At 39.4% G+C, this 54,953-nt stretch overlaps 2 protein-coding genes across 2 annotated transcripts; both read left to right on the top strand.

Annotated features, from left to right (window-relative positions):
* Positions 1 to 12,667: 12,667 nt before the first annotated feature.
* On the top strand, positions 12,668 to 20,689 carry LOC120424679 (disintegrin and metalloproteinase domain-containing protein 12-like). Its single transcript, XM_039588855.2, has 4 exons — positions 12,668 to 13,141; positions 17,971 to 18,343; positions 18,401 to 18,599; positions 18,660 to 20,689. The coding sequence occupies exons 1-4, from the start codon at positions 13,000 to 13,002 to the stop codon at positions 20,466 to 20,468; spliced, it is 2,523 nt and encodes an 840-aa protein (XP_039444789.1). The 5' UTR covers positions 12,668 to 12,999; the 3' UTR covers positions 20,469 to 20,689.
* A 1,014-nt stretch (positions 20,690 to 21,703) lies between these two features.
* Positions 21,704 to 46,607, top strand: LOC120424686 (uncharacterized). Its single transcript, XM_039588862.2, has 2 exons — positions 21,704 to 22,640; positions 46,227 to 46,607. The coding sequence occupies exons 1-2, from the start codon at positions 22,082 to 22,084 to the stop codon at positions 46,262 to 46,264; spliced, it is 597 nt and encodes a 198-aa protein (XP_039444796.1). The 5' UTR covers positions 21,704 to 22,081; the 3' UTR covers positions 46,265 to 46,607.
* The last annotated feature ends 8,346 nt before the right edge of the window (positions 46,608 to 54,953 follow it).

Below are 54,953 nucleotides of genomic sequence, written 5' to 3'. Positions count from 1 at the left end.
CTGAGAACGTGGCTCATCCTGAGGTATTTGAAGAGTTGAGTTCTGATCACTATCCGGTGGTTGTGGAGGTTGGAGCTTCCGTTACTCCGCAGCGGCAACCAACCCGGAAAGATTACCACAACGTTGACTGGCAGCAGTTTCAGCAAGTGGTAGACAGCAACATCGACTATGATCAACACCCGGAAACTTCTGCTGATATTGATCGTTCGCTGGAGGTGATCCAGCAGGCTATCAACCAAGCAGAGGCTGCCAACGTTCGGGAGGTTCCTGTTAATTTTAAGGTAACTGATATTGACGTAGATACTAAACACTTGATTAGACTTAGGAATGTTTATAGGAGACAATATCAACGGACTGGGGACTATGACAAAAAGATTTCAGTTAACAATTTGAACAAAATCATACAAGACCGACTTGACAATATTAGAAATCAAGAATTTTCAAAACATGTAAGCCAGCTTGGGAATTATTCAAAACCATTTTGGAAACTTTCAAAAGTTCTTAAAAACAAACCAAAGCCTATTCCTCCTCTTATTGTTGAGGATTCTCCTTTGATTACATCCGAGGAAAAGGCAAATGCACTTGGGCTTCATTTTGTTAGTTCACATAATCTTGGCGCTTCCATGACCAGCCGTAAAGAAACATCAGTTGCCAATAGTATTTCAACAATCAATGACTCTACCTTTGAATTTCCTGCAGATTCCCATGTTTCTGGTGAGGAAGTCAAAGTTGCAGTTAAACAAATGAAAAATATGAAAGCTCCTGGCTTTGATAACATTTTTAATCTAGTGTTGAAAAAACAGAGTGATCAGTTCTTTCAACATCTAGCCAATATTTTCAATAAATGTTTGCAACTTGCTTACTTCCCCACCAATTGGAAGCTGGGCAAAGTCATACCAATTTTGAAGCCTCAAAAAGATCCAACATCGCCAACAAGTTATCGTCCCATTAGTCTTTTGAGTAGTCTGTCCAAACTCTTTGAGAAGGTCATCTATTCAAGGCTTTTGGATTTTACCAACGATAATAATATAATTTTGAATGAGCAGTTTGGCTTCCGAAAGGGGCATAATACTGCTCATCAGCTTACGAGAGTAACTAAAATCATCAAGCAGAACAAGCTTGAGTCTAAATCAACTGCTATGGCTTTGTTGGATGTTGAGAAGGCTTTTGACAATGTTTGGCATGATGGTTTGATACATAAACTGTATTTATACGGTTTTCCAATGTATCTTATCAAAATTATCCAGCACTATCTTTCGGAGAGATCGTTCAGGGTATTTCTGAATGGGATTGCTTCTGGATTATTCAACATTGATGCTGGGGTTCCCCAAGGAAGTATTCTTGGCCCACTTCTGTACAATATTTTTACATCTGATTTGCCTACTCTTCCTGGTAATGGTGTGTTGTCACTTTTTGCTGATGACACTGCCGTTATTTATAAGGGTAAAATAACCAGATATTTAGTCGGCCGTCTTCAGAAGGGTCTTGACGTTCTTTCCGAATACTTTGGCGACTGGAAAATTCGCATAAATGCAGCCAAAACTCAAACCATCATTTTTCCACTTTCCAAATCGGCCCGATTTGTCCCAAAGGATGATGTTTTGATTAAAATGAATGATGTTTCAATACCCTGGTCAAAGGAAGTTGTATATTTAGGTCTCATACTTGACTCGAAACTATTGTTTCGACAGCATGTAGATAAAATATTGAACAAGTGCAGCATTCTCATCAGGTGTTTGTATCCTTTAATTAACAGAAAATCAAAGTTATCTTTGAAAAATAAGCTAGCAGTTTACAAACAAATAATTTACCCCGTTATTGAGTATGCAGTACCTGTTTGGGAGTGTTGCGCTAGAACTCATAAATTGAAGCTCCAGCGTGTCCAAAACAAGGTACTCAAAATGGTTTTGAATGTTCCTGGCAGGACTAGATCAAGTGAGGTTCATGAATTAGCAGAAGTAAAAATGTTGGATCAGAAGATTCAAGAAAAATGTTTGAAATTCAGGGAAAAATGTGCTATATCTGAATACCCCTTGATTCAAGGATTGGTTTAGTTTATGGTAAGATTAAGTTAGTTTTAGGTTAGGTTATGTTTTCTTAATTTTTTTTTCTTCATTGTACCTAGTGTTACAAAAATGATAAATCATATACTTTTAAAGTTATGAATATGAACAGTGTTTAAATCACGAAAAGCAAACTAAAGCTGAAGAGCCACAGCTGACCACTTATTATGTAAACCAAATGTAATTATTATAAGAAAGATTCAATAAAGTATATTTAATTCAAAAAAAAAAAAAAAAAAAAAAAAAAACACAGTCTTTTTTAAAATATAATGAAGGAACCAAATTCTTCACCGTTGTAACGTCGAGTTAGGCTGTTGCAAATATTTTTCAAAGTTTATGACGCCCCCCTTCAAAATTGGTCTGAAAAATCAGGGGGCAAAAATTTTTTTTTCCAAAAAACTTCAAAATTTCCACGAAAATAGAAATCTTATCAACTGAAAACAATCTAAAATGCATTTTTCTGCATTGATTATAATATTTAGCATGTTTGGGCTTGTTAAAAAATGTTTTGAATGTTTATGAAATTCCAATGCACAGTACAGCAAAAAAAATTTTTTTTTTCGCGAAAAATAAAATTTTCGTCAACATTTAGATATTTTGGAAACTAATGATGGCAAAACAACTGGACAGGTGTAAAATGCATTTTAAAACACTTTTTTCATTAAAATGTTGAAACCATGGCTCTTAATTTCAATTTTTATACATACGTTTGCTGTGAAAAGGTAAGACGTGTCACAAGATAGCACACCAGCGACGCCTTGTCAAAAATGACTGATGAATGAGACTTAATTTTTCTTCTAAATTATTGCTGATTTCAGAGATTTTGCAACAATTGTGAAAGTTGTAGAAAGCTCTCTAACAAAGTGTACACCTCAAACTAAAGCAGAAAAAAACTAGTTAAGCCACACTCCCTAGTTTGAAACTGATCTAAAGTGGTCGAAAGCATAAAAGCTCAGTCGAGACTCGCACCACTCTAGGCGAGCGGGGTGGAGAAGGAATTTGATTTTCAGTGTGCAAATATTTTGTGTGCAGTTATGATTTGCACAGGGGGAGAATTTGGTGCAAAGTGTGCAATAGTGATCAAAAACCAATCAAAAACTTCCCACATTGAATAATTTAAAAAAATGACGTTGACTTTTGGCAAGCAGAAATGTTTGACAAATGAATGGAAATGAAATTTGGATTTGTGTACTTCCTTCCCCTTCCCTGTTAACAAAATTTCCATACAAAATTTGTTTTTTTTTTAAGGTGCATAACACGGCCTTCGACCCCCTGTCCCCAAACTGCGTTACGTAATAAAAGAACACTCCCTATAAAGCATTTTTTCTATGCCGGTTTGTTGATGCTCTAAACACGTGTTGATACTCAGGTTGTTTGGTGAGAATATGAGAGAAAGTGAGGTGGAGAGGTATCTAATAAAATTATAAAAGGGTACATTTTTTAATGCAGCTATGTGTGATTTCATGGTTATTAATATAAATATATTGAGTGTTGTCTCATTTCCAATATAATACATTATGTTTAATTAATTTTCATAAAACATTTTCCAAAAAATGCATGCGCCTGAATAGATCGAGAGAGAAGCAGAGAGAAAAGTCATCAGTGGTCTTTGTGCACAACAAATGGAGCACCCGCAGTCGAGCAGTTTTTGACAGTTCGCTCCATAAGAAATACATTGTAGAAAAAAGCAAAAACTGCTCGAATGGAAATGCTCCATTGCTGAGTGGTAGTGGTATTTTCGGTATTCATGAATGAATGTTGAAAGCTGCTCGAATATTAGTCTCCACAATTCAGATCCAGATGGCAGTTTCTTGTTTTTTTGAGGATTTTTTTATCCTTTTTAATTTTTTAACCTTTTTAGGCTTGATGGGTCATATATGTATCAAAATTTTCCAAAGTAGCCTATAGTTTTTGTATGGATCATTTTCCCATCGTTAACTAAAAAAATATTGTTTTGAAAATTCAGGCCTGAACGGGTTGAACCACTCTGCCCAATCCTCAAAAAAAGTTCCAAATTTGTTTTCTTTTTAACAATTGGAAAACCTCCTTTAATTTTTTGATCAAATATTACCATTCAGAAAACAACGTGACTAAAGCTGACATTTTGTTTTTTTTAACTGCTTCAAAATCTTTGCTTAATAGCATTTACAAAAAAATACCAAATAGTAGTAGAGTACAGTGCTTCTCCTTTAACCTTTTCAGGATATAGGACCCAAAAATGAAAATTACCAAATCTAGCCTATAATTTTCGTATGATCTGAAGAATCATTTTTCCATAATTAAATAAAAAAATATTTTTTGAGTCAGGCTTCAAAGGGTTAAATGGAGACTCTTATTTTTTCATTGTTTAATTGGTTCCCACGGTGTTGCCAACAGGTGGAAACTTACAAAGCGCATAACCTCATTTGTCCTGTTTGAACATCTTCTTAATAAGGTCTTTTCAGCTCAGCGCTAATCGCAAAATCAGCACACGTGACACTTAGTTTGCCCGGGGCAAATATCTAATCACGCTGTAGTTGTTACTACTTTACGTTGCGCGGGCGCCCAGCTGGCTTCTAGTTCCAGAAGTTCAAGCAGACGTCGCGACGGCGGCCCTAAAGCGGAAAACATACACGAAACAAATAAGTAAATAAACAAACATGCCACAGTTGGTATTGCTGGCTATGGTAAGATTTAGCTGTTCGTTTATTAAATACCAAGTTAAGGATGTGTAAATAAGGAATGAACGAACTCGCAAAAAAGGAAATTCTAGCGGTGTCAGTTTTTGCACGACTTGAAAATGTAAGGACAAGGAGATAAGGCTACTTCTCAATGGTTGAAGGAATTTAATAGACGCTCCTGGCGAAGAAGTGTTGAACTCGAAATTGACCTGTTGGTTGAAAAAGCCAAATTGAACCTTTCGCTCAACAAAGAATGTTGAATGCTATAGAATGTACAGTATCGCGCCTCCATAAAAATATGTTCCAGGAAAAGAAAAGTTCCACCAAATCAAGAAGATAACTCTATTTTTACGAGCATACGACAGGTACTATACAGCATCTCCAGAGCGTTAACTTGACACCCGATACGTTTCCCAGCGTCGTGGGCAGCTCTCGACACCGTACCCGACCCCGACTTCCCATAGTAGCGAGTCAGTAAGGTAAATGCAAACAAAATGAAGATGAATTTCACCAGTGGCACATAGTACCACTTGCAAGCTGTTCAACGGTGTGGTAGGTCAAGAACGAAGATTGTGGCCAGATATGCAGGGATGCCAGATACACAGATTTGTCTGTGTTTCACAGACATTTGAGCTCGTGTCAGACATTTTTTGAGGTACACAGACTTTTTAAAAACTTCATTAAATTGTTATTTTGTTGAAATATCAATCGAAACTTATTTCGTTAGTCTTCAAATGCTTAAAAACACAATTTTTGATAGATTTCTATGACTGTAAATTGATTTATTTGAATTTTAGACAAAGACACAGACATACACAGACTTTTTCACAGACATTTTAAAAAATCTTCTGGCATCCCTGAGATATGGCAATGTTTAATGTTTGTCAAAAAAAATTATTAAAATTTCAAGCCGAACGTTCAAATTTACAGTGAAATGGTGGATTTACAAACATTTCTGCAAAAATATCTGCTTGTTGAAATTTCACAGCATTTAAATATTTTTTTTGCAATTCCGTCGTGAAACTATTAACTTTTCCTGTCATTCTTGAACGACGAAATAGCCTACTTTTCTGTACCAAAAATAACAGAATCGAATAGCAACACTTTTCAAAATAAATGCTGAAAAGTTCTACTTTTCAGCACTCAAATGGGTGCTGAAAACTTGAACTTTTCAGCACTTGTTTCGAAAAGTAACACTTTTCAACATCTTTTTTTTTTATTTAAACGATTTATTGACAAAATACATGAAAATTTGACATAAAATTTCACTCAGTGTGTGTTTTTTTGGAATTGCAAAAAATGTTGTATGGAACTCGTTGCAAAACTAGATTTTTTCAGCACTCTTTGTATTAATCCAACTCGGCGAACCTGGTTGGATAAATGTACGACTCGTGCTGAAGAAATCCTCTTTTTGCAACTTGTTGCATAAACTACTATTTTGCCTACTTTTCTCTACCAAAATAACAGTGCTGAAAAGTTCTACTTCCGCATAAGCACCTGGGTGCGGTATCAAATAGTAACATTTTTCAATATTTAAAAAACACATGGGTGTATGAAATAAAATTCCATTCAAAAGGCGTCCTTTGGAATTACAAAAAAATGTTGTAAGCAACTCGTTGCAAATCATGATTTTTTCAGCCCTCGTCGTATTTATCCAACTCTGTAAACCTCGTTGGATAAATGTACGACTCGTGTTGAAAAAATCTTCTTTTCGCAACTTGTTGCATATCAGCAACCATTTTAAGAGATGAAAATTTCAACGTTTCACTGAAAAAAATCCAATTCAAAAGGTGTTTTCTGAAGTTAAAATAAATATGATTGAATGCAACTCCAACAAAAAATTCGCCAATTTTTCGTTGGATAGTTATTTATGAGATAGGACATAAACAGCAAGGCAAAATCCTAGTTTGAAAAAGTGAGTACCTGATCAGGGGGAGATGAGTGGCTGATATTGGTAGCGTTGATAGTCTTAAAAGAAATTTTCAATCATAAGCTAGCAAAAAATGTAAGATTTGTCGAAATCAACAACGAATTTTCTTTTCATTACATTCATTTAATGAAACTGCAAATGATTTTTGGAACAGTGCTAAATAATGCTAAAAATGATTCTAAACGCAGAGAAATGATTGCTCTAAAATTTCAATTGATGCATTAATTTTTTTTTTAAAGTGGCGGTTTGAACTATTTGACCTAGGATGCAAATCACATTTTTATCATTAAATAGCTTTACCTCAGCATCCAGCAGTCCGATTTATTTATAGTTAAAAAAAATATATGAAATTTTCTCAGCTTTGTTTTTTTCTGTAGAGGTGATTTTTCTTTATGAAATATTCTTAAATCACAACAAAACTGAACATTTCTATAGAAAAATATAGCTATAGCAAAACATTGCAATAGGGCCGAACCTGAAGTGTAAACAAAGAGTCTATCCTGCTTGTTCCTAATGTAAACATCAACTGACGTGAGCAGGATAGACTCTTTGTTTACACTTCGACTTGGTCCTATTACAATGTTTTGCTTGATTTGTTGAATATTTTGACCTAGAATGCCTGTAACTTGGAAACGGCGCACTTTATTAAGAATTGTATTGTCAGTTTTGATCGCAAATCTGGTTTTATCCCAAAATAATTGGTAATATTTTATATGACTGTATGTTTGACATTTACGTAGCGAATTACTCACATCTTACTGGCATCCCTGCGCCACTGAAATCAGCTTCACCGTGAAACTTTTTCTTCTTCTAGGAAGTCTGGCACAACTTTTCGTCTCGGTCGAGAATTTTTCACCACCACCCTCTCCCGAGACAGGATTCCTCCTCATGTTCCCAGAACACATAAAGGATTATTGCCAGCGTTCCTCGCAGGTTGTTGGGCTGCTAACCTTGTCCGCTTTTCAGTGCTCTCACTCTCCCAAAAAAAAAGTAGCACCCTCTCTCACACTCTCGCTCTCTTGTGGAAATTTTTCCTTTGTCTAACGCCGGAAAATTTCTCTCATTTTGCCCCTTTTTCAAAATGTGGTAGGTCCTGGTCCCAAATTTCGGTGAGCTTTTCCTGGGAGTGGGATGGGTGAGGGTTCGTCGCCGGGGCCAAGTTCAGTGCTACTTCCTTGTTCTGTATGTGCTGTGGAAGGCACTGGAACGATGCCACTTTTATGACCGAGTGCAGGAGCCGCAGCAGCAGCGCCAGCAAAGGTCGTAAAGAGTTCTTTATTCTAATTTCAACTTTTTCGTGAATTGGGTGGGGGGACGGATGTCCTTTTTTTCGCGGGTAGGTTGTTGACCGGATGGAATGCAGCAGCAGAGCTACACACCTGGTTTAAGGATCATTTCGTGTCTTTGTTTGAATGTATAACCCTTTCACAAGCAGGAGAAAGCAGCGCAGTGTCACCGAACTCATTAAGGCATTTCGTCTCTATAAAGAGTGGTGGCTTTCATTTTGGAACAGGTGAAGTGAAATTTCGTAACGGTAACAGACCGTTGAATTGGATGGAATTTGCCGAATGAAATTTTATAGAACAAAGGGGATCTCTTGAGGTTGTGGGAAACTCTTCAACGAAAGAAAGGTTCGAAAGTAAATCTTTATCTTTAAAGGAACATGAATGTTGAAAGAGGAAGATATAGTTTTTTTTTATGTTTTTACTATTTATTTGGTTCAAACTTTGTAGGCAACTTCCCTATGACCGAAAAAGCCTTGGTTCACCTATACAAGTCTCCAAAATATTTTGACAGGTGTTCATACAAAAACTAACTTAATCCACATATGTGGTTGGTGCCTTCCTCACTTTTTTCCAACAATGGGTGATATGTGATATGATGGGTTTGGACACAAATTTCGTCTGATTTCGTTAAGTTCCGGAATACAAAAAACACACATATCACTGAAGGGCTTATAAGTGGCATCTTAAGTGGTCATAGCTTGAGACTGGGTTGCTAGGGGACCATCCATAAACCACGTGGACACTTTTTTTGGAAACCTCAACCCCCCCCCCCCCTTCGTGGACAATTGCCCATACAAAAAAAAATCTTTTTTGTATGGGCCGTGGACAATCGCCATATCCCCCCCCCCCTAAGGTGTCCACGTGGTTTATGGATGGTCCCTAGATCTTCAATGTTTTAGACACGTTTGAAAGGTCTTTTGATTACCTTACCAACGATGGGTCGGTTGATGGATCCGGACATTGTTTACATACATTTAAGTGAGATCCGGCTACAAAAAAAGTACATAAATATCACTTAAGTGGTCAGAACTCCAGACAGGGTTGCCAGATCATCCAAATTTTAGACTCTTTGGAAAAGACTTTGGATTACCTAACCAACGGTGGGTCGGATGATGGATCCGGACATTGTTTACATACATTTAAGTGAGATCCGGCTACAAAAAAGTACATAATTATCACTTAAGTGGTCAGAATTCCAGACAGGGTTGCCAGATCTTCAATTTTTTAGACTCATTGTAAAAGTCTTTCGATTACCTTACCAACGATGAGTCGGATAATGAATTCGGACATTGTTTACATGCATTTAAGTGAGATCCGACTACAAAAAAGTACATTAATGTCACTTAAGTGGTCATAGCTTAATACAGGGTTGCCAGAACTTCAATGTTTTAGACTCATTGGAAAGGTCTTTCGATTACCTTACCAACCATGGGTCGGATGATGGATGCGGACGTTGTTTACATGCATTTAAGTGAGATCCGGCTACAAAAAAAGTACATAAATATCACTTAAGTGGTCAGAACTCGAGACAGGGTTGCCAGATCTTCAATGTTTTAGACTCTTTGGAAAGGTATTTCGATTATCTTACTATTGATCGGACGGATGATGGATCCGGACGTTGTTTTCATACATTTAAGTGAGATCCGGCTTCAAAAAAGTACATAAATATCACTTAAGTGGTCAGAACTCAAGACAGGGTTGCCATCCCTTCAATGTTTTATACTTGTTGGAAAGGTCTTTTGAATACCTAACCAACGATGGGTCGGATGTTGGATCCGGACATTTTTTCCATACAGTATGTAAAAAAAGTATTTACACCCCTTGGGCACTATGCACATTTTGTGATGAAACATGTAAACAATTTAATGTTGACATAAACCTAGTACTACGTTTTGTTCAGAAACTCATGCCGAACATTTTGCTGCAAAAAGCTCATGAAAAGATGTTTTCTATAAAAAGTTATATAACAAATACTATTACAAAAATAAAAAAGGTGCAAAATAAGTTTGTACACCTTTCGAAAAATTAACATAAATAAAGTTATTTGTTGACAAATCACCATAAATCCAGTCTCCCAACTCCAAATAGGCATCCTTGACTGATTAAAAAAATAATTTGGATTGAATATAAAGTTTACTAATTACTTAGTATAAAAGTTTATATAACTCTGGAAATTCTAAATAAAACTTATCTAAACTTAATTTTGCAAACTTTCAATTTAACTAAATGTCAATATATTACCATAGAATTGCTAAATAAACATTTTGGAGTGGGTATAACACCGTTTTGGGGGTCTTTGTATCGCTAGAATAGATTTTTCGTTGGAATTTCGTACCAACCCGGAATTACGTCGTCGGAAAATCCGCCGGCATCCGAACCGGTCCACAATTCACAAGTCAACCTATGTGGCATCGGAAAGAGCATAAAATTTCCGATCTTTTGATACCCATACATCTAGGTTTTCTATAAAACCCACGTTTTTAAATACCTGGGCAAAAAGTAAGTTTGATCCACGAGAACAAAAATTACGAAATTCCATACATTTTTGGCAGATTGCTCAAACGAAACCATAACAACGTTTTTGCCTAGGTATTTAAAAGTAAACTTTATATTCAATCCAAATTATTTTTTTAATCAGTCAAGGATGCCTATTTGGAGTTGGGAGACTGGATTTATGGTGATTTGTCAACAAATAACTTTATTTATGTTAATTTTTCGAAAGGTGTACAAACTTTTTTTGCACCTTTTTTATTTTTGTAATAGTATTTGTTATATAACTTTTTATAGAAAACATCTTTTCATGAGCTTTTTGCAGCAAAATGTTCGGCATGAGTTTCTGAACAAAACGTAGTACTAGGTTTATGTCAACATTAAATTGTTTACATGTTTCATCACAAATTGTGCATAGTGCCCAAGGGGTGTAAATACTTTTTTTACATACTGTACATTTAAGTGTGATCCGGCTACAACAAAGTAAATAAATGTCACTTAAGTGGTCATAGCTTGAGACAGGGTTGCCAGATCGTCAATGTTTTAGACTCGTTGGAAAGGTCTTTTAATTACCTAACTAAAGATGTATAACATGATGATGTTTGGTTCAGTTTACTGCCATTTATTCAACTTCCGAAAATATGCGAAAACACATTATTATACATAACTTTTGAACTACTTATCAAAACTTCAAACAATTCAATAGCACTGTAAGGGACCCTAAACCAAGTCGAATGCGACTGGTTTGGTCAAAATCGGTTCAGCCAGTGCTGAGAAAACTGCGTGACATTATTGGTCACATACACACACACATACACACAGACATTTGTTCAGTTTTAGATTCTGAGTCGGTATGTATACATCAAGGTGGGTTTTCGAGCTTCAAATAAAAAGTTCAATTTTAGAGCAGGATTATAGCCTTACCTCAGTGAGGAAGGCAAAACGGTACGTAAATATTCGAATTTTCTGAAGGAATTTTGTGATCAATTTGGTCTCTCCGACAAAGTTGTAGGTTTTTTTTGCCGATTTTAAAACAAAAAAAAAGTCATTTTCTGATAGAATGCTCGTCTAGTTTGAGGTTTTGATTTTTTTCAAGTTCGATTCTGAGGTCTTTGCCTTAATTAGGAGTACATACGCAGTAAAAAGTAACACTCTTTAAGGTGAACCAGGAAGCCTTTAATTGACTTGCGTTTTTAGAAGTACCTTTAAGGAAATGCCGTAAATAACAAAAATTATGTGGCAGTCGAGTCCAGAAATTTATTTTAGTGGACAGGGAGTTTGGAGGAAAAGTTATACCTCAAAATGTTCTAATTTATCATCACCAATAATAACAATGCTAGAATGTTTATTATAGCACTTTTATACGGGCTTAAAGATTTAAAAGTGGACTTGTTTAGAAAAGCCAAGGGGTATTTCTCGAGATTTTCCAAAGTTTGAAATTTTTCTTGTCGCCCTAGTGGTGAATCAAGCTATGAAACTTGATATACTTAAATTCAACGGATTAAAAATTGGAAATCTTCATTATATTCCAATGTACTCTACTTTGGCACGTTTGACCTGAATTCGACACATCACGTTATCAATAACCCCCCAGGGCGCCAATTTTTCATAACCGATTGCCAATCTACAAGGTGTTAATTGCCGGACAATTACAACTCGATTAATCGTTTGTTAATCACAGCGAAGGGTCATTCGCAAAAACGTGCCTCCCCAAAAGCTAGAGGAATAATCAAAAGAGTATTGCAGTGTCCGACAATCAAGTGCCGACCAAGTGGAGGAAACATCTGCTGTGTGGGGACGCATGGTCGCACTACATGTGGGGAGACCCCCAAGTGGGCGAGCGTTACAGTCTAGCCAACAAGTTGACGACAGAAGACTCAGCGATGCCTTTAGGGTAAAGCCGGCAATAGGTGATTTTGAAAGGATGACAAAATAGAGTGAAACTGTCAAAGTACCATAATGGCGTCGAATTTGCTATAAAATCTTTAAAGGGTATCAACATTCGCTGTTTGACTTTACATGAGCTATGAAATGAGAGGGTCTTACGTCGACGTTGGGGAATTTTCTCTCATTTTCTCAGCTTGGGAGAGAGAACGGCTCGAACAATGTGCTCTTCTCGCGGTTAAGGATCCTGTCCTGTCGACGCCAATTCCATTCATCAGTTTCAGTTTGAACGTAGAGCAGAGCAGTCGCGGCTGTTCTGAACACTAACTACAAGCAAAGGGATTCGTCACGTCTAAGGCCAGCAAGTGTGTTTGTGGCCAAGATTTTCCGTTACAAATCTAGGTTAGGATTTGCGACAGGGGGGTGCGACAAGTGAAGTGAAGTAAATCATAATTTCGTCGTCGTCGTCGACTTGACCATCCAAGTGGGGGTGGTGATGACCGTGAGAGTGCTACCGACTGCTCGCTGTTGGATTTAATTAGAATTTCTGGTGTAATTGAGCCAAAACGGCGAAAGTGTCGCGAGAGCGTCGACCATGAACCGCAGGGTTGACAGCGTCTGACGAAATCGAACCCTCGCGATCCTTGGCAGTCTTTGTCCACCAGCGTGGAACACGCACAAAGAAGATGGGCAGGATGAAGACTACTCTACTCAGTGGCCTATCGCTACTGTTGCTGATAGGAGTAGCCCTTTGTACTCCCGGGATAACCGCGTCACCAGGAGCAGTAACTCATCGTGTAGACTTCGACGACCGAGCACCAGATGTTGGTAAGTTTTGCGGAGGAGGCTCGTCCCGGTGTCGCCAGCATGGCGAGTCACATCCTTTCTTTCCCCCCGTGCTGCTTTCTCGACACGTCTTGAAGTCAAAACAACGAAACGTGCTGCGTTGGATATCTTGTACGGGAGCAGGCGGAGCAGAGCAGTGGAGGCACGCTCTAATAAAAGAGTCCGATCGGCAGACTTGGCCGTTTCCTCGGTTTCCAGATAACGTGACGAAAAGGGAGAGTCAAATGAAGGAAAAAAAACTATGTCGTCTAGCCTTATGGTGTATAGTTTGTGCGAAACGCAGTTTGAAACTTTCCTTTGTAAGTTTTATCAGGAACATCAATCTTTCTTTTTATGAAAACACATTTTTGTTTGCAAAATGAATGCATCTTATTTTTGGATTGCTATCGAAATTGAGGATCGATTTAATTCGATTATGTTAAACTTTAGACTTGGGTTGGAAATGCCAAATTTTTCATGTGTGAGCCAGAATAAAGATTAATCATATTCTGCAAAATTCGTACATGTTTTTGATTGAAATTAACCAAAATTCGAAAATTTTAGTAAATATTTGATTTACATAAAATGAAAATTTTACCATTTTGATGTAACTTCGCTCGATTAAGTAATCTTGCAAACTAACGTGAAATTTCCCGATGATTCCAAATAGTACTTCAAAAGACCATAAATAAAGATTCATAAAGATTTGATTCTACAAGTCATGATTTGCGATGTGGCGCGCCGAAAATCCAACTTTTTATTTTCGAAAAATCATATCTCGGAATCCTGTTTTTGAGTCTAATCAAAAAATCAAATTATTCGCTCTACAGCATTGCCTTGGCGTTCTCGATTGCGAGATTCCTACTCGAAACTAAGTGTCCGAAGGCTTGATTGTTGATGCAATTGCAAACCTCTTTTTACACCTAAGCTTCCATCCACCCCGGGATTCGAACTGACGACCTTTGGATTGTTAGTCCAACTGCCTACCAGCGACTCCACCGAGCCAGGACTTAGGGAGACGACTCCTACACCTGGACAGAGCTAACGACCTTACCTCTAGGTTAGACCGGGGCTAACATTTACTTCCCCGTCCGACGGAAGACGTGATCAGACAAATCTCGTCTCGAAAAATGCCACCGAGACCTTCTGGGATCGAACCCAGGGTGAGAGGCAATCACGCTTACCCTTACACCATAAGTCCTGGCTCAGTTTTTAAGTATGTTACGTAAAATTTTCCGAGGAATCCGATAAAAATATTTTCAGACATAGGCTCTTTGGTCCCGACACGGTCAAAACGCCATTTTATGTTTTCATACGACTCTTTCAAATGTTTGGCTGGCTTTTTCACAAATTATTTTTCCTTGAAAGGCCAACTAACCACCTTTCATTTGCATTTTAGACAGCTAAAATCGGTTGAAATGGAGTGAAGTTATCATTTTTTGAAAAATGTGGTTTTAGCGAAAATTGTCACTTTTGTGACCACCCTAGCACGGTGTAGGTCACCCTAATAGCCAAACAAAAAAAATACGGGTCTAATTATTTTGGCCAAGGAACTACCACAAAAGTTTTGAGCCCGATCTGAGAACTTTTTTTCGGTCTGTGACCTTTTCAAATGGAATTGTTGTATATTTACTTTTTTAGCATATTGAATTTTATTAAATTTTTGAGATTGCTATTTTATGATTTGTGCAGATTGAATCAGATGAATGAGCTGCCAACCTGGGTTAATAAAAAAATGATTCCATCGGAAAAAAATGATTATGACAGGTTGCTTGAAAGAATTGCACTTAACAAGCATCGACTAACACATTGCGTATTTCAATTACGAAAATTGTAGCACCCAAACAAATATAGGTCATCGCTGAAATTTTTAAAAAGGTAGTTCTTCACGTTTTCGCCATTTTTCCGTTTAAACACCATTTTATTCACCATTTTGGGTATGTTATGTAAAACATGCAGAATAAAACCTGAGAATACCTGGTTCAGTGTGTTCCCAAGGTTTTTTTTTGAAAAATACTGAAATCGTTAAAAACACTCACATTTTAGGACCAACCATTGCGGGTAGGATCACCCTAATCACCAAAAAAAAATTATAATATTTTGGCCTAGGAACTCCCATGACAAATCGCTGTTATGCTATACACAGCTTTTATGATTTTTGAATATAATTACATCACATTACAATTACACAATTTTTCGGGAAATCTATTTTCCACCTAATTTTGTGATCTGAACCACTGTGCATTGCCAAGATTGACACTGCTCTTTATTAGTCTGTCAAGAAAGTTTATCTGACACCAGAACATAATAGTTTAAAGTTCTCGGGAATCTGTCTTTCAACAAATTCTATATCAAATACATTCGAACTTTGACATTCCTGGTACTAAAGCTCTCTTTCAAGCGTAAAACTAGAAATTCTCCAGCATTGGTTTGCACAATTCATGCTGACTAATGGCTCAACATTGCACCTAGCAACATCGAAACCAATCCACTTTCAAACGTCGGTCGTGGTTTCCACATCCCGGTCGGAAGGAAGCTAAAACTATGCTTACTGGGAAAGGAGAAGGATATGGACGTCATGCGCTGCATTTATGCAAAACGTTTTCTAGCTTCCCGTCTGTGTGCTCTTTTATATACCGACGTATTTATGGATCTTTTTGTGATAACAAATTGCGATGTGACCGGGCACTTTTTTTGTGCAGGCTCGGTTCTCCGGAACGTCTGGGCAATCTGTTGAACTTTCTTGCCAGATGGATGTTTTTGGCTTCAAGTTGAGTGGTTTTCGTTCCAATGAAAATAAGATTCTAGATAAATTGTTTGCTGGTAATTGCTAGCGATGTTGTTACAAATAATGCCAAGAATTCGTTTCGTGCTTTGGAAGCACATTTGGAACATAATTGAAATTATTTCATTCTTATAAGAATTGTTCAGGGCCACGATTTTTCAGGGCCAACAATTTTTTTTTCTCATCGACGAAAGAAGGACGTGGTGATACACGATGAAGAAAAGCTCACCCGAACGAGTATATTCGTCAGAAGAAGCGATTAAAGTTCTTACCGATGTTGATGTTGATTTTATGAACTTTCATTTCACCGATATTTCTTATCAAAGAGAAGAGAAACTCAGTCTGTTTCGATATTTTCTCCCAGTGAGTGCTCAGTGAAATATTTGTTATCCAAGATTCCTGTATCGCTTTTAATAAGTCATTGTAAACAGGTTTTATATTTTACAATAAACAATTTTAGTCAAAAATCCATTCACGTGCATCGTATGAAATACAATAAAACCACATTTGTTTCCTCTCTGAGTTGTTAGTCGAAGTGATTAAGTTTTCTGTCAAATGTTGCGACTGAATCACACTTTTAAATTCCTGTTTTTGTATGATTTGTGCTGTTAACAAGCCACGTGCACTTACTTTCAAATCACCGCGTAATTAACAAATGAACCGTACAGCATTCATGGCCGAACAGCTCCCGTCAGTTGCAAAGAACTCACGCAAAATCTTTTTCGACATCAGCCGCGTTCTTACAAGAAGATCTCACCAGATCAGGGTTTTACTCTAGTCGTTTGAACGACGTGCAATTGCCCCGAAGGGTATCTCTCAGTCTGGCACCGAACTTATATTTTTTTCTATTCCAATGAAAACTGAAATTCTAACGATTCATGCTTTAAAATCGTGACACGGTGACTCACATATCTCACAGCAGCACCTGAGTGTCTCAGTCCAGTGTGGTGTCGTGATGCATCGAGGCAAAATGGCAAATTTTCCGTTTCAGAAGCGAAAAGACCCCCTTGCGCTCCATTTTCCCAATGACGTGGCGCGCTCGTAAGTTAAACTGCCAGATGGTTATAGTGAGCACTCTCAAATTTCGGTGGTGGGGTTGGTCAGTTTTGTGATACGTGTAGAGTTGCCTTAATGACACTACTGAATCGAGGATTTGGCGCTGGTATCAATTAGCTATTTTTTTTGAAAATTATGTACGAGATTAAATAACATTGAAACAAGTGAAAAGGCGTTTACGTCACAATGCCGAACATTTCTTAAAACTAATTGACAGGGTTGACAGAATATAACACCGAACTTGTACTTACCCCAACGGCAACATCAATATTGTTTTCAAACGACTGTTTGGTACATCAACCCTGAAGTCCGTAATTGAAAGCTCCTCCAACAAAACTGAGCTTCAAGCAGATTTGCAACTTTATTGCTCACAACTGGCACCGTTCCCTTAAAATTACCCTCCATAAACATCAACTTTACTGACTGCACAGCTCATTTCGCCCTAGGATGGCCTCTTCCCCTCGGGGGAACATCCTGCGCAGCGAAAGGGGGTTCTCCTTGCCGTAATGGACATTTTTTTTCGTACGAAACAGCTGATCACCATCAGCGTAGCGTCCTGGTTGGCATGGCTACCGTCGTAGTAGTCCACGCTCTCTCTCGTCTCCTTAGATGCTCCGACGAGCTCAGAGGCATGGTGAGAGTTTGCTCGTCCGCTCAATTTTATGAATAATATAACAGAAAATGCATTAGCAATCGAATAAAGTAAAAAGTTTTCAATTTGAACAATTCGCAAGCGGACGAACGCAAGAAGTGGTTGCTCGTTAAAATCAGATTCTGATAGACAACAAAGCACCGCGGTTGATTGACCCTTTGGCCCAGCTGACGAGATAATGTCTTTATGTCGACATCAGTTCGTACTACTGCTCGGAGTACGCCCATGGTCTTAAACGTTCCAAATTAGCATCACCAATTGCCACCATCATCATCACCATTTCGGAGGAAAATTTGCCTTGGATTCTCAGTTCGTTCTTCTTCGTTTCTTTGATTTTAGCTGGGCCAACTGCTGCTGCTGCTGGCAATGACCGGATTCCGATAGTGCCTAAAGTGGAGCACACGCGATTCGGCAATGGCACTGGTGCCACCCTAACCTACAGCTTGGACGACGACCAGACCGTCGTGGTCGAGCTGCGAGAACGATTACCGCACAGGACCTTCTTGGAGCGGCAAGGCCAACGGCGCAACGAGCCACCGATTGTGGAGTACTTTGACGAACGGTGCTACTACCAGGGTTGGATCGTGGGCAGGCCCGGCAGTGCAGTGGCGCTGTCGACTTGCGAAGGGCGCGTCCGCGGGACGGTGCTGGACCTTGACGGGACGTACTACATCGATTTCGATGAGGCCAGCGGGGGTCACTACGTTCAGAGGTGATGAGAAGCGGTTGTGGTTCGAGGAAATATTCAATAAACGTCTTTTTATTTTAGGTTGAACGACCCTGAAGGTGCTGGCAGAGCCAAAAGGAGTATGACACCCAGAGTGATAACCGGACCGTTTAACGCGAACCGACATTCGAAGTACGTCGAACTAGTTCTTGTTGTGGACAACTCACTGTACCGGAAATTCAACTCTGACGTCTGGGAAGTGCATCGCTACTGCACCGACATCGTGAACCACGTCAACATGGTAGCCTCAAAACTCAAACCTCGTATTCGCCAAACGTCTGAATCTAACGTTTTGTTTCAGTTGTTCAACCAGCTTAACATTTTCGTCGCCCTTACCGGCATCGACGTGTGGGATCGTTACGACAAGATCCAGGTCAGTCAACGGGCAGACGACACGTTAAACAACTTCCTGCAGTATCGCCGGAAGGAGCTGCTCCGGAACCACCGGAACGATCACGCACAACTACTGACGGCGGTTGAGTTTCAAGACCACGTGATCGGAAAAGCCAAACTGGGTGGAATGTGCACCAGCAACAGTTCCGGAGCGGTAATAGTGGTCCACACGAACAACATCGGAATCCAAGCGGGGACGCTGGCCCACGAGATGGGCCATAGCTTTAACATGGAGCACGATGTGGACGGAGAGTGCCGTTGTCCGGATCAGAAGTGTATCATGACGGCGACGGTAACCGGACGGTCACTGAAGCACTGGAGTTCGTGCAGCGTAGAACAGCTGTCGCTGGCGTTCAGTCGGGGGTTGAACCACTGCCTGAAGGATCGTCCGGATGTGGTGTATTCGGCGAGTTGTGGCAACGGATTCGTTGAAGAGGGGGAAGAGTGTGACTGTGGAATGGAAGAATCCTGTGATAATCCGTGTTGTGATGCAAAGCTCTGTCGGTTGAAGAGCGGAGCGGTTTGTGCGACTGGAGAGTGTTGTGAATTGACGAGTTGTCAGCTGAAGCAGGCAGCTACTGTTTGTAGGGCGGCACATTCGGAGTGCGATCTGCCAGAGTACTGTACGGGAAGTTCGGAGCATTGTCCAAGAGATGTGTTCCGGAGGGATACGGAGAGTTGCGCGGATGGTAAAGCGTACTGTAGCAATGGAGAGTGTAGAACGCGGGACGATCAGTGCCGGTTGCTGTGGGGACCTTCCGGGAAGTCTTCGGACGATGCATGTTATGAGATGAACGTCAACGGGACAAAGTATGCAAACTGTGGGTACGACCGCGATACTCACAGCTTCCGGAAGTGTGCGGAGCGTGACGTTATGTGTGGATTGTTGTTCTGCCATCAGCTGAATGACAACCGGCTTGAGTTTGGGCTCCGGGTGTTCACTGAGGAACGAATTGGAAGAGCTCGAAAAGGTCGAGAGATGGTGGAGTGTCATGCAGCGTTCATCGATCTAGGTGACGCCAAACAACCCTCGTTGGTTCCGGATGGGACGGCTTGTGGGGAGAACCGGATGTGCTACCAACAGCGTTGTTGGGACGTGGACAGCTTAAACGAGCGTGGAGTTGGAACTACCTGCGAAAAGGACTGCAGTGGTCATGGAGTGTGCAATAGTGAAGGTCACTGTCATTGCGACATAGGGTACGGTCCTCCCTTCTGCGAGCACTCTGGATCCGGAGGATCCCTGGACAGCGGTCCAGCCTCCAGAGGTTCCTACCTCGCACTTCTAATCACCCTCGTCATCGTCGGAGTCGTCGTAACCACTCTCTTCTTCGCCTACATCATAATCCGTTTCTGCAATCCCGATCGCTGCCGAACCCCACTCAAGATCTCCGGCTACCGGTCCCCAAGCAGCCGCGGCAGTCGCCACAAACTGGTCGCCACCGTATCATCCAACTCGGCCGTAGTCCGGGACATTTCCGCACCCAAGCTGTGCTCATCCACGAGGGATATCGAAGGCCCTCAATTTACTCCAATTGCAAGACTGAAAAATACGCACAATGTGGCGTCTTCACCACCGGCGGTTGTCAACAGCGTTGTGTCGGTGCGTTCCGTTGGCCAACCTTCGGTTGGCTACAAAACGTACGTGGCACCTCCGGTGCCCAGTAGTCCACGGCGCCTTCCCAAGCCTCCTTACCCGAGCTCAGGGAGATTCTCGTGAGCGGTTGCTTTTACCCAAACATACCTCGTAACTATCTCGACTAACTAATCTTATCGTGTAACATTTTAGGTGTAGTTTTGTAGCTTTTTTGATACCAATCGTATTTTAAGCTGTTTGTGCTGTATGTGAATCTGAATGTGTAAGAATACGAGAAGGCTTTAAAATGGGAAGGATGTGCGCGCGAAGCTAGCGGATAATAAAGTCTAGTCACACGTGGTCGTGCATAACGACGCACGTTATGCGGCTCTAGTACGTAACGGAAGGGTGTTATTTTACTCTGCGCTTCGAAAGCTCCTTTGACTTGAGGGAACGCTGTTCCGCGATAAATTTCATACTACGATGAAATTTCACTGTAAATGAAAAGAAAAGCTTAAAATTTTGTGTTATCAGTATTGGTGAAATCATGAATCAGTCTGATGTAGTGGTAAACTTACTGATTAAATGTCGATATTCCTTGAAATTTTCTCAACATTCTTTCGTACTTCTGTATCAATGCATTTGATAATCTATGCTCAACATTACCATTATGTTTTGAATGCAATTGACAGAATGACAGATAATTGACAGCTTGACAGTTTAAAAAATAACGCACATTTAACTTTATTGTATTTACTTACGTGAAATTTAATATCTTCAAACCCAGATTGACAAAAAGCATATTTCTAAGTCGTTTTTGAAGTCTGTAATTGAAAAGTCGTTTATTTTATTTTTTTCAAGAAAACATGATTTTCAATGTTCGTAGCTTTTTGATCGGCTGTTAAGTTTTTAAAAAGTGGATCAGGATAACTCATTCAGTGACATCACGTTATATCACTTGTCATGAGATCTAATTGCTTGTTTGTTTGTTAATTCATTTACCTTAACCTGCAATTAAGTCAGCTGACCACGCTGTAGTGCGCTAGCGAGGTTTCTCGTCAATCAAGATTGAAAGTGTTTTTGGATACTTTCACCGTGCAGTCACTGACTGACAGATAACGATTAAATCACCTGCCAGCACTGTCTTCGCCGCTGTATTAGTGCAACATAGTATTTCTTATTCATAAGATTGGTTCAATATGGTCAATGAAGTATGAGTGTATTTCGTGTCCGTATTCACCAAATTTTGAGGTTAAATTTTCTTACGTCAAGAAATGAACATGTATTCGTGAGATCCGTTCAATATAACTTAATTCTCTTCTATTCTCTCTGTTGTGGTCGAGTTCGTACGCAGACATGCCAGTCGGACTCGGATAGCTTCAGATGTGAAGCGTTAGCGTTCGAGAGCGGACGTGTCCGGCGGTGGTTCCGTGTGTTTCAGTACTATTACGGCTGTATTCGGTGGTGGTTAATGGTACTCCTTTGGCAGCCGATGCGTTTTTTTTTTCTTGTGTTTACGGTGAAGAAGTCAACGTTCTAAGCCGAGAGGCCGCGAGTGCTCGTAATCGTGGTAATACATAGTGGAAGAGAGGTCGCGTTGGATGTAAGCGCCTCCCGAGGGTTGTATTGGTGGAAGTGCTGGAAGATTGATTACTACTCAAGTTCGGAAAGTGTGGAGTAAGGAGGAAAAGAAGCTGCAAATGCATTTGGCCATGCTGCAGGGTGTGTGCGGGCAGTTGCACTAGATTTGAGAGATCATGGGCACGGCGACTTTTCCGTCGTTGGTGGTGCTGCCGCCGATGAAAACAAAGAAGCATAATACCACTACCACTACCGGGGGAAGTGTCGTGACCGCCAGCACCACTACAGCGAAAAAAGTCCGAAATAATCCGAAGAAGAACCTATGGAATAACAACAGTTCCGCTGGAGTGCTGGATCATCGGTTGCTGGCAATGGGGGTCCCAAGTGACCCTGAAGTGTCGTCGTCGTTGTCGCCTTTGGGGCAATGCAGTATCCAGCTGTTGAACGGTAGCAGCAGCAGCACTGGCCAGCATCCGGCGACAGAGCGACGGCGAATGTCGGAAGCCGAGCGGAGACATCGCTGGCGACGGCAGTGTTCCTCAACTGGGGGGCTCCGTTGGGGAACGTCGACGGCGGTGGGTGTGTTAGTGTTTATCGTAGTATTTATTGATCTATTTTGTGCGAGTGCATCGTCATCGATTCATAGCGGTAGTAGCGGCAGTCATCGAACGCTGGAACATGCAGCAGTAGAAGCAGCGCTAGCAGATCTTAGACTTTCGGAGATTTATGGAAAAGGTAAGTCGCGCTGTCAAAGTCGTCGACATTTCTGTAAAACTATTCCCGCAAGGGGAAGGGTGAGGGGGGTATGCTTGGTCTAATCGATATTTCAATTCGGTAGCTCAACGGAATAGTTTTGGTGGGGAGAATGGAAAGAATGCCGAGTGTGGCTAGAATTTATAACTAGGAATTTTTGGTGCGCTGTAGGGCTGCTGATTTATGATGAGTTTTTGTTTTTGAGGTGGTATGAGCTCATCCATTCTTGGATAAGCTGGGGCTTGAAAAGGAAAGAATGGTAGTTGTTTTTCTTTTTTTTTTGGAAACAAAAGTTCGTTGGTCTTTGAAGTGTGGTGTTTCGTTCTCACGATTATTGCAGCGTTCTTTTGTTTGGTTTCAGTTGATGGTATCATAAATCGATAAAATTTTAACAATTGATAATATGCTAATTTTGTATGTCTCAAATAGCGGATAGTGAAGAACAATCGCAGTAGAGCTTCCTTATTGTTGTTTTCCTCACTTAGTTTATTTTTATGAATTAGCTAATCTATATTCCTGAGAAAGTTAAAAGCCAATCTGTGATGTTTCTATTATTGTATCATTTTTTTTATTTCAGTTAACATTGAAGTGGAATTCAAGTTAAGAAAATGAAGATGATGATAACTTGAATATTAGCATTTTAATACTCAAGGAAATAGAAGTATAATTAACTGAAAACAAAGTAAATCACAATTTTCTGCGTTTACAGTTTTTTTTTATTTAAAAATATTTTCATTGCTAGTAAGTTTTAATGTTTTTTCATTAAAAACTTAGATGTTCAACTTTTTTTTGCAAATATCCTTATCTCCGTAATAACAAATTGTGCATACTTTTCATTAGCTCAATAGTTGCGTTCTCCTTAAACAATATTAGTTTTAGGAAAAGGCTCCTGAAGCCCTAAATAGATTGATTTTATTTTGAAAAGCAATTTTCATTTTTTTTTGTGAACGTGCAATGGAAAGTCATAAGAAATGTATCCAAATAAATAGTTACCAATAAAATCAATTTCCAGTTTTGGTAGATAATGCTGACTGTTAAACAGTTCTGAATAGTAAAAAAAGGTGCTGTAATAAGCTCAAGACAGAGTTGTAAAAAAGATGTTTAAGGTGAACCATGAAGGCAGTGCCACATTGCCAACACGACTCTTGTTTTCGAAAGCATATTTTAGGAAAATACCGTAACTTACGAAGTTCTGTTTGTTTTTTTTGCAGACGCTAAGGCCGATGTAAATATTTAAAAAAGTTTTTGTCCCTCGGCCCTGGCCGAGGTCAAGGGGGGGTCAAAAAATAAAAAAATAGAAAAAATTAAATAACAAGCCATAGTCTTCACATTTAAATGAAAAAAGTGTTTTAAAATGCATTTTACACTAGTTCAGTTGTTTTGCAATCATTAGTTTTCAAAAAATCTAAGATCTGACAAAAATAAAAATTGTATCGAAAAAAAAGATTTTGCATCGAAAATTTTCAAAAAATCTTAAGATTTTTTAATAAACCTAAAAATGCTAAAAATGATTTTAAACGCAGGAGAATGTATTTTAATTTGATTTCAGCTGGTTGCACTTGAATTTTCATTGAAATTTTGAAGTTTATGGTAAAAATATTTTTTTTGCCCCCTGATTTTTCAGGCCAATTTTGAAGGGGGGGGGGGGGGGGGGAGGGGTGACAAAAAATTTTAAAAATATTTGTACCAGCCTAATAGGTCAATCTGTCGAATTAAGAAATTGATTTAAGTTCAACAGAAGTTGTCAAAAACTGGCGTCTCGTTTCACCTGAACGACCTTTGTCAACACTAAACAAAAATAAAAATTTAAACTACATATAACAAAAACAAATTCTATTCGTAGTTTTTTTTTTAACTTTACAACATTTTTAGATTTGCAAATAAAACTATTCATTGGAAAAATATGTCAAATGGATTGTAAACTGTTAAGAATGCATTTTAAAATGTATATTTTCCCATTTTAAATCGAACAGGATTTTTGAAGTATGGAAAATTAATTGAACTCACAAAGATCAAAAATATGGTTTTTTGATTTTTGTATGTATTCCATGATTTGGCACAAGCATTATTAAACTTTGTTTTTATTTTTATTTTGAATAAGGTTTGAAATTCGATAGAGGAACCATACCCTTTTTCAGCCTATTTCTATTATCGGCCTATCAGCACTTTGATCATGAATTACAGCTTTCATGAAGTGTTTTCGACTGTTCCAAAGTAATAAATAACTCAAATAAAAGTGAGCAAGCAACTCTCCATTGTTGAAACATTTGAAAATGTTGATTTAATAGCGGAAAACGGCAAAAGTAATTAGAATTGGTCGAACGGCTTAGAGTGATTAAAATGGGCATATTTCCCCTAATTAGTATTTTTTAATTCCAAATCTTTTTTCCCAACTTCACAGTTCCTCTAAGAAATTCCCCGATCGGAATGTGTTGTTTTTGTTGGTCATCCCAGCCCAAACACACTCACTGTTCTATTTTCGGCCACTTTGCTCCAATGATCCAGATTGAGATGACGATGAGTAACGCCTCTTGGCAAGAGATAGATTCGGATCTGTGGAGAGAGGAGTTGTTTGTGATGATTTTGGTCACAATGTTCTGGTAGTATAATTTTTTATTGTAGATTGTTTGGAAACACGGAAAAAATCAGCCATTAGAAAATCTTTTCAGCTATTATTTTATTTGTTCACCAACTAGCTCGACTTGGATCCCCAAATAATCGTACGATGTGTCACAGACTCGTTTCATGGGTGTGTGCAGTATGTCACCCGAGAACCCGCAAACGTTGCTGCTCTCCTCATTTTGTCCATTAATATTTGCCACACGATCTCTCTCTACTAGCCTGAGGAAACCACTGGGGCAGATGAGACGTCCCGATGATGGATGTCGTGCAGCCCCTCAATTTATGCAATTAAATGACACAGCCGGCCGGCCAGCCTGACCGTCATCATCGCCGTTATGGGGATCGAATTTCAACGGAAGCGTCGGGGTGGAAGACGTCGTCTATTTTCAGCGACCCTGGCAAAACTAAACCGTTGCTTCTCAGCGGGATTCCCCTTTAAAAAATAAGCTCAGGTCAGGTCTGGACCGTGTCAAGATCGATGGGGGTTGTGTTGTGTTGTTTGGTGTTTGTTTGGCAAGGTTGATTTAGTGAGAAGTTGCCCTTGAGATTGTCGTGAAAGGGCGGATGCATATATTTGTTTTGAGTAATATTATCAAGATTCGCTGGCAAAAGTTTCTTGAAATATTCTCACTGTTTTATTTACCTTGGTTGCTAAACCTTTATTAGGAAACTTAATGCTTCAGTTTCAATTCGTTTAACTAACCCGTTTTTGAATTGTTAACTTTACTAACAAGATATCAAGATCGCGTGGCCAGCAAAATTCGCTCAAAAACAATTATTTTCTGCAGATGAGTTTTTAACAGCCGAGAGCCATTTCACCGTTTCTGGCGCTGTCTTCGTTGTCGTTTCCGAGCACTGAGCATTAGTGCTAAAACAACGTCGAGCAAAAAACAGGTACGAAAATCGTAATCGCCCGGAAGGTTAGCCTGTTTGCTCCCGCGAGTGGAACAACCACGGAAGAGCACCGTTTTTCGGTGGTTGCCTCGTGGCTGTAACATCACCGAGAGACTAGGTGTAGACAGTGGCGTTTCCTCGAGTACGGTTGAAGTTGGGCTTGCCTGTACAGATTTGAACTACACGAGGCCTGAACCACCTTAATACCCCATTAAGCGGGTGAAAATTGTACCCGTTTCAGTCGCGTTTTAGTTTGGTTCTGGAAATTGGACGACCTGCTGCAGGTGCAGAAAGCTAGTCACGTGACGTGATCACGGATCAGAGATTTCATCGCTTGCAGCTTAAAAGTGTGAAGCCGATTATCGAAACCACTGTGGCAGGTGCCGTGCGCTCCAGATTTTGGAATCATGCTGAAAGTGGGGCAGACTAGAGAGTGCATGTCAACGAATATAAATTGAGTATTTGGATATTTTGTCACGGAAATCGATTTTTGACAGGAAAGGCTTTATGGAATTTTTGAAATTTAAAGACATAATGATTTGACCAAGTTTAGTTGACAGACATTTAAAAAAAAGATGCACTCAATTATACTTACATGTCATTTTAAGTACTCACGCCGGCGGGTATGAGAATTATTCATTCATTCATTCATTCACGTCATACTGGCTAACTTTTCACTATTCACTTATCTAAGCACTTCATTTTTTATTGGAAACTATCAAAAGGTACCTTAACCCTTACGTCCACATTAGAGAAGCCTTTTTCGTTATAGTGGAAAGAGATTACGTTCAATTCGAATAAATTGTATTTGATATGACAACAAATCAGAAAAAGCATTGAAAGACCTTAACCCAAACACCGATCGAGAAACTCGGGTCATTAATCTGTGGAAACTTTGTTTCATTTCGATCATAGCTCGTTATCAACCAAAACTTTTTTTCCAGCCGAAAAGTTCCCCAACTCTCGCTTTCACGAGCCATTACACAAATTGTCCGACAGCGGCAATTATGGCTTTCCTCGCCCCGCAACGTTACTCAATTTGGCAAGAGAAATTACGTGGCTCTGTTTCCGTCCAAGTTCAGAAACTCTAAACAAACCCCTTTTTTCCGCCAGTAGTGTCAAACTATGTCAAAACTCGTCGTATATTGACGTAATAAATGTCACAACCGGGCTCGTAACTTTGCTTTCCCGTCCCTCGCATCTTCCAGTCCCAGCAGCGAATTGTAATCATCAGTGTGTTCAAAAGTTCACACCACGAGTCGGATCGACCATGTCAGACTTTATCGAGTGCGAGTGAATTTATTACCCACCGGGCTTATGCTACGCTGTACAAACACTAGCTCTTTCTTTCTTTCTTTGGATGTGTTGTTGTTGTTTCCCCTCCGGACATACACATAATTTCTTTAGCTTTCACTTTCCGCGTTACACCACCCTCACCACGCTCGCCGAGGTCTTCGAGTTGTTCTGAGAAGTTTTTACCAGTCTTCAGCGTTCATCTATGCGCTCGAACTTCTGCGGAACTCTCTTCCACAAAGTTGTGTTTGTTTTCCTCGGCGAAACTCACTTCTGTTTGACTCTTGTTTTCCTGGGACGAGATTCGATGTTTTCACACAACGTAAAACTCAATTAACTCTAGTCGTTTGGAAGGAATTGGTTCGCCGTACGGCGTTGTTTTCTGTTGCCGGGTTGATGTCGAAGCTGATGCAATTACCCAAGGGTCTGGAGATGTCGGGCCTGGGGCCTGCTCTGCTTTTAACCTTTTAAAAAAAAAATTGACGTGGATTAATCATTATTGGTCACGATCAAGTGCTTCGCGTTTCCCCCATTTATCGCCATCCGCGATCACGCGAGCCTTTTGGAGCTCATTGCAAGACCGTGAAGAGATCGATCACATTAGTTCTCAAAGCGTTTAGAAGACGCCTGGGTATCGGCATCGATTCGCGTGTGGAATAGCGAGGTGTACGCTACACCTGTGCCCTGCCAGCCGAACTGCTTCCGTTCGACGCCGTGTTGCACGCCTACCGACCGCTGTAGAGCGAAAACTATACATTGTCACCTGCACAGACAGCGATCCATTTACTGACTGGGGACCACCAGCGCACGCGACTAAGTGTGTATCATGCCCAGCGACGTCGTGATCAACGCTGGGCAACTAAACATTGCTATCCTGTCGAACCGACCTGCGCATGTGCTAAAGTTCCTGAGAATCCTGTCAGCGACTCCGCAGACCACACCGATTCTCGATTGGTGCCGCCTATTCGAAACCGGGACAGAACGCATCACATGGATCAGTCCGTAGGAGACGACACGCCAAAAGTCTCCGAGTCATTTGACGCTACCGTGGCGGCGCACTAACCGTGGTATGCTAGTGGGTCATCTGTAGGGGTCAACCCTGAGCAAGTGGAGTTGATCTGCCCCAACACCGTAGGAGTTGCACACATAGGAACAATCATCCGTCGGCAGCCATCGAGCCAGCTGAAAACGTCGTCCTCTTGCCGCAATCCTTCAGCAGCACACCCTCCATCGCCTGAAGGGCGGAGTTCAAGTTGCTCCCCAGTGGAAACCAGACTGCCACCGAGATCATCTGTTCCAGCCTGCGGAAGGACGACTGACAATCACCGAGCAGAAATTAGGGTAAAATAGCCAAACACGCATGATCTCCCCCACCCCACAGCGTTGAGGTAGGTGGCCTAGAAGAGGGTAGAGTACAAGAGCAGCAGTTGACCGAAGCCGGTCGAGAGAAGAGCAACCCGTGGTCGCAGATCGAGAGAAGAAGTGTATCGCCCCGTCCGACCGAGTCCCGGAGGCTAGACGCGTGTAGCCATTGTTCCAGGAACGCGATATTGTACACGAAAGCTTCCAGGACACCCATAAGATTTTTGCTTGTTGCGATGAAGGACGTGCATGCCGTTTGCAGGTTCTCCGGGAAGGTGCCCTCGATTCTGGTGATCCCCATCAAGTCAATTAGCATCCGGGTTTGGATGGAAGGGAATCTTTTCGCGCGTCAATGTGACCTAAAAGACAGAAGGGCGAATGGGAAGTTCTAACAAGACTTCAAATCGCACTAACCTCCGGAATCGCCAGGTTCAACCGGAAACCCCTAGCACAAACCAATACTCCAGCGTTCGAGCCAATCTTCCGTTGCGGGAATTTTCAGCCAGAGTAGTTTCGCCAACACAAACAAATTCACCTCCCGGGGATTCTTCTGTATAGTTTCCTGCGGTGATCCATCCGTTCCGTGGAGTTGGGGCTGGCCGGTTCGTTGAACGTTTTCAGCAAAGTTAAATGAAGCAGCCGTCGCGAAAAATGTTGTTTTGTTCCTGTCAATGTTGTACGTTTTCAAATGTTTCCAAAGGCTACTATGAGTTTTCAAGTAGTCGAGTTCCCTTTTCGAGCAGTTATAACTTGGCTATAACTCTTAAAACCAGTTTTAATCTGACAGCTCGTTGTATGGGCAAAACCAGAGTTATAGCCGGTTTTAAGAGTTATAACCACTTTTGGTCTTATAACCGGTTATAACTCGCCCGTGCGAACGGGGTATAAAACTCAATTAACTCTAGTCGTTTGGAAGGAATTGGTTCGCCGTACGGCGTTGTTTTCTGTTGCCGGGTTGATGTCGAAGCTGATGCAATTACCCAAGGGTCTGGAGATGTCGAGACGCTGGTGATGTTGTGTTTTTGTTTTGTGGGGCCAGAGTGCAGGTTGTTATGCTACCACGACTTCCTGTACGTGCGGTTTCGATGCTTCGGCTCTTGAACGTGGCGTGCACGCAATGCACTGCGGAAAAGGGTAATAAACGAATTATTTGTTGGACAAAAGTCTAAATACAAAAATCAGACAACTGAAATCTGAAATCTAAATCTCATCGGATAGGTCCTGTGAATAATTTTCAAGAAAAATATATAAGATGATAGGATTTTTTTTAGAGTTTTAAGTTTTTAGAGCACTTAAAAGCGTGAAATTTGAAGAAAGTTGTACTATGTGTCCCGATTCGCCCCAGATGACGGTGGTAGTTCTCTACGATTTCGCAATCGACTTTTCCAGGTATTGTTTGATTTGGATGAAACTTTGTCCCCTAAGTTTAAAGAAGCAATTTTGCATAATTAGTTTTCCATACAAGTCTCCATACGGGCTGTTCGTAAAAATGGGTTCGTAATAATATGAAAATATCTCGCGGTATCTTGAGATGGAATTTTCTGTTCGATTTGGTCGACAAAGATGTAGATTATAATAAGGACTTTACCCTCTACTGCCCAAATTTTTTTTCGAAAATTTTTCTTTTAAGAGAAAAAATAGTTACACGGTAAAAAAAAGTTAACATTTCTTTATTTCACTTTTTTTCATTGAAATATTGATTCCCAAAATATGTATTTTTCATTTTTTTAATTTCATTTACATGTTTAAGGAGACTCAATGAGGTATATCATCTGGTTCCAGAAATATGATTTTCTAAAAAAAAATTTAGAAAAACATCAAAAAAATTAAACAAAATCAAAACATTATTTTAGAAGCTAATACAATTTTGCAATCAAAAAGTTGTTGTTGTTTATTTTATTTACGTAACTTTAACCTAGAGAGATCATTCGTCATTTGCAATCGAAAAATACTTTACTGGAATTTTAACATGTTACATTTATTTTAAATACTTTATAAAGGAAAGCAAACCCTGAAAAAGGTAATTTTGAAAAACCGATACAGTTTTCTCTCTGAGACATTGAATATTGAACAATTGGGTACTAAAGCCCTATGTCAACTTTTATGTACAACGGTAAAAAACGCGATTAAAAACCATTTCTGATCACTTTTTTTTTTTTATTTTAATGCAAATTTTTATTTTACAAGACAACATTTTTTCGATGGATCAACTATGGTCCCCTTGGAACGAGCTGTCAAGTAGGAGCTTTTCTGTCAAGGAGGACCGCGAGGTTAATTTTTCAAAATTAATTTAAAAATCCATTTTAAACTCTTTGTGGTCGTACAAAGGGTCATTGTACTCAGAAAAATAAGCTTTATCGCTGTAAACAATAATATCAGCAATCTAAGCTTCATTTTAGGACCCAATTAGTTTTATAAAGAATTCGAATCGATGACATTAGTTTTTCTAAGTGTTATCCGAGGGAGCGTTATTTTATTACTTAACGCAAAAATTTAGATTTTTGGACTCTCTCTCCCCTTGTAACACAATTTCATACAAATTTTATTTTTTAATGGAGCCTAACACGGCCTTAAACCCCCTCTTCCCAACTGCGTACCGTAATATATGAAAGCTCCCTTAATTAGCCTGTAATTTTCAACTGACGATATCTCGGAAACTTTTGGTTCAATTTTAAATGATAAAAAGGAAACTTTTGTGAAATGAAAATGTGAAAAAAGAATAATTTCAAATTTTTTAAACCAGGCAAATCTTTTGAAAGGTAAAATGATTATTTTTCTCATCAAATGTTTCAGTCCAAATTTAAAATTTATATTTTTTTATTGATGCTTTGGGCTAGAGATTTTTTCACCTCTCCTCCCCCTTATGTTTCCACGGTTATGGATGGCCCCTACACAATAATTCTAAATAAATTTCTGGCGTTTATTTAAGCAGATTTTAGAATACCCTAAAATTGCCGTAAATTGAATTGTTAAAAAGGGAAGAGAGAAAGGAAGGGGGGGGGAGAGGGGGGTTCCGGAATTAAAAAATGTCCACTTGGTTTATGGGTGGTCTCATACAGGAAAGTTATTGAAAAAGTTAGTAGTTAGTTTAAGAGTTTAAGACCCCTTGACACGTAATATTGTGAATTCAACTTTGTTTAATTTATAGCAGCTGATTTTTTCTTTTTTTTTAATTTGCTATCAGTAAATGATGAAGTGAAATTAAATTGTGTTGTTCTAGTAATAAAAAAAATAAAAAAAATGGGTACATCAAAAAAGTTTAGGCTAAATTTTATTCATGGCAGTTTTTTTCAAACTTTAGTTCTTGATAATTCCAGAAAACTATAAATCATTGCAAAATATATTGTTCTGTGAACCAAATTTAATAAAGAAAACTTTATAAATAATTGGACTATATTATTAATATTTATTTTAATACTTTTGTCACATAAAATGTTTAAATCGCATTTTCAATAAATTTTACATAGTTATGCTATGCGTTTTCGTTGGTTAAACTTTAAATAATGTTCTTTAACTTCCTTTTTTGAATATTGTGTAATAAACATTCCATTTACATATCAAAGCTATTTTCATCGGTAATTTAAAATTAATCAATGATCTGCATTTCGTAAAACAATAAACAATTTAAAAAAACAATACAAAATTTCTTAAAAAATGAGTTCTAAACTTTTTTTTGCTCGGTTTGTTCATGAGGTCGTATCGAGGTGCTCCGATTGGATGAAACTTTCAGCGTTTGTTTGTCTATACATGAGATGAACTCATGCCAAATATGAGCCCTCTACGACAAAGGGAAGTGGGGTAAAACGGGCTTTGAAGTTTGAGGTCAAAAAAACATAAAAATCTTAAAATTGCTCGCGTTTGCGTAAAACTTCATCAATTTCAACTCTCTAAGATGCATTCGAATGGTCTTTTGAAGCACTTCAAAATGTCAAAAACGTTCAAAATCCAGGATTGGTTTGACTTTTCCTCATAGCTTTTGAAAATTACTGTTAAACATGGATTTTTCAAAACCTTAATATCTTTTTGCAATAGCCTCCAACGCCAAGGTCAAAGGTTAGGGGAATTTCATGGGATATAAGCCTAACTTTTTGGCCAATCGCAGTTTTTGTCATAGTTTTTCGATTTTTCTATAACAAACATTTTACAACGTTAGTTTTTGCCCTGTAAGCTTCCATAGCGGCACTTTCTGGTCTCAATTTTGTCATATTCGGAATCCTCGGAAAATTTCACGATAGTTAGTATAGTATTGGAGTTTTACCCCACTTCCGTTTGTCGTAGAGGGCTTATATTTGGCATGAGTTCATCTCATGTATAGACAAACAAACGCTGAAATTTTCATCCAAATCGGAGCATCTCGATTTGACCTGTTACACATTGGTGAAAAACTCGCTCTTAAATACATATTTTTTTAAAGTTGCCTAAATAAGTCTATCCCGACTTCGGCTTCTGAACAATTAACAACTAAGACTTGGCACTTTCTTTTCCGATTCCTAAGTTCTGGAATTATTAAACTTCCCAAGACTTGGTTTCCCTATAATTTGAAAAAATCGAGTCTATTATGTTTAATAATAAACTTATTTTGTACAATGTAAAACGCTGTTATCGTTTTTCCGAGCTTCTCCAAACGCCATAAACATTTTATTCCAGATGTTAACAAGCTGCCACGCGATACGGGACATTAAAAAGTTTGTATTCTGTCTGTCGATACACCAATTATGACACGACGAGAATGACGGGAAGAGGGGACGTGGGCGTTTGTTTCTTCCTCAGGACGAGACGGCGGCTCCGTCTGGACTGCATCGCGGCAAGTAAAACCTCTTCAAGCTGGGTTTGACTCATTAATCAAGCACAATTTATTCAATTATTATATTAGCATCCCCGCATCGCGGGTTGAGTCGCCGTCGTCGCGGATGCTGTTGTTGTTGTCTGCGCGATGGGATGAAATTATGAAGAAATGTTTACTGACTCGACTCGAGGATCTCGAGATTCTGCAGAATAGATGATTAGACGACGACGCAGACGATTCACGGAAGTGACTAACTCACTGTCGTCAATTTATGGGTAGCTCCAAATTGTGATGATTTGATAGCTCGAATTGAGAAATTTTCCCCAATTCGTCGAAAGGTAACTGAAAACGAGCTGAAGAACTCCCCTCGTCAATCAATATCTTGAAATGGGCCCATCAACGGAGACAGTAATGGCGCCTGAAATCCTGCCGAGGGTCTTTCTCTTGGCCGTCGGCGAACACAACCGTGACTAGACTCGAAAGCAGCATGAAGTCCATCCGGCGCTCAACCATAAAAGTAAGGACGGATGAGCCTCCCCGTTTTGCTGCTACGGCTAGCGAGCTTGTGTATCACATAAATTCACTTTGTCAAAAGTTTTGCCCATCAACGGCGTCGTTTACCGGTTCGAAGACGACGATGATGAGGATGGTGATGTCCTTTTGATAAAGTTCGGTTCTGAATCAGAACTTCTGATACAGGAGGAAAAGTAAGACAGCTTTCGAGATCATCTGGTCGGATGTTGGCGTAAGTTCTCTTTGGAAGAAGATGTAATCCATTCCTCGGTCCTAACCAACGCAATATGAGCCCCGGGGGCTCGGTTGTTGGATATTGAAGGGTTGAACAGAGACAATGATACTGTGTACTGTTTCTCATGAAACCTTTTTTAAGAAATGAGTTTTAATAATTAAATTTTAGGAGAATTTCACTTTATATTAAGTTAAGGTAAATTCTCATAAAATAACACCATAACCCCTTTTACAAGCATTTAAAAAAAAATCCCAAATGTATTCTAATCAGACGAGAATGGATTGGCGCCACGCCCATTTTTCTATTTTCAGCTTAGTTTTTTTTCTTTGAACGCTCTTTTGGATCTGCTTAGTGTTGCCAATTGTGATGAAATTTTGAGCGAACACTCACGCATTTATAGAGAAAGTTTCCTGACATCACTGGCTCACTCCAACAGGCGCTGCTGGTGGTGTTGGTGGCCATCCTTCGTTCTTTATTTGCCTTCGCTTCTCGCTTGGTTTTCTTCAGCCTTTGATTGGAATGGGTCGTCAAACGTCAAAAGACTTGGCGCGTTTGTTTTTTTTATTTAATTACATGTTTCGGGATTATTTATCTATAGTGAGTGACTAACTAATGTGCAAAAGAACATGTTGCCGGTAGTTGGAAGCAATTTCATATCTTAAGCGCTTTGAAATCGTTAGCGCAAGTGAAAAGATATTGATGGCGACTTTCGTTAAGCAGTTAAGCCTTCATCTTGCGTGTGGATGTGTGTGCCAACAAAATCCTGAGAAATGGTCTCGCAAAATAGAAATTATGATCAAAAGGGCATTAAATTTGATCTTTTTGGCCAGTAAGTGGCATACATTTGCGTGCTTACTCGAGGCGGTGCTGTTGCTGATAAGTTTATAGCCTAAATAGTATTTTTGGAGCATTAATCGAGCATCAAACTCTTCATATGACAAAGAAAGGTGTTTGATTAGAAATGGTATATTTCCCCTTCTTATACTCATATAAATATCCGCAGAATTTCATTTGGAGGTTTTTTATTTTGGAGTTCGTAATTGACGTGAACATTTCTTGTACGGCGATTTAGCATAACTTAAGTAACATAAAACGTAGTTTAATTGTGCAATTTAACAAATCGAATTCGATTTTCACGTCTCATTATCCCTGATTTATTCATATGGATGCTATTCCTTCAAGGCTTCTTCCTTTTTTTCTCTCTCTCTCTCGGTTGGAGGTCATGGCACGCGATCTGAACCGGTTTTTCGACAGAAAACGAGCGCGTGGGTGTGTCCGTAGTGGAATGACGACGGAGACGACGAAGACCGGAAACGACTTACACATGGATACGTAATGATGTTTCCTGGCTGGCAAGGCTGTCTGACTGGGATAATCAACTAAATTGAGCAGGATTTGGATGATTTTCGGAGAAACGATTTCTCAGATTCATTCTAGTTTAGTGAATGTTTGTTAATTTAATTTGTGTTTGTTTGGAAGAATCTTTTAGTTTTAATATCGCTGCAAATTGACTTAGATTATCAACCGTAAATGAGCAAAACATTTTTCATAAAATTGGAGTAAATCCCTCACAACTTGTCAAAAGTGATACAAACCAAACCACGCTGTTTCGTGTGAACAAAATTGTTCCAATTTTTCCATATAAACAAACCTCTCCGAAACTCGACACCCCATCCAAACACCAAACGTCCCAGAGCTCACAGAACACTCGGTTTCCCCCACAGAACAACCGTCTTCTAACCCTTTCGCTGTGCATCGGCTTCATCAACCAAGTCTAAAAAAGTGTCGAGATTCAGAATCATAAAATCGGCTCTCGCGTAACACAAAACGATTTGTTGTGGAACTACTTGGCCAGAAAACGAACGCTGACGTTCAACAGAACATCGCTCGTTGTGTGTACTGCACAGTGTACAACTCCTCACAGAGGAAACCCTCTCAAGTTCTGCAGCGAAAATTGTATCAACCATAAAAGCTGGGATAGAGGGCGTTTGCTACGATAGTGCCGGCTCTGTTACATGCTGCAGTGTTTGAAGGAGGAAGAAGAACGCAAGCCAGACGGAATTCGATGCACATCTGCATCCGATATTTAGAGCACATTGGGTCTGTTTGGAGGTCTGGGATGCTGGGAATAGAGAAAAAAACACACGGAAACGCTTTGGCACCCTCTGCCGAAAAGCGAGAATCGTGTTTAGTGTCAAAGAGGTTGGGAAATGTGCCATGTTTACAGCGCCATTGTGCAATTTAAACTCGTGTAATCGAATATCTTTGAGTTTTACAGCGAACTTTTTTTCAGTGTAACCTAGAAATCAACATCAGCTGAACTGAGACCGAGTCTGGCAAGTAAGCAAATATGGTTTGCATCCTGCTGGAATGTTAAAACCGGATCGCTTAGCTGCCAGAGCGGAACACGGGCAAACCAGGGCTGGAAGTCTAGCGCAGAGGACTCACGTCCCAGCAGATGCGAAAGGGTCTGTTCCGTAATCTGGATTTGAGAGTGTAGCAAGAGATGTAATCTATGGAGTGGATTAAAATGGTAGTCATTCCCTGCATGGGTGGCACATTGTCGGAATGAAAATGTTTGCATTAATGTATTGAATGGATTTTGATGTGAGCAATCGAGAGAGGCAAATAGAATATCAACATAAATGCGTGCGTAATCGGTAGGCTAGTCGGCCCTAATCTTCTATACGATAAAAATGGTTCACTTTAAAGTCTGGCTTAACAACGAACTTAAATCGTTATAAATTTGATCAATCGTTAAAATAAAGACTTATTTTTTGACATTATCGACTAAAAATCAGCATACACTGAAAAAAAATAAAAACACCAAATTCCTAAATTCTAGGAATTTTGGCTCCTTTCCTTATTAAGTAATCCAAAAAACACGATTACTAAATAAGGAAAAGAGGCAAAATTCCTAGAATAAAGGAATTTGGCACTATTTTTTTATTTCAGTGTAGCATGAGTGTACTTTTAGATGACCAAAGAAGATATTTGGTATCATTGACGAACAATAATAGTCTCAATACAAGTAATATATATTGCTTAAGACTTATCAGAAAATATTACCCATTTGACTTTTCACGCAAAATATTAAACTGCGCAAAATAATCATTTTTGAAAAACCTGGCACCATTTGAGCTACCGTCAGTGGGGGTGACTATGGGTCAAAAAACGATACACCTCTCGTAATTTCTTAATAACAAAAACAATTTAAATAACATCGAAAATCTGTCAACGTAGATTTGTTCTTAGATAGTTTACTAACATTTTCCCAAATAATGGTGGATTTTGATGAACACTATCTTAAATGCCAATAGTTTGAAAATTGACCCAATCTCACCCCTTAGAGGGGGTGACATTGGGTCAAATGGAACTAAAATGATGCTCAAATACAACGATATGGTAAAAACAAGTAACCAACAGTGTTTCTTGTTCGAGGGAATCATATTGACACGCTACTATGTTTGAAGTGGAGATTTTCAAACATTTGGGTAGTTTTCGAGCAATTTTAACAAAAATATTAGAAAAATGATTTTTCGAGCGGTCATTTGTGGCCAAAAACGTACCCCAACTTTAGACAGCTGCCAAAATAACGGGATTTGTTCTAGGAACGAGATTTTTTCAGCGAAGTCATCTTAAGATGTCTCCTACAAAACCCTTTTAACAGAATTCAGTTCCATTGAGAAGAACCTGAGAAATGGTAAAATCCGTAAAAAATCACTTTGACCCAATCTCACCCCCCAGACCCAATGTCACCCCCACTGACGGTATGCCACAAGTTGTTCAAAATTCATTTGTCAGTGATGCCATTTTTTTAGTTATTATTTTTGAAAAATGTGGAAGAAACGTGAAACAGATTTTTTGACTGTTTTATTTTTAAGATGGAAAATCAATCTTTAGCAAATAAAAAAAATCAAATCTCAATTTTTTTAAATATTAGTATTGGAAGAAACGGAAAATTTTACGATCGTATAATTTTTTTTTAATTTTTCAAATCGGACGCATGTTTGCTGAAGCAGAAGAACTATGACAAACAAACAAACAAACAAAATCATAGTTTTTCGTGTTTTACAGCAATTTTACAGTTATCAAAACTTGTTTGCGGCAAACTCGCTAACAACTCAAAATGTATGCAGGCTGACGTTTCCGCAAACAAAGCAGGCAAACTGTAAAAAAAATGCGAGTTTGTTTATCATAGTCTAATACCTGCTTGAGTTATCGTCACTTTAAAAAATGTCGCTGTTTTGAGGATGTATTAAATACTTTTTTTAACAAAACATTTTATATTTCTTTCAAAAAAATTTTTTTGTAAGGAAATTGTCCACGATGGGGGGAGGGTGGGGTTGAGACTACCAAAATAAAAGAGTCCTCGTGGTTTGTGGATGGTCCCTAAAGAGAAAGAAGCTTAGGAGAATTGATTCATCTCCTTATGTGGTCCGTTAAGTAAATGTGTAGGAAATGTTCTGATCTGTCGAATTTTGAGTAGTTATTACTTGAAAACGGTTCCCCATTCACGTATCTGAAGTGATGAGCGAATAAATACCCTATATCTCATGGTTTGCATAGTGAAAGTCTCTTTGTTGAACTGAAAGTGTTTCCAAATTTTCCGCTTTCAAACTTCGAGAAAATATTTGTAGTCACTTCGAGACTTCGGAAAATCTAACTGAAATGTACTCAAGTCATCATTGAAGTCCGTATTCGAAGTGAAATTTTCCGACAAACCTTGCAAAAGTTTTCATCCGTCTAGATTGTTTCTGACCACAATTTGAGCCATAAAATCTTATCTCCCGGACCACGGTCTTGATGAGAAAAGCTGTGCAGGCTATGTGTGCGGTCTTATCTCCTCCTCGGAAAGTTCACCAGCTGCACATATTCCGTGTCAGTGGTGGAGCATGCAGCTTGTGACCCTGAAGTGACATGGACTGTGACTCGTCGTCGGAATTTGGCGCAAATAACTTTTTGGCTGAATTCTGCTACGAGAAGTGCAGCACTTCATCTCCCCAAAAAAACATGTCTGAAGAGCGCAGCTCTTGTTCGGTCAATCTCCCTCACTCCATTATAGCATAAGCACATTACGAAACATACTTTTGGTTTTCTTTTCCGAGCTTCCGCTATCTCGCAATGAGTACAGACACACTTCAGAAAAGAAGAAAAAAAAAATCCAAGTGTTTATTTAACATCAAAAATTATAACAAGCCCGCCGAGCGAACGCAGCACACTGTCATAGGAGGAAATATTTCGCGCGTAATTGTTGGACTTTGAGTTTCTCACATTTCGTCTGCCAAGACGCGCTCCCGCCGAAAGTTGAATAAAACTGTGCATAAATATTTAAAAATAAACGCGAGATGGCGCTTCGTGTGAGGGCGTGATTCACCGGCGGAAAATTAACTTTTGTGCCAGACGCGGAAAATGGTCCAACACGTGAATTTCATTGGGATGGGACACCCCGAACAGACGGAAATAACTTGGGAATAAATTTTTTTGTTATTTGAAAATACTAGGCCAATAACATTTTATGTTATTTATAACAAGATTTGTTATTCGTCGTTATAATTTTTTTGTTATTGGATTGTCATTGTAATAACAGACTAATAACATTTTTAGCTATTCTTCGAACAAATCTTTGTTATTATTTTTTGTTATTTTAACAACTAATCCGATCATCCCAATAACAATTGGCGGTATTCTTCCATAACAAAAAATGTCATTCCCCAGTTGTTTTGGCTTTCAATCCATATCAGACCAATAACAATTTTTGTTATGATAACATTAACTGTTATTAAAGCCTTGTGCAAAAATGGATTTTTCAAGAAGATTCCATATTTTTTTTGGTTATTTTAACATTATTTGTTATTGAAATTGCATGAATTTTGTTATGACCGTCTGCCCGGGACGGGAGTTGGGTAGTGATGAAGTAAAAGTCGATGTCACTTAAGATTACTGAGATGTTCTGAGGATGAAGGCAACCTTACATTTTCATTATGTCTGGAGTCTAATCACCCTATGTGCTTTGGGTTTATGTCCTTTGTCCTATTCAGATATGACCTTTAAGAAATTTTCAAAATTTAATGAGTAAGAAATTTTGAGCAGAGTGACAGTTTTGACCGTACGCACCAACGCACTTGTTGTTGTTGCGCAACTTTGACAGCTGCGCGCGGTGAGGTTTCTAAAAGACCTAAAAGATGTTCGGCCGATTAGGTCGACTCGAAGGTGTCAACATCCCACCTATTTTTGTGTTTTCATGGACAATTTGACAGCTGACAGATTTTATTGTGACATACCAGTGCTGCCAGAAATGCGAATAAATTATATACTCATGTAAATAAATACTTACCAGTTTATACTAGAACACGGTTTTTTTAAAGCAGCTTCCACTTTAATCTGTCTAGTTTTTTTGCATTCCTTCTTTTCATTTCTTCGTCCTAGAATAAAAAAACCCGGCTGTTGTCCCCTTTAGAAATGGGTAGCAAGAGGACAACTTTCTGTGCCAAAAAAAAAAAAAACGTAGAAAATACATTCAACTAGGGCAAGCAAAATTTATAACCCTTCACTTTGCATTTTTTTTCCTCTTGGTGTCTCCGTTGGCCGTTGTTTTGCACAGCTCCTCGCGAAAGGTCCCCAAAAATTCTACAAAATACTCGAACAAGACCCAAACCAAAACAACAAAAAATCTAGCAAAAAAATCCGGTAAACATGACCAACGCATCGCCATCACCCGTGTGTGTGTGCGCATTTAAATATAAACATTAGCATAAAATCCGCACATGCGATAGTGTCGCCACTCTCTCTGGGTTGGCCTTTCTCGTGGTGGCCAACGGGTCTGTGTTGGCCGAATGTCGCATGGCTTAGTTGTCGAGTTTCGGGAGGAGCGTGTCCCTATTTTGGGCCTAACTTTTTTACCCATTTTCGTGCCAATATTGAAATCAAATTGCGTTTACCTTGCATTAGGACGAAATTAGACCCAAAATAGGGGCATTCCCAAAAATTCAACTACATGGGAAACCCGCGGCCCAAAGATTTACAACCTCAACGGTGACGACGATGCGTTGATGCACCGCTTTCGCCAAGCTGCACAGCCCGCCGGCGACGGTCATCTGTTTCACCAGGACCAGTTTTTAATGCGGGTCACGCCCACCACCGACCATTACGACCACGTGAAACTAGGCGCGCGAACCGCAACCGTGGTCGATGACCCCGGAACGATTTACGAACTCCCGAGCCCGTAGAATTCCGCCTGACACTGTTCAAATATTAAACGACTGCTCGAGACGGAATGGGGGAGGGTAAACAAGGGCTAGATTTACACTTTCCCGCTTAAACGCGCTACCTTCTTCAAGGTGGTCGTCCCGACGGGGTTAATACTGAGTTAAGACTGCCGAGGGAATCGACCGGATATCGGTCGTTAGTCGGTACTCTTGCTTCGCTTCCGGTTGGTTGATAAGAACGGAGTGACCTTTCCACTCGTAACTTGACGCAACGAATGTAAACAGTGCTGGAGATAAGACATGGGAACGGTTTTTTGCGCACTGATTGCTGGAAGTATTATCTGTCTAGGGAAAGTTGTACGTTTAAACCAGAAAATCTCCTATATTACGAACTTCAACATTGAGGCCCTCTTGCCACATTTTTTAATATCATAGCTAGTGTGAAATTATGGCATGAGTTATGGTACGTACTTTTCTCAATTTCTGTCAACCAACTGTCAATGTCAGCGTTGCTGGCAGCACTGTCATTTTTTTTCTCTAAAATTGATAAACATTTCCGCGGAAATGACGAATGCAACAACACCACTTCCCACCCTTTTTGCCAAGTTCACGCTCACACTGGTGCGCTCAAGTGTCAAGTTATAATTAATGCGCTCAGTTTCAGCAAACAACAACAAAAAAAAGTATACACCACTGAAACGTTACATGTTTCATGAAAACTCACGGATTCGCGCGTGTTCCGTACATTTGCATACATATGCGTAATATGCAACTGGAGTGTTGTGGGCCTTGTTTCCTGAACTGCTGCTGTATGTGTGCACTGTACGTGGGCGCGGTGTTTATGATATCATGCGTGCGCATAAGCATGGCAACGGAGTTTCATGAAGTAGCATAGAGTAGTGTTTTGTTTGGTTTGTTTTAGTTGTTTTTTGTGTGACATTTGTCACTGCAAAGTGCAGGATGTTGTTTATTTTGCTTGCTGACATTTGAACTTTAGAATGATGCACTACTTCCTAATTACAACATTTATTTGATGAGAAACCTCTAGCTGAAAAGTCACACGCAGTGTTGCCAGGGTGGAGACATATGATCAGATGAGATAGATATGAGCTTCAAATTAATTGTTAAGGTGTAAAATTAGAGTTGAGATTTCCAGTTTCCCTAAAATGTTAAAAAAAGACAGTATTTAATCTATTGACAGTGTTGCCAGTAGCATAAGTAATTTAAAAGAAATACCACATCGAGATTCAGGAACAGTTTCAAAGTCCCTATAAGGTGCATAACATGACACTTTTCTGGAATTTGATCTTTTTTGAATGCATCCAGCGAACGCTAATTGGAGTGCAAATTTCTGCATCGAGCAAATGTTTTGCTCGGCGGAAATCGTGCGTAATTGAGCAGCTGGATGCCGTCAGCTCGATCCAAATGCTGCAACTTCGGCGTGCGTGGTATTTTTAGAAATTTCTGGGACTCACTTGGTAAACATTACGCTCCAGGGCTGCTAGCAACCTTTACTTTAATTAAAAGAAAAGTTCATCTTTTTCGTTAAAAACTCAACTTTCCAAAAAACGAGAAATGCCTCTTGGGCTAGTTGTCCAGCCGAGGTTGACCAGCAGCAGCAGCACCAAGTTCACCAACACGTACACGACAACTATCTCCCGAAGGCTATACACGTCGTTTTTATGGCACTGGAGTAGGTTCGCTGGAGCCCCGGCGGCACGGCCTCGACAGTCTTTTCTTTTTTTTTCTGCTCTCCCTCTACACATAAAGGGAAGACGCTCGGGCTCGTTAGTGAAAGTTTTATTGGCATGTTTTGCTCGGAGCTCTTGTTTTAGAGCGAAAGATGGCACCACTTTTTATGCTCTCTTTTTCCAGATTTGAACAAACACTTGAAAAACAACCTGAGGGGGGTGGGGTCGTTTAGTTTCAAGTTTCAAGGTCTTCCGGAGCTTTTGTTCCGGGATACCTTGATGGGCTGTGATCAGATTTCATGGCCGTACAGCGTAATACACTTCAATTAGTAACTTTGTTCGGCGAGCTTTTTGTTCACACCCGGGCGGCGCAGATGGGTCATTTGAATATCCCTGAATCATCGTCACTGCTGTGTAGGTTCCAGCAAGCGGCAGTGGATTGTGTAATTTCACGCCTCGGTTGGCCATCAGCCAAGTCTTTGTTCCGAAATAAATTGTGATGCAAAATGTGGGACTTTAGAAGTGATACCAGGTTTCAATCTAAATTTAAGACTTGATGATCGTTGAGTTTAGAGCTGGCAACACTGTTTTTAATGTTGATTGATTTCATTCTTTGTACATTTTGTTCCGTAAAATTGTTTTTCTTAGATTTTGACTTATTAGCTTAGTATGTGTAATTTTCCCTTGATGCAAAGTGCCTAATTGCTCCCCAGGTGACCAATTTCAAACCCTCATTCCCATGATAACTACCAGAACCCTAAGTCATCGTCGTCCCTTTTCTCGATGATTAATCACTCCACCTCGGCAGCACCAAAGTTGGCACAGTTGCCGGTTATTACCCCACAACCCAGCCCAGAATGCGAACCTTTCGCTACTAAGCTTCCATGACCACGTTCTACGATATAAATCTTTCCCCAAGTCAAGCATGGCGGCAAATTCTAAAAATAACCCACCCTTCGAATGGCACTTTACAAGCCCCAAGGAGTCCCTCGGACGGCTTTCGAAAAGTGAAAGTTTTCACCTTAAATGCTGGTGCTCTGTGAAGAAAAAGTGAAGTGAAAATCATTTTTTTTCTCAACTCAGTATTTAAACCACTTGTCACGAGGCTCGACCGCGGGACGCCACATGTTGGGGACATGTCGGCAACCTTCATCATGGATGCGGTGATTAACTCGGGAATGGCGGGATTATTGCGTTGTTTGTTTTTACTTGGCGGGTTTTCACCGTAGACAAGCGACCACCATGCGACCCCAGTGAAAGGTGTAATGGACGACAATTGGCTTGTCACATTTCAAGCGGGACGCGCCGACTGGGGTGCTTAAAGTGTGACAGTGTTGACAGATATTGACTGGGGTGACAGATTTACTAACCGGAATGTACTTAGAATATGGATTATCGCTAACAGTTGTTCAGGAAAAATAACGTAGGCTTGACAAAGCTCAGTTATGTTACCAATATGATGGAGTTGGCAATAATTCCCTAAGCTTTGTCATAATGAGTGTCATAGGTTTGATGCTTGTTTGGCAAAGAGTATGATTTGATTCGATGTGGAATTAAAATTGAAGTGTTCAGTATATTGCTGAAGCTTCCATTTTTACACATGGACACCACTTCATGCTGCGAGAACCCACTTTGGCTCAGTCTCAGGGCTTAATCGATGGCCGGTAAGCTGTCATCGAGACAAGGAGGTTCTCCGATAGTGGAAATATCACATTTGTTCAATGAACCGCTACATATGTGATTTTTCCCTATCTTAATGTGGGTGTCAGATTAGGATGCGGGTTTTTAAAAAATTAGTTTTTGTAGCATTTAGGATTTTAACTATAAATATCAACTTTTAATACTTTGCCTTTAGTTATTTAGGGACAAAATTAGTAACAGTGAATTTAGTAATTCTATCAGAATCGGTGATTTTCATTCAAGTAGCATAAAAACCATTGTGATTTGTCAAAATTTCCGTAGAGTCTCGATCAATCAATATTGAAATGATATCGGACTAAGTTCGTTGATCTGTTGAACTAACGGTTGTCGGATTATGATTGTATCGACCATTGTTGCGAATCGAGGATCTACTGGAATTCTGACGATCAAATGGTCGCCTCTATTTCAATTCACGACTTGTAAAATATGAACTGTTGTTCATTTTTTTGTTTTTTTTTTTTTAAGAAGCCAGACAGGTTTTAAAAGAAACGTTTTAGATTTTTTTTGGCTATTAATTAAAATGTCGGGGATTTGAGATAAGAGTAGCTTTCGGATAGGTTACTTTAAATCTTGTATTCAATTCAAGCTAGGTAGTTATCCGAAAATGAATATTTGGACTTATATGAATAATTGAACATTTTGGACTTATAAATAACAAACAACTGTGCATTTATTCTAGAGTCAGATCCATACAGCGTCAGTGTTTATTTGGTCGAAGTGTACTAATTCATTGGCAGATCTGATTCTAGTTGTAATGTACGACAAGACTACTGACGGACGTGACAGGACGAGGGCCCAGTTTAGAGGTTTCGACATCAACGATGTGCGGCTGGATCACCCTCCAAAAAAAATATATATATATATATATGATGGAGTTGGCAATAATTGAAATAGGCGGGACTAAATGCTTGTTTAAATCCAAGGTTGCGCCCATTTGAAATGTTACTTTGGTCACAGACAAATAGACGTAAATCAAGTATGGTAGTGTACGTGGAAACAGTTTCAAATAACTGTCAAATACTTGTAAATGAATTGTGGTGAATTCAAAGTTACCGTGGTGAGTTTCACGTCTTTCAAGTTGACCGTTAAATTGATGATTGATGGGTTTGAAAAGCGATTGACGTCTGTTTGTCTGGACTTTCGTCTTGCGTATTGTTACAAATTGCTCAGTAATAAATATTTGAAGTCCAAATTAATTATGAGAATAATTAATTACACTTGTTTCAATCATAACAATCGTTTTTCTTTCTTTTCTCTTTTCAGGTATGACAGCTCCTGCCGTATGCCATTCATTTTGTTAAGGTAAAAGGTAAAATTAAAATACAGTATAAAAGCCATCTGGTTAAATAATCAGCAAAAGTGCCTGGCAATTATCTCCGCTGTTAAAACACTAATAAAAACAATTTTCCTCACTTTTACTCGCCTTTCGCGAGTGGCAAGAGTGCTTGCAACCGAGCAAATCAGCTGACATTGCCACCGTGGTGCTGACCTCTGGACCACTGGAAACTGTTTAGGAATGCATTTGGCGAGCGTCGCGACGCGTCGGCCATCGTATAATTAAGGTGAAAGTCACGCGAAAGCTTTTTCCCCGAGGAGAGATGTTGATGGTGGCAAACCGATTACGGCGGCATCTCTAATTGTTTCAAGCAAATTGAATGCTTTTAACGATACACTGTTTGTCTTGGCAAATTAAAAATAACTATAATGTTGCAAAAAAAAAAACCGTTTGAGAATTTTTGCATTCTGATTTATAATCCTTTTAAAGCTGTTAAAGGTTGAATTCTGCAAAACTTTAATTACAAATTTATGTCTAAACTGCAGTTCACACGCAGACAGAACTCTCATCAAAATTCCTACGTTTGTTCCTTTTTCAGTCTGGCCGGGCACATAAATGGTTCTTTTGTCTGCACACAAAACAAGCTAAAAGCCAGAGAGTCAGACTTCCCTTCCAACCTTCCAAACAAGGCAAATTAATTGCAAAGTTCCTTTATATTTTATACTTTTTTTGCGCAACCTAAGCCCAACTCTTGTTCTCAACTCTCTCTCTCACACACACACACACAAACTTCGTGTGAGTAACGGTTTTGTAGTAAACAAGACAAAAACAAAGAAGAAAGACAAACAACCGTGAAGAAAAATAAAAAGAACATTGCAAATATATGTATATGTGCAGCTAGACGGCAAGAACAAAAAAAGGGCGAAATCCGCAAATAACATAACGCACACAGCTGAAGCGAAAGACAACCAGGCCCAGATGTCACATCTTGTCTCTATGGTTGGCGTTGTACTACGAGCGCGTCATATAAAGACAATAAGAAAAAGTGTCGCCCTCAATCATCGTTGCGATCACGTTCCGCAGCTGGCGTGTCTCTTAAACGGGGTTGAGGGTTAAAATTTAATAAAAATAAATTTTCAGATTTAGAGCCTAATTATCAAAATTTTGAAGCTAAAGCTGCAAATGCATTCTCTCAATATTTCGTCACCGCCATTTTGACCACAATTTAATGTTTCCAAAACGACCGAAAAAAAGACAACGAAAAACAATGTTTTTGCCTTCCTCACCTTACTGAGGAAAGGCTATAAAATCACTCGGAAAATGAACTTTTTAATTAGACCTCCTAGACCTACCTTCATTTGTACATATCGACTCAGAATCACCAGCTGAGCATATGTCTGTGTGTTTGGCTGTATGTAGACATGTGTACCAAATCAATGTCACTGGAATATCTCGTCACAGGCTCAACCGATTTTGGCCGGAATGGTTTTAATCGATCCGTCTTAACGTCCCCTAAGTTGCTATTTAAATTCATGCAGTTTTATCATGTATTTAAAAAGTTATGTTAAAAAAACTGTTTCATATTAAATTAAAATTATGGTAAAAAGGGTGGTTTTTTCATGAAACCCTCACATGTTATATATTTTTAGAAAGCATATGAGAAGACCTTTTAGGTGGAGTAAGAATTTTCAAGATCTGACATACCTATCTTAAATTACAAGCAGTTTAAAAAAAGGGTCTGAATTCACATAACCTCAACTGGTCGGGTCTGATCGCCACGAAAAAGCCGTGTAGAGGGATGCCATTTTCCTCAAAGGCCGTGTCTGTATAATCTTGACAAAAAGTCTGTAGGTAGTCTGTTTTTTTACTCATCACTTATTTTTATTAGGGGAGATCCATAAGGGACCATCCATAAACCACGTGGACACTTTAGGGGGGGGGGGGGGTATGGCGATTGTCCACGATCCATACAAAAAAGTTTTTTTTTGTATGGACAATTGTCCACGAGGGGGGGGGGGGGGGTAACAGATTCCCAAAAAAGTGTCCACGTGGTTTATGGATGGTCCCTAAACATGTGGACACTTTAGGGGGGTTGGAATCACTATAAATGAGAGGAAGGCACCAACCACCTAAAGGTGGATTAAGTAACGTTTTTTTAGAGTTTTGGATTGTCAAGTCTGGATTGTATTACACAGCAAATTTTGGGTTGCCATTTCAGTAAAATAAATAACTGAATGCGATTCAGTAATCATCACATTTGCTGAAATTCGGTAATACACCAAATCATTACTGAAAAATCAGTAACTGCATATCTGTCAAACTGAAATGTCACTTCTGACGAATTGTTTGGATGCTGCCGAGAGAAAATCCTCTTTCAAATGTGTTGTTTTTTTAACATTTTGTATTGTGATATTTACAAACAAAGGTAAGAAAAATGTTAATAACAAATGCCTCGATGCTAATCACCTGTTTTTTAGGTTTGAACGATTGATGAAATAAATGAAATAAAAACAGTATTTTTAATGACATCCAAAATCAAATTTTGATAACTGAAATACCAGCAATGATTGTTGAATCTTCAGCAAATGATCTGTCAAACTGCCACAAGAAAATTACTGAATTTTGAGCAAAATAATTTGACGTTTCTTTTGCTGAAATTTCAGTTGTTTTGATAACCATTTTACTGAAATTTCAGTAAATCATCTGTCAAAGTACTGAATCGTTTACTTTTGAAAAAAACTCTTTTCTCCGTGTACCGTGTACAGTGTGTGTATTCTAAATAAATACAATAGATATTACTGTAAAACTTTAAAAAATGCTCATATTTTTGGAAAAAAGGTCATTTGGACATTTAAATGATATGCTGCACCCCCGATCGGTTCTCATCATCGTGGAGGATGATGTTTTATTGCTGCATGATGGGATGACGAATGATTTCATCAATCAATCGAGTAGTGATGGCGCCCCTCTCGAGGGAGATACTGACTGCGGTGACGATGACAAGGGATAATCAATCTAATTGAAAGTTCCGCCCCCGGCCGCATATGGTTGAGTTCGAAAAATTGTAAAATGTTCTCGCTGTCGATTGGCTTTCCCGTAAATTGAATTAACGAAACTTTAAATTGAATGCGACTTTGCAGGGTAGTATTTTCCCGTTTTCACTTTGCTCAGCTCGAACCATAATCAAGTTTTCTGCTCGCGGCAAAAGCTGACAAAGGCCTGGTATTACTGTTAATTACGGCTAATTGAAAGCTTCTTGTCACTTCGAAAGAGAAAAGGGAAGCCAGTTTCTCGCTTTTTTTTTTTTGCTCTTTTTGCAGGGTCTATGTGTCATTATTACTTCATTGTGAAGAACTGGTTTCAGACTTAGCGTTCTCGATTGCGAGATTCCTACTCGAAACTAGGTGTCCGAAGGCTTGATTGTTGGGACAATTGCAAACCATCCACCCCGGGATTCGAACTGACGACCTTTGGATTGCGAGTCCAACTGCCTACCAGCGATTCCACCGAGACAGGACCTAGGGAGATGACTCCTACACCTGTACTGAGCTAACGACCTAACCTCTAGGTTTGACTGGGGCCGTCCGACGAAAGGCGTGATCAGACAAATCTCGTCTCGAAAAATGCCACCGGGACCTTCTGGGATCGAACCCAGGACGACTGGGTGAGAGGCAACCACGCTTACCCCTACACCCCGGTCCCGGAAAGTATTATAAAAAGTAAAAATTTCTTTGTGTCAAATTGACTACAACTACTTTAATATCAACAAATAACAGATCTAATCGGCTTCGTCAAACCAAAGGAAAAAATACACAATTACTGTGACGTGCTTGTTATTAGTTGATTTGAATCTAGCTTAATCCGTCACTTTGTTCAGACAAACAGACGCCATCTTGTTGCAATTGGGTCCTAAAATGAAGCTTAGATTGCTGATATTATTGTTTACAGCGATAAAGCTTATTTTTCTGAGTACAATGACCCTTTGTACGACCAAAAAGAGTTTAAAATGGATTTTTAAATCAATTTTGAAAAATTAACATCGCGGTCCTTCTTGACAGAAAAGCTCCTACTTGACAGCTCGTTCCAAGGGGACCATAGTTGATCCATCGAAAAAATGTTGTCTTGTAAAAAAAGAAATTTGCATTAAAATAAAAAAATGTGATCAGAAATGGTTTTTAATCGTGTTTTTTACCGTTGTACATAAAAATTGACATAGAGCTTTAGTACCCAATTTGACAAATTGTAATCCAGCTGTGGTGAATTCAAAATTTCAAGGTGAGTTTCCAATCATTCATATTTGCCGTTAAATTGTTGATTAATTTTTTGAAGTTTGCTGTTTGTCTGTGATCCCATTTAGATAGCATTATCAAATCTAGCTCGCTCAAACACCTTTCAACGCTGGTGGTGAGCTAAAGCTGCTGCCACTTGGTTCCAATTTGCATTTAAATTTAATCGGAAACGCGTGAGCTTCTAGGGTGTGTGGGGGTGACAAAGTCGGAAAACGTGCGTTCGGCATCAAACGACGCGCTTTGTCTGAATCAATTTCCGACAAAGTGACGTAAGGGCCACTTTCCTGTTGCGTCGCTTACGTCATTTTTCCATTTGTTTGCCATTTCTAATATGAACGAGTAACATTGAAAGCTACGTGACGCAAAATTTGTTCGCGCTACTCTTCTCAACTTGATTAGTCAAAGGGTGTGGATTTTAGACTGAAAATCAAACAACAGATTAGCGCGGGATTTTCCTGAATGTTATCAAATGGATCGGGTTATTATCTGATTCACGTAGATATCGCAACCTTGTGACTGGTGTGAAGCAGCTTAATGCACATACAAACGGAGGACCATCTAGTTGTCTATACGATATATACGCGATGTACACACAGTTTTATCAACTATCAAACGCGGCTAAACAACACGCAGAAAAATAATGCATATTTAAATCAACAAAACGTTTTGTTGATTTGAAAATCAAGATTTTTGTTGGATCAACGCTAAACGTCAAAGCAACTTTTTCAAAACAACAAAAGATTTTTGTGGAATTAAGAAAATCAAGGTTTGTTTCAACGCAAAATCGGCGTTGATTATATTCAACTACATTTTTGTTGAATCAAACCTCGTACAGGCTGATTCTACAAAATATTTTTCTGCGTGAAGCTGTGGTAAATTCAGGTTTGCCATGGAAAGTTTGCCAGGTAAACGATGAATTGTGGATGGATGTGGATGTCTGCTTGTCTGTGATTTGAGCTTTTGTTCCGATATTTGCACCCACGCTTTAATCGACCCCTGTTCGTTCGACGCAATTGAAAAGTGCATTTCCATGGCTTGTCAGTTGAAATTACGTGTAGGTGGTCGCAACAACGGGATGTAAATTTTCCTGCGTTTTTGCGAATTAAATAACCACTTTTGATGTCAGGTGGGTGGTGGATTGTTTGTTATTCAAGTATATATGATTTGAGAACTTGCAAAGTACACTTTTATCATTGTAAGCTCAAAAACTACTTTAGTAGCATATTTAGCAGTCTATTGAGGTCTGAACTTCAAAACGCCTTTGCGTCTAATCAGCTGTGATTGTTCGCAATAAAATGACGTACGTGTCGATACATGATGTCATGAAATAGAGTGAAATTTCAAACTCTAATTCACCCAAGATTCCAACGACCTCTCCAAAAAAACGTACAACGTCGGAAGCTGGTGAGCTTGTTTCCGCCATGGAAACGATGATGATTTTCTCATTTCATCATCAACTCAGCTGATGCGAAGAAGTAACGCGCCGAGATATAAACTCTCGCGTCTAATCAAATTAAGCAAATCACCTTGCCGGAGCAATCAAACTCAATTACCACGTAGAGCAACCACCACCAGCACGGCGATTCGAAATCGTAACGACGAAGCGTGGCCAGGGTGCCGCTGGCAGCTGATAAAGATCCGGCCAACCGCCGGGGAAAAGTTCGCGCCACGGTGGGTAAGAAGGGGATTATTATGCAACTTGCATGCACCTCGGAAATTCCTTCTGGAGGTTGTTGGGGGGACTATTCTGAGTCAGAAAAATCGATTCCCAAAATATTCTGTCGGTGAAAACTGATTTTATCTCGAGTTGAAGTTAAAAAACCTAATATATCACCTAAAACCTCAAAAATCTGTTTAAAATCTCGGTATAACTCTGAACAAAGATGTACATTTTCATCATGATATCAATTTTTAGTTCCCAAAATATAATCCTGACATAGTACACCTTGAACCGATCCACTACTTGAGTCGCAGCCAGGCCTGCAAAATGTTTCCAACCCAGCGTACACACGAAGCAAACCAAAATGTCAGTTCACTGCTAGCATCTGACTGTAAGCCTACTGTGTCCGTTCAACCACTACCGCCTGACTCGTGTCGGTCGGCTGCTGGAGAATGAGAGACGTGAAAAAATGAGCTACACTCACTCACAAGCTTCCCTGCACCGTGCGGTACACGCGGTTCACTCGCACCTCGGGTTTGCTTTGCGCCTGCTTTGTTCGGTTTACACCCGTACCCGACTCACACGAACCGAGGGTATTTTGGTTCATCGTACCAGCGCACCACGACACTCTCGGTTCGCCGCGTCGGTTTTGTGTCTGGCACTCACCCATGGCATGAACCCGGTATATGAGCCAAGGTGCTTCACTCGATACGAGCCGAGGTACGTGCCGTGGTACGCGCTGGCGGTACAAAACGGGTTCAATACCACGACACGTACCACGGCACGCTGTGTTCATGCCATGGGTGAGTGCCAGACACAAAACCGATGGGGCGAGCCGAGAGTGTCGTGGTGCGCTGGTACGATGTACCAAGATACCAATACACAAATGGGTTCAGGCACGTACCGAAGCTAGAAAACCAAACCCGCGGTGTGCGTTGGCACTGGCGCATGGGAAGCTTGCTCACTCAATTCGTGTCGTATGACTGACTCGTAAAATCCTCTCTAAACACTATTTTGACTATTTTTAAACAATTGAATGCAGGGCTGCGGAGTCGGGTCATATTTCAAGCGACTCCGACTCCGACTCCGACTCCGGCTTTCTGAGTTAAGCCGACTCCGACTCCGACTCCGGCTCCGGCTTTCCACAAATTGATAACTCCGGCTGCGACTCCGACTCCGGCCTTCCAACTCTAGCCGACTCCAACTCCGACTCCGACTCCAGCTTTCCACAAATTGTTGACTCCGGCTCCGACTCCGACTCCGACACCTAATCTTTAGAATCTTTTAGAAAACAGTTAGAGTCCCATTTTTTGTATTAAGTCCTGTAGAAAAGTTATGCAAGTTAACAAGACCTAAACTAATCTGATCGTTTCAATAGTTTCTTCAAAAAGCCAAAAAAAAACTTGTTGGAAATTTTGTTAACTTTGCATAACATTTCTACAGGACCTAATGCCAAAAGTGGGACTCTAACTCTAGAGTTTTTTTATTAGGTCCTATAAACATATGAAAGACAATAGTTTATTGGTCCTTTTCAAAAAAAAAAAAACTCTGGAACTGTTTTCTTTTCAGAGTTATGACAATTTCCGTAAAAAAGTCGAAGCAAAAAATGTTCGCGTGTAGTGGATCCTTAAGGATCAACACTTTATGAGAAATTGTAAACATTGAGGTAATCGATATATCTAATAAATTCAATGATTATTTCGAAATTAGTTGGAAATTAATTTCGATATTTTTTGTTTGTTTCAAATGTTTTCAGCAGGACACTTTGATTTATTTTTATTCACATACAAAATGAGCATTTTGCGTTCCAAGAAGTAGATTGATACTGCCCATGTTCGCATAAATGTCCCTGAGAAAAACGCATTTCTAATTTCTAGAAAAAAGTACTGGATGTTATATGCTCTTTTGAAAGAGCACACGATTTTGAATCAAACTGCATCAATAACTCAAAAACGATGAAAATGCATATGGGACATTTATGTGATAAGGGGCAGTATAATAGTTGATAATTTATTAGTAGAGTTCTTGACTTTTTTTTGATAAGGTCCTATAAACAAATGTAAACATTGAGTGTATCCCGCTTACTCCGATGGACTTTGACATAAGGTGTGAAAGGGATACACTCAATGTTTACATTTGTTTATAGGACCTTATCAAAAAAAAGTCAAGAGTTATAATGTCAATTTTACAAATGTTTTTAAATATTTTTTTTTTTCGTTAGTACCGATAGTGAACCTTTATTTTCTATTGAAAAGGATCTACTTAAAATCTTAGCAATTGGGTCCTAAAATGAAGCTTCGATTGCTGATATTATTGTTTACAACGATAAAGATCATTTTTCTCAGTACAATGACCCTTTGGACGACTACAAAGAGTTTAAAATGGATTTTGAAAAATTAACCTCGCGGTCCTTCTTGACAGAAAAGCTCCTACTTGACAGCTCGTTCCAAGGGGACCATAGTTAATCCATCGAAAAAGTGTTGCCTTGTCAAAAAAAAATTTTGCATTAAAATGAAAAAAGTGATCAGAAATGGTTTTTAATCGTGTTTTTTACCGTTGTACATAAAAATTGACATAGGGCTTTAGTACCCAATTCTATGGTAATATATTGACATTAAGTTGAATTAAAGTTTTCAAAATTAAGTTTAGATAAGTTTTATATAGAATTTCCAGATTTTTATTTTTTTAATCAGTCAAGTATGCCTATTTGGAGTTGGGAAACTGGAGTTATGGTGAATTGTCAACAAATAACTTTATTTATGTTA

The sequence above is a fragment of the Culex pipiens genome, chromosome 1 (assembly GCF_016801865.2).
Source record: "Culex pipiens pallens isolate TS chromosome 1, TS_CPP_V2, whole genome shotgun sequence".
NCBI lineage: Eukaryota > Metazoa > Arthropoda > Insecta > Diptera > Culicidae > Culex > Culex pipiens.
The sequence above is the reverse complement of the archived record's forward strand: the minus strand, read 5'-3'. Positions and strand labels throughout refer to the sequence as shown.

Bases quoted from the DNA above. Each gene is read 5' to 3' on its own strand.
- LOC120424679 (XM_039588855.2), top strand. From the start codon at position 13,000: ATGGGCAGGATGAAGACTACTCTACTCAGTGGCCTATCGCTACTGTTG. The intron at 13,142-17,970 runs GTAAGTTTTGCG...CTTTGATTTTAG, and splicing joins CGACCGAGCACCAGATGTTG to CTGGGCCAACTGCTGCTGCT. The intron at 18,344-18,400 runs GTGATGAGAAGC...TTTTTATTTTAG, and splicing joins GGGGGTCACTACGTTCAGAG to GTTGAACGACCCTGAAGGTG.
- LOC120424686 (XM_039588862.2), top strand. From the start codon at position 22,082: ATGGGCACGGCGACTTTTCCGTCGTTGGTGGTGCTGCCGCCGATGAAA. The intron at 22,641-46,226 runs GTAAGTCGCGCT...TTCTCTTTTCAG, and splicing joins TTCGGAGATTTATGGAAAAG to GTATGACAGCTCCTGCCGTA.